We start from the raw sequence: 72,089 nt of genomic DNA on the forward strand, positions 1-72,089 counted from the left end.
TTAAAAGAAGGAACCCCACATTTGCATTCAAACTAGATGTACTTCAAATGAATTCATTTCTGCTCTGACTGAAAGCATGATTCTATATTCGGGAACGAATCTTGCATACAAAATAATTAATTGGGGAACACATAAATTCGAGCTCCTTTGGAATTAAATGAAATGCAGATATGCACCTTTCTTTCAACACGAATTGATATGTTGTTTCAGGCACGTATACAGGGAGTTGGGGTGGGCAGGGAGGCTGATCTGCTCTCCCCACGTTTTTAACAATTTACTTTTTTCCCGTTATTCTAACATACAAAGTCAGTATTTTCTACATGCACAGTTTAAACTGATATATATATATATATATATATATATATATATATATATATATATATATATATGCATGTATATATATATATAATTTGTAATGAATTCAATTATAAGCATCCTCTAAGTTTTTAATAGATTGTCAATAACAAATTTTTAAATAGCTGGAATTTTTTAATGCTTGTAAGCTCACCATTATATCAGTGATCAATTTTCTTTCCTTCTGTGAAATGATATATTGTACATCGAAGTAGGACAGTCTCTCTCTCTCTCTCTCTCTCTCTCTCTCTCTCTCTCTCTCTCTCTCTCTCTCCTGTTCAATCAATGAATATGGACATACAGAGACCGTAAATAATTATGTGGTTCCTAAAGAAACAATAAAACTATATTTTCGTTTATACATTTCCTTTTATATGTGTCTTTGTGTAATCAACTGTTTATTATGGATTGCAAATGTAATACCCGCATTTTTAAACAGATGTATATTTTCGATCATTATTCCCTTATTTGTATATCCAAATTTGTATATGATCATCGATAAATTTTGAATTGAGCACGCAATATATCACGGCGGGTGTGACCGGTCAACAGGGGATGCTTACTCCTCCTAGGCACCTGATCCCACCTCTGGTGTGTCCAGGGGTCCGTGTTTGCCCAACTATCTATTTTGTATTGCTTGTAGGAGTTATGAGATTGATCACTGTTCGTTATCTTCACCTTGCATCCAAGCAGATGCTCAGTGTATATGATTAGATTTCCGATTTCTATAAACTGCAAAACCTCGACCAGACAAGCATTCACTACAGGAAAAATTTTCGACTCTGACATCTCCCCTGATTGAAGACACCCTATTTGGCACGGGTGAAGTGTGTCGCAGTCTGTATAATGGAATGACAACGTGTGTAAAGTTCTAACGAGATACAAATGGAGTTTATCATTTCATTTCGTGGATTTATCAGAATAAAGAGAATCTAATATTTTCGGTAAGTGCACATCTCCGATACCTGTTGAATAGACGTCCGTATTTGATACGGGTTTTTTTTTGTGTGTGTGGCGAATATGCCATGTGCATTACATATTATGAATATGGCATGGACCTGTATTTTGTAAGAATTGATATAAATAATATATTTTGTGCTCTTTGCTTATTCCATTCTATCAGTATGTAATTGGCAAATGATTTCTCCGCATTTATTTCATAAGAAACTGCAAATACTTGCATGCACTTGCAAGTAAGCAAGAAAAGCTTCTTCTCTTCTTTTTTTTTGCATTTTTTTTTTAAATTATCTAAACTTTCGGAATGTTGCATTGGTACATGTATACAACAGATATTTTATAATTTTGAGCAAAGCATAATGTTTTAAAATGTGATTTTATTTGTTTCGCATTCCCTATATATTACTATCGGAGATGTGCACTGGTCGAGTCCACCTAGAAAAATCACTCAGGTGTGACAATCACATTTGGGGTGTATACGGGTAGAGTAAATTGGGCTACCTGAGAGAAATATGGCGGATAAGATGAGAAAGGTGTACGTATTTATTAATTCATGTCAGCTTTAAACCCGATTGATTTTCCTGTGATTCTTTGATTGAAAATATTTATGATTTAATGTAATTGATAAGAAATACACGTGTCTTTGGCAACCCTGTGGGTGCTCCAACAGGATCCATTTCATTTCAAACACTTAAATTAATTAGTATTGGTCTATCGAGAAATTGAGACACAACGAATATCCGTACGAATTAATGTTCATCATATATATAGCACGAGGGATAAATCGTATACACCTATAATGAGATAACTCGTGGTCGCTGCAAGCCATACCAGATACATGGAGCCTCTCACACTGTTCTCGTTGAAAGCAAACGATGTGGCAACCATTCCCTTTCTCTTCTTTTAAAATAATCTATTGGCTATAGTGTTTCATATAACCATCCTTTTGAGTGCATTGTCCTTCCGAACAGATGGTATATGGGGTCTTCCATATCTTGCACAATGACGTCATTTGTTACGTTTGTAACTGGTATTTTCTGACAGTTCTACAAATGGCTGAATGGTGATGGCCCACTTGATGACCAGTTTGTCTAAATAATATTTCTGCTTCCCTCATTCCAATAATCTGCCGTCGGATTACCTAACTATACAGGTAAAATAAAAAAAAAATTGAAGCACTGTGTTAAAAACTGTGTACAGTAGCTCTATCGGAAATGAATAAATTTTAATAGCCGCACGGGGGATTTTCTGCCAACAGAGTGGACAATAGACAATTGAGTACAGGTATATTGTAAACATAGGTACAGACTGAATTGCGTTACTGAATTTAAAATCATTCTTCTGGCTTCCGACATTTTGATGAAGGAGTGGGATACTTTGTAAACATACCCCTTTATGTATTTTTGATGAACTTGTAAGAGACCATGGCTGTATTCCTGATTAGGAAAAGAACAATTATACTGTGAAATTTACATTTTGTTTATGCAGTTTTGTCTATGATGATCGATCACTTTCCACATAAACATGTGTTTATGCATTGAGATGTCATCAGTTCCAGAGAAACATGGTCTGGATTAGGATAACCACAGTGTGGTGATCCGGGAAGTCAGATTGTTCTCTTTGAATTTTACAATATCAAACCCCTCTACAAAGCACCATCCTGTAAATGTGGTTAATTGAAATGATCACCAGCCGCAGTTGCTTATGCAACAGATCTAGAGAAATCTATCAGTAGTCAGGAGGGTGTATAAGGTTCAAAACGGATTCTGAGATTCCCAATTATTCCTTTTGGTGAATAAAAGACATTTTCAGAAAACAAAATTAATACGGAAATAACGGTGTCCTCTTACCATGCAAAGTATTCCGGGTAGTAATTAATGATAACCAATGGGTTTTTTTTTTGTGGTTTGTTTCATTTTGAACACAACACATTTTAAAACTAACGCTCGATCGAGTTTTGTTTGTATGCTTCCAATATTTTTTGTGTATTTACTCTCTTGAGAAATATTGAGATGATTGAGAAAAAACTAACAACCGCAAATAAGTTTGTGATACACAATAGTGAGAATCTACCACGTTATGGTAAGTGATACTATTAAATACCTAAAATATTGTAGAGTTTATTTCCTCATAAAGGGATGTTTGTGACATGATTGGGGACGGACTACAAAACAGACATACTTTTTGAAATCTAAATCACGAAGATTCACTCTAGTAAGGGAAATATATTGCAAAGTTTAACGAGGGAGTTTTATCCCAAAATAGCTACGATTTACCAAAGTAGGGGGTATTTTAGCCTAAATAGCGAAAATGTTCCAATGTATACTAATGCTTGATCGATTGTTCCGCCACACTCAACAATTTTTCAGTTACCCGGTGGCGTCCAGTTTTTATTGGTGGAAGAGAACCCAGATACAATGTACCCGGGAAGAGACCACCGACCATCCGCAAGTAAACTAGGAAACTTTCGCGATCGGGATTCGAACCCGTGTAATTTTGAGCGCGATGCTCTATCCACTCGGCCACGGAAGTTCCGTATTCTAATGGAAAAACGTAGCTGTACATGTCTTCAAATAACAATTGTATCATGTGTACAATTAATAGCAATTAACCTGTGAGTGAGCGAATAATAACAGCAAGGTAGAACTCAGCCTTCGCTAAATTGACTGCTGTGGTTTGCTATCCGCAAACAGATGATGCAGAAGATGAAGAGAAAATATCTTTCTATGACAGCCTACAAAAGGTAGCAGACGACACACCATCTCATGATGTTCTGCTTATCCTTGGAGACTTAAATGCTAAAGTTGGAAAATGCAACCAAAGTAAAGAAACCATCATGGGGCAGCAAGGAATAGGAGAATGTAACAACAACGGAGAGAGACTATGCACTTTCTGCCAAGAAAACGACCTAGTAATTGGTGGAACTATATTCATGCACAAAGACATCCATATGACAACATGGAACCCATGGATGGTCATACATAGAACCAAATTGACCATATTATCATCAACAAGAGATGGAGAAGTAGTCTTCTCGATGTGGTTGCAAAACAAGGGGCTGATGTGAGAAGTGACCACTCTTTAGTACTGGCAAAAATCAAGTTAAAACTGAGGAAATCAAGGAAAAAAGATCAAAGACCACCTCCAATCAACATCCATAAATCAGTATATGCACCCAGGGGTGCATGAGCCGAGTTGCATGGGATACATTGTAACGCCAGGAATGACGTGGTATATTTATAATTATAAACTAATTTCAGTTTTAAACTTTTCGAGTTACTGTCCAGAAACCATATTTGTCTGAAGTTTTCAATCTATATTCGGTCACTGTGACCTTGACCTTTGTTCTCCAAAATCAATAGGGGCCTTGCTTTGCTGGTATCCAACAATATATCCAAGTTTCATTTGATTCAAATTAAAACATTTTGGAATTTTAAATCTATTTTCGGTCACTGTGACCTTGACCTTTTATCTATTTTCTCCAAAGTCAATAGGGGTCTTCCTTACCTGGTACATAACAATATATTCAAATATTATTTGATTCGGATTTAAACTTTCTGAGTTATCACCCGGAAACAAAATATTTCTGAAGTTTTCAATCTATATTCGGTCACTGTGACCTTGACCTTTGTTCTCCAAAATCAATAGGAGCCTTGCTTTGCTGGTATCCAACAATATATCCAAGTTTCATTTGATTCAAATTAAAATTTTTCGAGTTATCCTCCGGAAACCAAAATCCTTTTGGAATTTGAAATTTATTTTCGGTCACTGTAACCTTGACCTTTGACTTATTCTCTCCAAAGTATATAGGGGTCTTCCTTACCTGATACATAACACTATCTGCAAGTATCATTTGATTCGGATTTAAACTTTCTGAGTTATCATCCGGAAACCAAATATTTCTAAACTTTTCATTCTATATTCGGTCACTGTGACCTTGACCTTTGCCCTTTTTTCTCCAAAATCAATAGGGGTCTTTCTTACCTGGTACCCAACAATATATCAAAGTTTCATTTGATTTGGATTTAAACTTTCGGAGTTATCATCCGGAAACCAAATTTTCCTGAAATTTTCATTCTATTTTCGGTAACTGTGACCTTGACCTTTGACCATTTTTCTCCAAAATTAATAGGGGTCTTTCTTACCTGATACCCAACAATATATCAAAGTTTCATTTGATTAGATTGTGAACTGTTTGAGTTATCATCCGGAAACCAATTGTTGACACCCAACCGCCCGCCCGCCCGCATCACCAAACCAATAGCCGAGTTCAACTTCGTTGTAACTCGGCTAAAAACTCAAAAATACAAAAACCCTGAGATCTTTTCAATTAAAAGTCCAAAACAGGTTTTCAGCACTCATGGAACATCCTGATGAAATCGATATGGAAACTTTTAACAAAGTATTAATAGAAAATAGTCAACAAATACTTGGTCCAAAGAGAAAGAAAAAAGAAGAATGGTTCAGATAAAACATGGAAAATAGTAGAACAACGAAAAGAGAAGAAAAGTAAAATCTTGTCCACAAAATCCAAGAGGCAAAAGGACCAACTCCAGACAGAATATCGGGCTTTTGACAAGGAAGAAAAGAGGAGTGCAAGAGCTGACAGAAAGGCATACATTGAAAAGCTAGCAAATGAGGCAGAACAAGCAGCTTCTGAACAAGACATGCAGACCCTCTATCGAATTACAAAAACATTAGCAGGCAAATTTCAGTCATCAGAGCTACCAATTAAAGACAAACAGGGAAATGTACTATCAAAAGAAGAAAACAATAATTCGTTACTAGCTTGAAAATACGGATGTATATTTAATTGCTGTTATAAAATTTAGAAATTCATTTCAAAATTAAGGATTATCTCCCTCACGCGTAGCTCTTATCCTTAAACGAATTTGACTCCACTTTTTTGGCACACTGTTTTTGCCTATAATAGCTCTAAAACTTCATTGTTATTTCGGATTTCAAACATTTCGGTTGAGCATCACTGGAGAGATATAATTTGTCGAAATACGCATCTGGTGCATCAAAATTGGTACCGTATAAGTTTTACAATTTACTGAAACGCTGGAAGGAGCATTTTGAAGAAGTATTTAATATGACCCAGAGAACGAGGCAATGATAATACCAGCCACGGACACATTAGATATTCATACTGATCCACCAAGTATAGAAGAGGTAAAAAAGGCAATCGCTAAACTGAAAAATGGAAAAGTTGCAGGCATTGATCAGATACATGCAGAGCTTCTCAAGGCCGAAGAATACTGGACATCTACAATTTTGACAAATATCCGACAGAAGATCTGGGAATCAGAAGAAACACCATCCTTCTGGAAAACTGGCCTAATAGTTAAATTACCAAAGAAAGGAGACCTCTCAAACTGTAACAACTATAGAGGAATAATGTTGCTTTCCGTTACCATGAAGGTTCTATGCAGAGTGATACTGGACAGAATTGTAGAAGTAACAGATCCCTTACTGCGTCAAGAACAAGCAGGCTTTAGGAAAGAGAAGTCGTGCGCTGATCAGATATTCGCTCTCAGACAAATTCCAGAACAACGCAATGAATGGAACTCCCCATTATACATCAATTCCATCGACTTCACCAAAGCTTTTGATAGTGTTAATCGCCTAGCCCTAGAAAGAATCCTTCGTCAATATGGAATCCCAGATAAAGTAATCTCCATCATCAAGATGCAATATACTGAACTTAATGCCAGAGTTATATGTGGATCAAACCTATCAGAGGAGTTTAAATTGACGACAGGAGTGAAACAGGGATGTCTACTCTCTCCTCTTCTCTTTACCTTCTGCATCGACTGGATTATGCGAAAAACAACTAGAAGCAAACGAACAGAGATTAGCTGGGGTATGACAGAAGTACTTGAAGACCTTGATTTTGCGGACGATATTGCTCTATTATCTCACCGTCATCGAGACATGCAAGGAAAAGTCACCCAGCTTGCAAAAACAGCTGAAACAATTGGCCTTCATATAAACACCTCCAAAACTAAGATAATGAAGGTCAACACCGTATCAGAGGACCCTATCTCTTTAAATGGCACAAACATAGAAGATGTCACCAACTTCCCATACCTAGGAAGTAAGATCACCACTGATGGGAATTCAGAGGCAGATGTACAAGCTCGCATTTCTAAAGCCACAGGAGCGTATGCTGCTCTGCGGAACATCTGGAGGTCAACAAAGTTTAGCACCAACACCAAAATTACGATCTTCAAGAGCAACGTGCTTGGGGTCCTACTATATGGTGCTGAATCTTGGAAAGTAACCAAGTCTATTTCCAACAAGCTGGATGTATTTCAGACCCGATGTCTTCACAGAATATTGCGCATCTTCTGGCCTAACACCATCTCAAATGATGAACTGTACAAAAGGACAAACACCACTCTTCTATCCCAGACGATCAGAAAGAGAAAATGGCTGTGGATAGGACATGTATGCAGAATGCACCCAACTTCCATCCCAAGGGTTGCTTTGAAATGGACACCAACTGGCAAGAGAAAGAGAGGAAGACCAAGAGAGACCTGGAGATCGGTGGAGAAAGAAATGAAAGATAACAACTGGAGTTGGGGACAGGTCCAGAAATGGGCAAAAGACAGACCAACATGGAAGTCTCTGGTGACGGCCTTATGTGCTGACCAGCACGAAGAGGACTAAGTAAGTAATTAATATAAATTGGTGTTGTTTGATAATACTTAAAGTGTCTAGAGTAATTCATGTGAAAACGCCGAAGAGAAATTAGGTATATTTTAAAGATTCACAAAGTCAATAAAGGGAGTGAAATCCATTAGTATCGAAATATGATTGACGACGATGTCTCCTAAATACAATCCAGTTCAAAAAGGGACCTTTTTCCAAATTTGAACCAGTTCCTGGCCCAGTTCGGCCAACGTCAGAGGTGGATTGGGGCCATAACGTAAACAGCGTTACATTTCACACAGACGCGTTCCTTGAATAAAACATCAAGGGAAACAATAGGCCAAGGCAATACATTAACATCTATATTGCCCAAGAAAGTCATGAATAATTCGTGCAACGTGGGCTATTGTTTGTTCTGTAGTAATGTAGTTTGTTGTCTGCGATTTGGGATGAAGGTCAAGACATGGTGTCGAAGAATTGCGTTCCTATGCCGAATTGATCGAAGGTTTCTGCCAATAATAACCAAAGGAGTTATTCCATGTGCAGTTATGCCTACCCCGGACAATTACACAACCTCTAGCAAATAACTAATGTTGTACAATGCAGGCGTCTATAAAGCGTTTTTCAACTGAGTGATACACTATATAAATATTGCATGTAGTTGAGGGTAACATTGAACATTTTCAATGTTACCTCAACTACATGCAATATTTGTTTTATTATACTGAATGTTATACAAACAACAAAGCAGAAAGACTTACGTCTGTTGACATTTGCTCAATCACTGTCATTGCGATATTTTTTATATCAATGCGGGTATTCTCGTTTATTACAAACGCTCAAACGACGTCATTTTACAATCTACGCGGATAATTGCGACGCATATAATAATTTTTATAATATTACCCGTTGTCAATACTGTTACCCTTTGCTAGGTAATATCACCCTGGAGCGCGTGATTTCTGTTCTCAGAGGGTGACAATAAGTTTTTTCAAATGCTTCTCGACCAATCAGATTCGAGTATTTTACATGAAAGTATAATAATATTGATATAGCCGTCGTTGCTGTGTAGAGGGAAATGAGTTTCATTTGCAAATTTGCAAATAAACTTTGTACCCGGTCTTGCACTCTAAATCACACATATTACTGGTATATACACCATGCCAGTCTGGCCACAATATGTGTCTGCAGTTGCATGGGGCGGATCGCTGGAAGTCGTGGGCGGATGTCATGTCCCCGCAATCTATTGAACTTATCATCCCCATACCCTGAGTTCTAGCTGTGTAACGTGAAGACTGGAATCGATTTCGTAAATGAACAAGCTAAGAAAATTGCCTTGCTGATATGACATCACACGTAGACGTTCAAAAAGGACGGTCTTGTATGTTTCTAAATCGACGATAGCGCATCCAGCGTACTCTTATGGTGTTTTGGTGCACTCCAAACTCTTTTGAAACACTGATCTGTGCAATTCAAGCTATCAAACTGACATTGCGACAAAGACGAGCAGCTGCGTTTAGGAGAGGTATCTCAATTACTCCAAATATAATCAAATAAAATTGTGTTCAGAGTTCCGAAACGGTAAAAATGAGATTTCTGTTTTGGTTTATAGCAATAAACTCAGAACAGCAACAAATCAACCGGAGAGATAGTAAGAACACAATATGCTTAATATTCAAGTGTCAAAACTCTCCCAAAAATATCAGTTACTGTGGAAATGTTTAGATTCACGGGGGGGGGGGGGGGGGGTAATTGTTTTTTTTAATTTGACGAGATTCTACACGTTCGATGGGATTAGGATGTAATTTCGTGAATATGGTTCTGTACATTCATAGTGCTTTGAAATTTGTGGGACTGGGGTACCAAAACATCAATGAAAATTGAGCAACAGAAAATCTAATCTTTGTAGAGTATTATTTGATTTCCTGAACCGGTAGCTACAAAATGCAAGTGTTTCATTTGAAAAGATGGTCACTTTGTCTAAATACTATTGTGTATGGTTGCCTTTTCCATTAGGATACATGAATTGATTGCTACGAGTCCCCTCCCCCTCTTGAGTATCTTATTCATTTAAGACAAAGAATTTGTTAAATGTTGTATACATTTTATTATACTTATCGACTACTTTGAAATGATACATTCCAGCCTTTCTATTTTATTGAAGATCATGAATGATATTATGGTATTATAACAATACATAAGTATTACACCATATATGCGTCTATGTATATCTTTATGTATCAACAAATACTTTACGGAGAATCAAGCAGGGACATAAGGCACAAGTTCCAAAATTATGGTATATCATGTCAAACAGTGTGAATCAATTACATTGTGTAACAAAAATATCGGTATAGAAAGAAAAAGCTCTAAATACGTCTATAAAGGAAACTATTTTAAAATCATAAGGTGCTGGTAATTAAAATGTAAGAAATGTCATCTGCAGATTACACCGGCTTGCTCACTTGTTCCACAGTTGTGAATGCCAATTCCGTTATGACCACAGTTTAACAAGTGAACTTCACTGCCAATACAGATCACGTTGTCCAACCAAAATTTTCCACCACCGATTCCGAAATATGATCCATTTCGAGCAACTGCGTTACCACTACAAAGAGATCAAGCAGATGTTTAATTCTTACATGGGTTGAATGAAAATTTGCAATGTATGGAAACATGTATTGCCGTAGAAGAAACTCTCTAAAGATTACAAAACAGCGAATTATTCACAGTCTGTTTTATGAAAAATATTTCTACGGTAATGGAATCACTTTTATTCCTAATATATGTGTGCTATCTGTTTACCTTTGTGAAAGAGTTGTAATAAGACGCTATTTTGTTAATATCTTTTGGGTGGTCATGATTTGTAGTCGTTCTTTTAATGCTCTTTGTATTTCTGATTTATCATTGACAAGATGCATCTTTTAAGGCTTTAATTCCTAATTGCATTGACCAAATTTGTCCGTGGCATTTCATTAATTTTTAACGTCTTGTAAAATTTAGTTTTCTCTTTTCACATTTACATTATCTCAGATATTACTATCCCCCCCCCAAATATATAATCCAAACGCTCTTAATGATTTTGTAGGGTAACGCCATCTATTAGTGGAAATACTTATTGCGCTCATTGAAATGGAGTATAAATGTTTGCACACAATGCCAGAGAACTTATAGTGTTTTTGTTTCTGGCTTTTGAAATTATGATGTCATAGATTGCTATATTCAAATATATTAAATATGAATACCGCTTATAAAGTATCCCAAACGATTTCAGTTATCTTTTTTGTAGTTTAGAATTCAGTTCATTATCATCACCTCTTCAATAAATATTTGCTGGAAATGATATCTACCCATATACAATGTAGTAAGTATTTTCTAGGCGTATTACCCGAGCTTGTAAGAATGACCAGGGAAGTAGCGATAGGTGTGTACTTATTTATTGTTTGCAACAAGTAATTGCGGACCAAGATCCATGATTCTAATAGAATGGAAGTTTTAAGATAAGATATGCAGGGGTTTGAGGTTTCTGAAATATCTTTTGAAATGACGTTGAGAGAGATTTCTAAATACATATGCAGGAGTTTACCTTGGCAGTCCAAGACTTCGACAAACAACCCTGGCATGCTTACTGTCCCAGACGTCGTCACATACAGTCCCCCACTCGTTGTTGATAAACACCTCCACTCTACCCTCATAGTCATTACGTCCGTTCATCAAACGAATCTGTCCAGGACCTTTGAATTATATCTAACTTTTGAGATATCAACATATCTATTTTAATATACTTTATGTTTCATTCTACTATGATCTTATTTTCCTTTCTACTTGTGGAGTAAACGATGAAGAAAAAGACAAATATTATTTGTGGATATACATTTTGAATTTCATGTTATTTTTTACATGCTTGTTTATTGAGATATTGAACATAATTACACCTGTTTTACATTACGAAATTACACACTAATCAGTATTTGAAAGATAGCATGCGTGTTTTACAACATTTCAGACAATCATAAAACCCCACCACATGTGATGGCGATGTCGTTGTCATGACTAAAGTTATGCAAGTCTGATTTCTGAAGACAGCCAATAACGTCCTCCTCAGAAATGATACAATCGACTTTTTTCAACCAAATTCTTCCATTGCCTTGTCCAAATAACGATATATTGAGGATTGAACCAGAATTTCTAAATGAAAGAAAAACAAACTTCAAAACATTATTGATATTTTTTTTGCGCTCATAGAATATTTCAGTTAATGAAATTTATATTTTGAGTTATGATAAAGAAGTCCCTTTAGTTCTTACAAGTCTACTATTAGTTCAGATTTCCAAAATTTCGGCTTGAGCATCACTGAAGAGACATTATTTATCGAAATGAGCATCTGGTGCATCGAAATTGGTACCATATAAGTTTTACATTTACATATAATGAGTTGTTATTTGCCATTTAGATTTTCCAAAGCAATAAAATAGTTCCTGACTGACAGAAAATTATAAATAATATACCTTCTGGCCTCAATGCCATAAACTGAGAATAGACTTTTAAAAGTTAAAATTTTAATTACATTAAGTTTTATCTAGCATGGATGTTTAAAAACTGCAGGTTTATAAAACAAAGTACAAATGTACACGTATTCTAAAAATGTTATTTGTTGATAAAAATTATTTCAAAAGTGAGTTGGGTTTGAAATTTAGACCTAAATCGATTCCCAGTTTATGGTCGTGAGGCCAGGTCTCTAAATCTTACACCATTCTCATAATGCCTTTTATATCATGAAGTCATAATTTGCGCTAACATTCACAAACCTTTGAAACCGAGTGAGAGGTGGCAACTTTAGAAACTTTTGATTAAATTATCATTGCTTCCCCACCTCAAATCTGATTTGTATAATTGCATGTTTTAAAAAAAATGGATTACATGTACTGACAAGGCGGTATCACTATTGACTGTTAATATATGCTTGATCTGAACAACATCACAAAGTTCAAAAAGTTTAGAAGTTTCGTATTTGCTTGAATTGATTCAGTGATTTTTTTTTTTGCAAGTCTTAATAGAGTGTAATCGTACAGAAAATTCTGCAAATTAAAAAGGACGAATTATTCCAATCATGCATCTGCTTATGTACTGACATATGTTTTATAAGTTGCTTACTCTGAATATCCCAGACTGCTACAAATAACTGCAGTATCAATATCGTTCCAGTTCCTATTGTAGATCGTTCCCCATTCTCCTTCCATGTACACCTCTAACCGACCCGAATCATTAAAAGAGCCTCCAGCAAGACGAATCGGGACACCTTTATCAAACATATATTTAGTACCTCAAATAATTCTTTGATTTCGTTTCATAAATGCAAGTTATTTAACAGTAGTTACCAAATTCATATTCCACTAGACCCGAATACATAATCTTGATAAGAAACAATTCACGCACTATTGGTAGGATAAGTGGCACTAACACATAACTGTTTTTAGTAGAATGTTAACTTACAACTCACTCCTGCATCCTTGGAATGTTGACAGTTGTGAACACCGACACCCCTGTGCCTGCAGTTCAGGATATCGGTATCATTACCATGGCAATCTACATTGTCTAACCATATTTGTCCACTACCTTTTCCAAAATGTGACGCATGATGAGCTACTGGGGTTAATCTGTGGTGTCAAAGTCATAAAGAACATTTTGTAAGATACATGCAGATAAAGCATTTAATATGATATGTTATCAATTTTGAAGAAAAGAGTTATTTCATATACCTGCCATACCCCAGAGTACTACAAACAACTTTGGCGTCTTGATTGCTCCAGTCTGTGTCACAAATTGTTCCCCAGGTATTCCTCATAAAAACTTCAACACGACCCTCCATCAGATTTCTCCCACCAACCAGACGGATCGAAAGGCCTATTTAAAATATTTACATGGCGTATGATGATTTTAAACATAATTCATGCATTCCTAAATTCATAACACTTACGTACATTAAAAGCTACCAAGTAAGACTGATTTAAATTTTTCATTTCTTAATACATGTACTGAATTTCATTAAGTAAGGACAATTCTTTTAAAATGTTTTTCAGTTCAGTATGAGACAAATTATCTTTTGCAATGGCGAATTGTGTTGTTTGCAATGATGATATCTGAATTACGTTGAAGTACATGAACTTTCAAACATTGGACAATATCATACAATTAAAAATTACAGTTGACTCCTGCATCGTTGCTAATAAAAAAGTTTATCAAAGTATCTGGTATGAAATTAAACATATCCAAAACAGAATGTCTTCTAACAGGTCTTTGGAATATATGTATATGAAAAAATCGAAAATGTGAATGTTAATAATGATTGCATAAAAAACTCTATGTGTTTTATAGAACATAATGAAGAAATGTTTCACAATGAAAACTGGACAAAAGTCGTAACTTATTTAGAAAAGCTCTTTGAATCTTGGAGGGAAAAGAAGACAATTAACATTTCTTGATAAAGTGTGTGTAATTAACGGCCTTATAATATCAAAATTGATATATGTTGGATCAGTTTTAAAACTCTCCAAGTGAATGTATGGTACAAAAATGCAAGATATCATACACAAGTTTGTTTGGAATAAGAGACAAAATAAAAAGAAACACACAAGATTGGAAAAATATGGACGGGGTATTGGTATTAATGATGCCCTACTAAAATTAAAATTCATAAAAGTATCCAGGATAAAAAAAAAACATTCTATGTATATAGATCCTAGAAATCGATTTGTATGAAGCCTGTGTAAGGGAAAAAAAATTGAGATTGAATATCCATGTAAAACAAATATTACCGATATCAAAAATTATAGAATTATGGAAACGTACCCCCTTTTTACTAGGAATGTTTAAAAAAAAATAAAAAATAAAAAGAGGCTCAATTCATTATTAAATGAGCCTTTATAGTGCAAAAAAAGTATACAAAAAAGTCAATATATTTTGGAAGCTGGTTCAAAAGTGTGGATGTAAATGGTATGAAACCTATAGAATGGTTTGATGATCAACTTGTAAGTAAAAACAATTGGCTTTGTCAATATATGATTTGAAAACAGTCTTTACAAAAACGATTTTAAGAACATACAAAATGAAAATATGTATGGGAATTATTTATATGAACAGATAAATAAACAACATGTTTAAGGGTGTGATATGTCCTGATATAGGGCTCACGGCGGGTGTGACCGGTCGACAGGAGATGCTTACTCCTCCTAGACACATGATCCCACCTCTGGTGTGTCCAGGGGTCCGAGTTTGCCCAACTATCTATTTTGTATTGCTTATAGGAGTTATGAGATTGATCACTGTTCGTTATCTTCACCTTTCATCCTCTAAATTGATTTATAGTATTTTATGTTTTTACATCAAAATTACTATTAAAAAAATTGAAATTCTAAAAAAAAAAAGATTGGAAATCTATTTATGAACAAAATATTGTAGCAATCAATACCAGATAGATACTAGAATTTAATTAGAGACTGTTAAATAACCTTTTATGTAACAGAGAACTGCTGAAGTGGAAAATTATAAAAAAAATAATTTATGTCTTTATTGGAAATTCGTAAAAGGAAACAATGAAAACCTAACCTTGAATTGCAAAAATGTTACTCATATGTGGGATATTGTTCAAAAAGTGAATAATTTCCATCATGAAAAACAATAGTAATTGCTTTTTATCAATAAAAGAATGATAAAACCTTATTTTTGAATCTATTAATATCTATAATTGCTTGTAAAATATACCAATACAAAATATATTGTAGAGTACAAAACAAACAAGAAAAATTAGAAGAAATGCATTATCACATAGAGAGTGTATTATGAAAGGTGAAGATAACGAACAGTGATCAATCTCATAACTTCAATAACCAATACAAAATAGAGAGTTGGACAAACACGGACCTCTAGATATACCAAAGATGGGCTGGATATACCAGAGGTAGGATTGAGTGTCTAGGAGGAGTAGGTATCCCATGTCGACCGATCACACCTTCCATGAGCCATATATCCTGATCAGGTAAACGGAGTTATCAGTGTGCCAAGAACGGCTTAACAATTGGTATGAAACAACATGACTGACAGCATTTGACCCAATGATAGGTTGTATTGACGAACTAGATCGTTATAACGACCATAGAATTTGCGAAATGCTGACTTCGATCGAGACTGTTGAAACCCCTGTACCATCAACTTGTTCGTCAGTAGCTTGCCTCAATTTAAAAACTGACTATACGCAGAACAAGCTCTTGCGTATCAAATTAGTTGAGAGATATAAACACCATATGCAGGTGATAATGGAATATTACTACATAAATATGGGAAGTTGACGATGGAGAAGCTTAAATCATCTTATTTGTCATACAGTTGACTTGTTATTTTGGGGTTAATATCTACTTTCAATAAAATATCTAAGTATAAAGCAAAAGCGGGCGACTTTTATTTCGAGTTCACTGGGATATATGGAATCGACATATGAATGAAAATCATTATTGTTAATAGATGATAGGTCATCGATATATCTAAATGTCGAATTGAAGGCCACGGTAAGAGATTTTTTCTTCCCACGTAGAAGTTTTTGAATAAATTATGCTTCATAGGATTATAAAAATAGATCACCTAACAAAGAAGCACAATTCGTGCCCATTGGAATTCCAATAGACTGTTGGAAGACCTGATCACCAAAGACCACGAAGATACTGTCAGTGAAGAACTCCAGCATATCTTTTATTTCAACTTCAGAGTACTTGTGCGTGGAATCAGAGTGGCGTTTTTTGGATGACTGATCACTAGATAGGAATGTTTGCGTTTTCCATTTTTGTTGAAGAAGCAGCTGTCTATGATGTCAAAAAGTCTAGTCTTTAATTTATTGCGAGGAATGGTCGTGTAAAGAGTTGAAAAGTCATGTTTTGATGTTATTGATTTGAGAAAAGTTTTGAAATTTCAAGTTTACTAAAACATCTTTAGAATTTTTTAGAATCCACATTTGATTTACACCACCATTCGCACAGTACGTTTGAAGTTTCTCCTTAACAGCTTTTAATATTATCTTTCTTTTCAAACGAAAGGTATATAAATACTACAACAACAAAAATGTGTAAATGTTTTAAAAAATATAAAAGAAAAATCTAAATCATGGACTCATTTTAGGATAAGAGAAGAATTTATTTCGGAGACAATAATAGACTATGCTGGTAAAGTGGTCTCACAGATAATTCAGAGTTCATGCATTTTCATGTATGTACTTTAGATAAAAAAGAAAAACAGAATTATTTCATAAACTCTTTGATATTTTGAAATGATTTTATCTATACATCTTTGAATTATTTGTGTATGTGTGTATGTCTTTCTGTAGTAGATGCATCGCATGAATATATATTTTTATAATTATTACATAAAATACTATAAGCAGAGGACCTGTCTTTCTGTAGTGCTACTATGGGGGTTGTGTATGAACTTTATTCTACTTGAAGCTTTTCCACCTTATGACAGCCTACAGAAATATATGTATATCTACTTTTTCTTCTTTATATATGTTTGTCCATTGATACATAATATATATGTTGTCCATTAATACAACATTTTCTATGTTCCATATACTATGAATTAATATGTATGAGGAGAAAACATCTGAAAACTGATATGCCGATACAAGATCATTGCATAACATGCTTCATACTCATCACATGTATGCAATTTTGTTCGAAATTTGTCATGTAATTTACAATAGGCATGATAGTGAGAATTTATTTCTATGTGACAGATAATATGTTGAGTATAAAATGTATACTCTTTCATATTGGTATGTGCTGATAAAATATTGCCAAATCAAAACAAAAACGATCCTGCTGGGAAAAAAATTAAACATAATTCATACATTCAAAATCTACAATTTACTTAAGTTAAAGGTTACCAAGTAAAGGCGATTTAAAATTATTTTTCTATACTGAATTTTGTAAAGTAAGGGAAAATCTTTTGTTTCAGCATGAGACGAAATATCTTTTGCAATGGTTATTTATGTTCGTTATGTTTGCAATGGTCATTTCGGAATAACGTTGAAGTGCGTATACTTTCAAAAATCGGACAAACATAGAAATACATTATGTATATATTACAACTGACTCCAGCATCGTTGCTATGGCTACTGCTACTTTTGTTTACATCTCCATGACGACAGGCAAGCAAGTCCCTTTCTTTGCCTGTACATTGTACTTTATCAAGTAAAATGTCTCCGCTGCCCTCTCCAAAGTATGCAGAACGACGAGCCACGGCATTGTAGCTACAAAATAATTTGCAAGTTAAGCCCCAATCTCCCGAAAGAAACAAGAGGCCCACGGGCCTTAACGGTCACCTGAGTTTCATAGCCCATACAGGATTGCAGGTATGTATCAATATGGAGTCCTTTGAGCACATGTTTGATATGATCTTTCAAAATATGCACATAATTTCTATTCATTAAATCAATTTGAGATCCCCCTACACCCCCCCCCCCAAAAAAAAAACCCTGGACCCATGGATTTCACACTTTAAGAAGAGGACATTACAGACATCATTACCATGACTGACATTGCACAAATTCGATATATTTCACGGTATGCCCAGAACACTGGAGTATCGCATCAGAAACAGTTATTTTGCTTTGTGGAAACAGTTACACCACACCAGAAACAATTGCAATGCTGTGCAAAATCAGCTATATCATTCATCGCGCTAATTAATTCTGCATATTAATTTGCTTGGGTTCAAAGTTTAAAACGCCGGTTACTACGCATATACAAACAGAGGAGCGAAATTGTAAAGTGTCAGAACAGTCTCTTCGACTCGTGCATTTTAAAAATTCTGAGGATTTGAATAATTTTATAGAGAAAAATTCAGCAAACACCAAAAGGTTATATAACTCAAATGTGGTCAATCAAAAAAATATGTGAAACTGGACGAAATATTTCAGATTTATACTCCAACACAAAGGCGGAACTCCAGGGTATCCTCAAGCTATTTTATAGAGGATTGCGAAATTCAGACGGGAAATCGAAACTATATGAAAAGAAGTATGATTTCCATAAGGTATGACCTCCAGAAACATTTCTTGAAAAAGGGAAAAATCGACATCGTAAATGATTTAGATTTCAATGAAGCAAGCAGCGTATTTCTGGCATTGTTTAGAATGTTTTTTAAATGGAAAAGGCGCTGTGGTTCATAAAGAACATGCAACAAGACGAAATTTGCATAAAATGTACACTGTTCTCAATTTAGAGACAGTCGAAGGACTCTAGAAGAAAGTTGGTGTATATTATATACTCTACTTCTGCAACAAGGGCCGCGAGAACCTTAGAGAGATGAAATTCAGACTTCTCAAATGGCATTGATGATGAAGGCAGGTGATTTATATATAAGTCAAGAGACCATGCCACAAAGTAAAAGAAACGATGAAATCCAGAGGCAAGGTGGAAGGATGTACGAACTGAAAGTCCTTTTTGTTCTTATACATGTACTTCGTTTGTGTCCTACATTGATCAGCTTAATCAAGATATTGATACGTTTTGGCAGACACCAAATAAAGAGAATGAACTAAAGTACGATAAATTAGCTGTCGTGAAAAACACTCTTGGGAGATAATATGAAGAATTTGTCAAAACAAACTGGATTTTCCAAGGTCTACGCCAATCACTGCTTGCGGGCAACATCTATAACGGAACTGGAGAGATCTGGATTTTAAGCGCGACATATGCCGATAACTGGATATCAGTCGGAGAGCGGTATTAAATGTTACTCTCCCTATGTGGATGATAAAAAGACGCTGAACATGGCAATGTCAATATCTAGGGCAACCACAGGAGAGTCCATTCTTGGCAATATGTGAACTTTAATACAATAGCGGCCATTTAATGAAATTTGTACAACAAGTTCTATATAGTATGTTATATTAAATACACTATTTATTTTATGATAATTTTCTTTATAATTGTAAAGCCGAAAACAAATCTGCTGCTTCAAGTATCAACTCTTCCTCTTTTCTGTCGCTCCTGAATGAAGATGACGACGAGAATTTATCTTTTGAAGGTAAATGTTCCTAAAATTATCTAGTTTTTATATTTTGATATTCTATGTATGGTGATTTTATCCAAGGCTCTTTTTCACATATCCGGATTTTCTGGAAATAACAAATTTACAGAAACAAATACTACTGGACGCTGTGTTGAATCGTGATGCAGGAAAAGCCGGCAGTGAACCATGGTGGAGCAGAAAGCATGTTTGAGAAATTTCAGCCGGTCTCAATTAATTTTCAATGTCATCATCAGCAGGGTTAATGTACATTATCATTATTATTCACGTAGCAATGTAAACATTACCATCAAAACTAACATTTTCACATTGGTAAAATTTTGCATTAAATTTCATCCATGTGCAACTGTGTGTCAATAGATGGTTTACTAAAAATCTTAATAAAATAACCTCTTTGGTTTTGTTCTTTAAAAATGTTATATGATTATATTATATGACTTCGAGGGTGACTATACCAGAATATTTGCCCTTCGGTGACAGGAAAGTCCTGGAGTGTTATGTTGCCCTCTGCCTATTGCATCGGGCGACATATTAGACTAAAGCTTGGGACAAATATTCTATGTCGCCTTCGAAGATAAACGCGGACGTTATATTGTTAACTAACCCGGAGTATCCCAAACTTTCACAAACTACTTGAGCCTCATTCTGATCCCAGTTAGTGTCAGAGACGGTACTCCATTGATTGTTTATGTACACTTCAACTCGTCCTTCTCTGCCAGAAGAACCTCCCATCAGACGTACAGGTACACCTGGTTCAATAGAATCTTGCTGCATCAAAATAGATATTATGTCAGATGAACTAAAACTGTTTCTTAAAAAAGATACACTAAGAAAACTGGTATGTTTCCAATGTACGTATAAGCAAATGAAATTTCATAAGATTTGAGAAATGGATCAAAGACGAATAAGTAAATTACGCACGTAAGAGTCGATGCAAGGAAACGTTACATGTTCTGATTGGGTATATTCAGTTCTATAATACGTAAATAAGATAAAATTCAGATATGGTGGCTCCTAATTACATCTAACTCCTGCGTCCTCGCTGTGATGACAATCATTTGTTCCGACACCACTGTGACGACATTTCAGTATGTTGTTCTCTCCGCCCCCACACCTTACGTTGTCTAACCAAATACTCCCAGTACCTTGTCCAAATGTGGCTGAACTTCGAACTACACCTGTATAACTATAAACGTTAATATATTATTAGAAATCTTCTACTAGTAGAAGACGAAAGTGAATTCAAAATTTGAAAATCTTTTCAAGTGTCAGAAATACATTGTGTAAAAGAAGGCGAAGATATTTAACTTCCCTCAATTTCACTCATTTAGCTACCATAGTGCTATGAGAAAAAGTATGTTTTCATACCCAGAGAATCCAAGATGGCGACAAACAACTTGGGCATCCTGGTTATCCCATTCATCGTCACAGATTGTGCCCCACTCGTTATTGATGAAGACCTCCACTCGACCCTCTGTTTTATCATGTCCCCCCACCAAACGTATGGGTAAACCTGAAAATCATGACCGGTTTAACATATTCTTAAAGATATTGTGCGTTTTCCTCCTTACTTAAAAATTTAAAATTAAATTTGTATTGCTAAACAGTATGCATACAATATTTACTCGACAGTCTATGTTTTATTTTCGTGGATTGGAGTGCAAGATTCAATAGGGTGCATTTTATAACACACATCGAACATCACAATTCATTTATCAATATTTAAATTCACTGAATCTTTTCTCTTATATTTCTTTTAAAATTGACATTGCTTTCATCTACGACAATGAATGCATGTTTGTTGCAAACTAGTTCGATCCGGTTGTTTTAGTACCACTTGTTTGTGTAATATTTTTTTTATTTATCTGATTACATTTCCACAAATATTTGTTCACTTACCTAAGTTTTGTATAAAAAAAGTGTTAGACCGGTGATCATTAAGTGGCAAGAATTATATAATAGAGCATTCGTTATTTTCATTCCTTACAGTCAAAACATTTGACGTCACAATGCAATGAGCTGATGCTAACTCAACGCGGATTGAAAATATCTATCGCCGAATCGGGCGGGAACATTTTTCATTGCAGACTGTCTTCAAAACATAGGAATGAGATTACAATTTCTAAATAGCAATGAATTAAAATACGAGACCCGACTGGGCTCATTTTTTGAAAAAGTAAAAAAAAAAAAAAAAAAATCTGACTCGTTATAAGTATTTAATATTCGTTATAACGAGTTAGATATCTCGTAATAACGAGTTAGTATCTCGTTATAACAATTTGGTTATCTTGTTAAAACGAGTTAATTATCTCGTAATAAAGAATTAGTATTTCATTATAACGAGCTAGTGTCTCGTTATAACGAGTTCATTATCTCGTTATACGAGTTAGTTATCTCGTTATAACGACTTAATTACCTCTATATAACGATTTAATTATCTCGTTATAACAAGTTAATCATCTCGTTATAACGAGTTGATTATCTCGTTATTATGAGTTAATTGTCTCATTTTAACGACTTTATATCTCGTTAAACCCAGTTGGTTATCTCGTTATAATAAGTTTTTTTTTATCTTGTTATAACGAGTTATTAATAATGTATCGTAATATTGAGTTAGTATCTCGTTATACCGAGTTAGTGTCTTGTTATAACGAGTTCATTATGTCGTTATAACGGGTTAGTTTTCTCGTTATAACGACTTGATTATCTCTTTTTAACGAGTTGATCATCTCGTTATAACGAATTAATCATTCCATTATAACGAGTTTATATCTCGTTAAAACCAGTTGGTTATCTTGTTATAACGAATTAGTATCTTGGTATAATGGGTTTGTATCTTGTTTTAACGAATTAATTATCTGGTCATAACGAGTTAATATCTCGTTTTAGCGAGTTAGTATCTGAGTAACTGCGGGATACAAGTAGGTCGGTCCTTATTTACGAAAGTGTATAGGCTATTTTGAATTGAAAAATAAAAATCTAAATTGTTATAACGAGGTAGTATCTCCTTATAACGATTCAATTATCTCGTTGTAAAGAGTTAGTATTATTAATTACCCCACCGCTGACAAGTTAACTGGAAGATCCTGAATAGTGATTAGCTCATTACGGTCACGTGAAGACGTGGGATATTCTATCCCACGTCACCGTCAAAATTTATACCAGGCTTCCTTGCGAGTTATCTATCTTGTTGCATTTGTCAATAACAATGGCGGTCAAACGGTTTGCAAATTTAGCAGCAGACGAGATCGGAAAAAGAAGAAATTACTGATAATCACACTGGGTATATTTACACTGATGTAAACATATAATGATATGATGTTTGTCTGTGCAAAAGTTTGTTTAAATACAGTCGTCTTTGAACAAGGAATATTTATGGTATGGTGTTGTCTGTAGTTCTGGTACGCAATAGCCTCATGCATATTATCATAATAGGTCATCGGTGGGGTAAATTCGTTACTTAGCCATCTAGTGACCTGGTACGGGATGACACCAGGTCACTAAGTATTATACCAGGCTCGGCTTTGCCTCGCCCGGTATAGAACTTAGAGACCCGGTATCATCCCGTACCAGGTCACTAGATGACTAGGTAACTAATATTACCTAGTCATTTAGTGACCTGGTACGGGATGACACCAGATCACTAAGTCTTATACCGGGCGAGGAGTAGCCGAACCCGGTATAGAACTTAGTGACCTAGTATCATCCCGTACCAGGTCACTAAATGACTAGGTAACAAATTTAACCCACCGATGACCAATTTTGATAATATGCATGAGGCTATTGTATACCAGAACTACAGAAAACACCATACCATAAATATTCCTTGTTCAAAGACGACTGTATTTAAACGAGCTTTTGTGGTCAGACAAAATCATACCATAATTTTTCACTGCATTGCACATGTTGCATGGAGAACTGGGTTTGATTCCAGGCTATTGAGAGGAAATACAATCCTATAACCTAGCCAATTCATTTATGTGCTTCATGTCGCAGCCTTGATGAAGGAAGAATATAAGAACAGTAACAGATATAAATATAACATCATTAAACAAGTATCACAGTCTATTCAAATTGATATGAACGTGATGAACACAGAACTGGCAAAACATGGCACAAATCACTACAATGTTCAGTTATTATTTTGATATGTTTATGCTGACGTTGATTGTACCTACTGTGTATCCGTGGAAAGCTGGCATAATTTGCCTGGTCTGGACACTCGAAATCTGGTTTCTGTTTGAGATTGTAGAGTATGATCACAGTTAAAGTCACCAAAGAGATCTGAAATGTTGATTCCCTGCAATTCGGCAACCGCTTCATGATCACCATGTTCCTGAGGTAATGTCACCAGGCTACTGTCTCCAACAGATTCGAGTGGAGGTAGAGCAAGTGTTGCAGTGCTCGGTAAAGCAGCGACAGCTTTCAAACTCTGCGGTGCAAGACTCTGCCCCATTGCCTGTACCGTGGCGATTTTTTTCCTCGGTATCGAATCGTTGGTAGACTGTTAGAGACTGCACAGATTTTTGTCCAGTCACTGCCATTATTTGTGATGGACTAAACAAACATTTGGTCAAAATTGTAGCACCAGTGGCCCTGACTGAATGGTTGGTATAGATTTGTGACATATTTGTGTCCTGGTTTAGTTTTGAAATGAATGATGCTAGTTTTTTCTCACCCAATCGCACGTTACAGTACCAAGTTTCATCATCAGCGTCAAACGAATCCCTTGGTCTTTGCCATAAACTTGAGCAACTGGGATGGAGTTTGCCAATATACTTCTCAAAAGATCTTATCGGACAGAATCGAGATCCCGGGGATTCTGACATCACACCGGGGGTGGTTTCCCTGTCGTTACCTCTATGGATTTTAGTTAATTCGTCTGTACATTTCGCCACATATTTCAGTCCTGATTTTGGTTCCTGCAAGACCTCAAACGTTGATTTTGACATAATATGCATGTTCGTTACAGATCTCCGGCACAAGTATAGCCTTACATCAAATTGAACTTTATTCAAAAGTTCGTACGGGGTTTGGGGATTCATTTGCTTCGACTCGTACAGATTTTGACGGTCACTCTCGTTAATAACAGGATGATGTTGTACACTCCATTTCCCTATCCGTTTTAGCTCAGCCAGAGCAGCCTTGAATGACACATTTGCATCGCGAAATTCGTCATCTTTTATTATGTCAAATTTCCTATTATATGGGGGTCCCGCAAGTACCTGTTGATCGCATGACTCATGTTTTCAAACGTTGTGGCCTTGTAAAATTTTCCATCCCGTTTTCGTGCATTCATGTAGAAATGGCAAAGCACTTTGTTCAAGCGAACGGCATCAAATTCTTATTTGATTTTGATTGAGTTCTCCTAAGTAGGCCTTTAACAAACGAGCTGTCTTCTGATTGCTTCGAATAGTTTCTTTGGAGTTAATCTGTAATTTCTTTTTTTTTTCAGTCTCGTCTGCTACCAAACTTGCAAACCGTTTGGCCGCCATTGTTGTTGACAAATGCAACAAGACAGATAACTCTCAAGGAAGTCTGGTATAAATTTTGACGGTGATAGAATATCCCACGTCTTCATGTGACCGTAATGAGCCAATCACTATTCAGGATCCCCCATCTAACTTGTCAGAGGTGGGGTAAATTGTTATACTGAGTCTCATTATAGCAAAAAGAACGAGTGAAATCCGATTGTGTGTGTGGCACGAGCTACGCGAGGGGCTCAAAGTAAGCGTTAATGCATCTTTATTTAGATCAACCACTACCTCAATTGTATTTTGACGTCCAAGCATAGAGCATGACGTCACACTTCTATCGTCTTGTTCCAGCTATCAAGTTCGCAATCTCAGATCAACGAGATCCGACTACGCGATGCCAAACAGGACGGTCGTTAGGGTTATAGGAGTGCTATTTCAACGCTGAACTTTCAGTGGACATATGTGTAGGCTTTACCCCCCATTATTCTTTGTCCTGAACGTTAGAGCTCACTGTACTCGCTACGAATTTAAGCTCTGATTTTCAATATTATATGACATCTATATACGATATACAGAATTAGAGCTTGGCAATTCCTTTCATAAAACATTTTGAGCAATTTACACCGAAATAAATAATGAGAAACATGTACAAAAATGACATTTACGATCATTTTTCGAAACTATATATATGACAAAGCACAGAAAATTTCACTTTATTTAGATACCCACTTCCGCCCCTACTCAGGATTGAACTCACGACCTGTGGAACCAAATCTTCTAGCGGCATGTAACCATGATGTCGACATTGAAAGCAAGTTTTATAGACTTGTCTAAATGGTCGCGCTGTCTACTCTGATAGGCAAAGTTCAATGAAATAGCCAAAATAATCTTGAATCATATTATCAAGGATTCTTTAGAATTAAGAACTGTGGTAAGCATAATTGTATGGTAAACACAGTTCTTCATGCGCGAAATCTTAGAAATGCAAGGATTTTGGAGTTTGAGAAGAGAATTAAAACCTCGATATCGGTAAAAAAAAAAAGATCATGTTTTAACATAAACCATGCATCTTACTTTAAATCTTCAACAATATGGTACTTCAGAATCTCGCTTCTCGAGCTGATAAAAAACCTCTAAATGGGTATGTCTATACCACAACAAATAATTACAGCTGACTCCTGCATCCTTTCCGTGACTACAGTTATGATTCCCAATTCCACCATGACTGCAGTTCATTATGTCATCCTCAATACCGACACAGTTTACATTGTCGAGCCATATTTGGCCATTGCCCTTTCCAAAATACGCAGAGGACCTGTGTACAGCATTCGAGCTACAAACGAATAATTTTTAGATATATTTATTCAAAAGACTTAGTCTTCATGTACTATTCTAGTGGTTTTCTGTATGCAAACGGGTGCCCTAGACAATACTCAGTATCGTAAGGAATTGATTTAACCTTGGTAATCTAAGACTACGACAGACAACTCCAGCATCCTCATCGTCCCATCCATCATCACAGACAGTCCCCCACTCATTATTTCTGAAGATCTCTACTCGACCCTCTGTTTTATCACGTCCATTAACCAACCTTATCGGAAAACCTAAAGCGACAACAGAACATCATTAAATATTACAGATATATCGTTACTTTTTTTATATCAAGAGCTGTTTGTTATTAACTGCATAATATTTTTTTTTTAGAATGTATGACAGTTTAATTTTACTAATGAATTGATACAACGAGGGAACAAATTTTAAACATAATACTGACTGACTGACTGCTAACCTTATCACTACAAATTCAGAAAGTGTGAAAATATTGGTATCACAGTCATGAAATAATTTTGGATATTGATTGGAATATCTTGGAGAATAACCCATGAGGTCGACCTAAGGGATAACTCATTAACAATCCCGAAACAAAGTAATAATGTCTATTCTACATGCACTATGATTATGGTGGAGGTTCATCATGTCAGGTAACAAAATCTTTTTGGACCCCATTGACGCAGGGCATTTGTTTTCAACAAGGGGTTGATTGGAGACTCAATAGAAAGAGAATCATGAAATAATTGAAATTAATAAAACAAAATACAATAATAAAAAAGTAGCACAATCTTTGCTCACTCTTTAAATTGTGTTGAAATAATTGATTAATTTCAACAAATTATCTCGATCTCAGGGCTTATTCTCCAAAAAACTCTTCAACCGAGTGTGTTTTGCTACGAATACTAGAGTTAAAGACCAATATATAGATATGATATTTGACCTTCATTCAATCGATAACAATTTGATTTAGATTCATTAACACATGTAGCTGCACTTACAACTGACTCCAGCGTCGTTCTCATGTCCACATACGTCACCAAGGTTTATAGTGCTGTTTAAACTGCATGTCATGATATCACTTTCTGTGCCGTTACACGTCAAGTTGCTGAGAAATATAGGTCCATTACCTCGACCAAAATATCCCCCTCCGAATGCTGCAGCGTAATAACTACCGGGGGATACAATTTAGCGAAATTACAGATGTTGCGCTGTACTTTTTTCAAATAACTACAATTTTACGGATCATTGTGAAAAGTGATTATTCTCTCTCTCTCTCTCTCTCTCTCTCTCTCTCTCTCTCTCTCTCTCTCATGCATGTGCGTTTAAATAAAATGAATATAAATTTAAATTTGGTGTAATAAAATGATTACGAATAAATAAATATCATCTTACATACGTATGCTCTTTTCATTTCCCAAACATGAACATTTTAAAGCTGAACTTATACAACATACTCTTCGAATCCCAAGATCCGACAAACAACTTGAGCGTCGATATCATCCCAACCTTCATCACACACTGTTCCCCATTGGTTTCCAACGTATACCTCAACACGCCCCTCAGTTTCCGATCGCCCACCTGTCAACTGAACAGGGGGATCTATAAAGGAAATCACGGTATTTACAAAATATCCACACTGTATAAATAAATGTTACGGAAAATTTCAAATGAGTGTGAAGCAAAATAATAAAGTAGCGAACATTTGCTGAGTTAATATCAATTTTCAGTTATGATACGACATGATTACTACACCAATATACACGTACAGTTTATACATATAACACCAGCAGTCTGGCTGGACGGACATGAGCTTGGTGTACTATGGGGACAATCACGGATGCTAAGCTCTGAACCATGACACAATACATTCTCCATTACCATAGGTCTCATATAAATTCCGTAGTGCCCAAACACCTTTGGTTTTCTGCGAAATTTGTTAAAAGCAAAACTAACAAATCATATTTACATGTACATGTATTATTCATTTTATTCCCAAGAAAACGTATACTTGATATTTTTATTCCATCATATTTTACCCGTAAGGAAAACCCATCATTTTACAAACAACACTGGCGTCTTCTGTGTTCCAGTTATCGTTACAAATAGTGCCCCACTGTCCATTTTTGTAGATTTCGACACGACCTTCCATCCAAGATGCACCATTTACAAGACGAACACCATCTGAAAAACAATAACACCATGACCTTAACAAAACAACCCCAATGGACGTTTATTTACTATCGTATTGAGCGTTTTCTATTGAACAATTGTATATATGTATGCTACAAAAGTACTTCAATGTACGTAGTTATAGTTAATCGAAGTTGTATAATTCTGACAAAAGTATGGTATAGTTTTAAAGATTTTGCCCCGATACATATTTTTTTTTATAAATGAGTCTAGTAATTTCTAAAGAATGACGTTTCATTGGACGGCATTTACCTTTACTGATGCTCACATCCCATTGGCTATCTAACTCTTCGTAAAAAACAGGATGGCCAGTTTCATTTAAATTCTGTGAACTATTTCGAAATTCTCCTCTGTCCTTTATCTTGTAGTCTAATCTACCTACTCGTCTGAGAACTGTATTAAATTTCGAGTGGATATTATCCAATTCTACAAAATGAAGATAATGGACAGTGATCAAGCTTATAAGAGTAGCTCATTACACTAAAATTTTATCTCATGGCTCGTTAAAACACCTCTTATGAAGTATGATTTCACCATCGAAAGAGTGATACAAGCTCTGTATTATTTTATATGATTGTTTGTGATTTATCCCGGAATAATTTAATTCGTATTGTATCCTTGTTTCTGGTTATTTTTGTATAACCTGGTTTGGTATGGGGACACACCCCCTTGACAACCAGATGCCGGAACTATTTTTTCTCTATCTCTAAAACATCGTACATGTATCACTGTTTTCAGCCTTCTATGGTCAACGTTTTCAATAAGATACTTCGGTTTGATACACATATTATTTTCTCGTTGTCAATATTAGCATCTACTTGTACACAAATCACTGTTGTAAAACATCTCTCTCTGTATGTTGGTCGAATAATAGATTAAAACAAAGATATTATATTCGAAATAATGATTTACCAAGTAAGCATTGCACTGTTCATTTTGAAATACATTTCTCACTGGGGAAAGAGGGGGGATTGATCCGACTTTCAACAAAGCAAACAAAAATTCATACGTCACATTTTACCACATGACGTCAGTAACATTGACATGTGGATCACAATTTGTCACTTGCTTATACATATTTTCTTGTGTTGGATTTACTAGGCCTATTAGCGACAACGTTGCATCCAAGGGTAAGTTTTCATGTAATAGAAATTTTCACAGAGTTAAAAGCTGCAAATTATTGCATTTTCTGATATTTGAAGACTTGTTTTGGGTAGGCCTAAACAATGCAATTTTCCGTATTTTTTCAGTCTGTCGGAGATGAGCGACTTCAAAGTCGATCTCTATCTCTAAAGGGCAGCGAAATACGCATTGCATGCATAGTCTACACATATTTTCTATCTTGACAAACTTCACCTTCGATACAATATTTTGATAAATAGACTAGGCTCCGTAGAACTAAGATTAAAGATGGCGACCTTTACAGCTAGACGCTTCATGTCGTTGTTGCTAAGTGAATCATTACGCGGCTCAGTTGACTTGTACTTTTCCGAGTTTATGTACATTTTGATAAACGAAGGTTAGCATCTTTGTCTCTTGCATTAAATTATAAGGAATGACTTTAATTCTGGGTTAAGTTATACGAGTATAACCTGGTTTGGGTCAGTTTACGCTTTTTTATAATCCACTTCGCGGATTATAAAGCGTAAACTGACCCAAACCAGGTTATATTCGTATAACTTGCTTCAGAATTAAAGTCATTCCTTAAATGATAAACAAAGGTGCTTTTTTGCAAACAAGATACTCTAGAGTCCAAATTTCGCTCTGATTTGATGCATAATATGCAAATCTAAGAATACTTGCCTGAACGACTCAGATAGACGTTCTAATCTTTTAAATGATTTGTTAATTAAAATAGAAAACGTTATTTGCTAATATTTTTGAAATCTGCGGATAAAACGCTTTTATAAAATGTGTCAATTAGAAAAAAGATTTAGTAGAGAAATACATTTTAAACAGAAATTGAAATGAAATGGTCAAAATTCAGAATTATTACGATTTTTAAAATTTGAACCAAGCCAGATCTGAATTATCAAAAAGTAGTCATAGATAACATTGTAATTAGAAAAATTAGAAAAATACATTCTCTTGATGTAAAATGGTTTACAGATTAATTGAATTTATAAAGGAAACTAAAATCTTAATGAAAAGTGCATGCTATTAGCAATAATATGATTATTTTAATAATTTCTATCAATTTATATATATCTGAATTTTTTTAATTTCTTTTCAATTTTTTTTAAAAATATATTTCTTAGATATATCACTTTTCCAACTGACATGTTTGTTTGAAGATTTTATCCATAGATTTTAAAAATATTTAAAAATAACGTTTTCAATTTTCATGAATGTTTTTTCTAAAAAAAAAAAAAAATTTAGAACGTTTATATCTGAGTTTTTTATTAGGTATTAATGTCATGCACGAAACCACAGCAAAATTTGGACTCTACAATATCTTATTTGCAAACAAAACGCCTTTTTTATCATTCCGGGGGAAATCGCAAAAAAGTCATATAAAATAATTGAGAGCTTGTATAACTTTTTTGATGGTGAAATCATAATCACATGAGGTGTTTGAACGAGCCATTGAATAAAATTTTGGTGTAATGAGCTACCTTAAGAATACAAAATCAAGAGTTGGGCAAACACGGACCCTGGACACACCAGAGGTGGGATCAGGTGTCTAGGAGTAGCAAGCTTCCCCTGTGTACCGGTCACATCCGTCATGATCCCTGTATTTTGATCCGGTAAAACTAGCAATCCGTTTTCAAAATTAGTTTGTAAAAATGACCTAACAATCGGCATAAAACACAACTCACAGCATTCGACCGAATGACATATTGTATTTGTAAATTAGATCGTTATAGCGACCATTTAATTTGCGAAATGCTGACTTAAAGTGTGAACGTTAAAATACATTTATCATAAACTTATTTTTCAGTAGCCTGTCTTGATTTAAATACTGATCATACGCAGAACATGCTCTTGTGTATCAATCAGATGAGAGACATAAACACCATATGCAGGTGATAATGGAATATTGCTACACTGTACATAGATATGGAAAGTTGACGATGCAGAAGCTGAAGTTATCCCGTTGGTCATGAAGTTGATATGTTGGTTCCTCGTTAACATATATGTTCAATAAAATACACAAGTATGAAACAGATGTGAAAGAATATATGATGTCCTTTATTTCGAGTTCACTTGAATGTATGGAATCGACATATGAATGAAAACGATTATTGTTAATAGGTAAAACGTCGTCGATGTATTTCTTAATGTTGATTGAAGGCCATAGCAAGAGATTGTGCTCTTCTCATTTAGAAACTAACTAAATTTTTCCTCGCAAGAATATAAATACAGGTCAGCTAATGGAGGAGAACACCTCTTGAACATGGAAATGCCATATGACTGTTGGAAGACTTGATCAACAAAACTAAGTTGATGTTATCAATAAGGAACAAGAGCATCTTTTTATGTCAACGTCAGAGTATTTGTATTTAGAATCAGCGGTGTATTTAACAATGACGAATCATAAGATATGAATATTCTGTGTTCCATCTTATTTTTAAAAAAGCAGTTATGTATGGTGACAACACCCTAGTCTTTGATTTGATTGATAGCGATGAATTCTCGTGTAAAGTGTGCAAAGATTACACGTTTTGTTGTTTGTGACTTGAGGGAGAAAGCTGAAAATAAGGAAAGTGTTTCCCGTAGTGTTGGTGGACAAAAAATGTTAGTTTTACGGACTGGATTATCCTTCATGAAATATTAATGTGAAATACACCATAGAGAATGTCTCCAGCTCTTCTCCCAATACTAAAAACAACATCATAAGACAATACTGCTTTCTCACAAGCAAAAACATAAGCTGCGACAAAAGCTGATTTCACAGTACTACATTCTCTTAAGTTAATATGTGGTTATTTCTAAATATCATTACCTATAAAAGTGAACAAACGAAGCAATTCTGAAGTAACAAAAATGGTCATTATTTTTCTTTCCATGAAACGGATTCAAATGGCTATCCATGATATACGTGCGTTAATTGTATTATTCTATTTCAATCATTAAATGTTCATATTATGCAAATAACAAGATTATCAAATATGAATCAAGATTTATCGCAAATAAATCAAAATTTTATATATAGATATTGAGATCAGCGAGTATAAATCAAACGATTTACTTATAGATATGAAGATTATCCTAAATAAATCAAGATTTTCGCATATGAATCAAGATTTGTATAATATTGCAACGTTTTACACACTATACGTTCATTAAAAATATGTTATGTTCGCTAATACCATATTTTATATAAATATCATTTAATATTCATTGACGAAATGAATTATGTGGCGATTTTGATAGGTTGAAAAATTCATTTTATTTCTGCATGAAACAAAAACTGATTGTGACATCACGTTGTGCATTGATAGGCATGGAGCGTTCAGATAACAACGTTGATTTCAAAGTGTTTTTAATTAGCATTTCTTCTTAAAACTACAATGGGGTATATTAAAGCAAGATGGGGTTCCGTTAAAAGGTTAGAAAATATGCTTAAAATTAGTCGCGTGGTGTTTTTTTTTTCAAATCCACCGGAAGATGTTGTTCGGATAGGTTTCTCTAAATACGTAATGTTGATGTTGAAAATGTATGAAGAGAGAGTTAGTTTAATAGTTATCGATTTTATTTTTAAGTACCAGGGAAATTGGAACAGATTTATTGTTCCTCTTCAATTACTTTCACGAGTTACGTTCAAAAAATAGATAATCACAAGATATTGGAAAAAAGCATAAAACACATATACCTCTGCAACATTCAGCATTAAATAGTAATGTCTGGTTCATTTTTTTAACGCAACTTCGAATAAAATAAGTACATGAATTATGAAGAAATACTAAATAGCACATATACCGGATCTCTGTGGAAGTTTTCTATACATATCCTAACGACACACATCCTAGCCGAGCAGTCCATGAGACTGATCAACCCAACATATATCCGTGGACAGTCGGTTACAAACCTAATAAGTGATTTATATTCTCAAGGACCATTATCTGATAAGAAGTCAACATATTAACAAGAACTGATAATCATGATATTAAACATAATGCCATTTATTTGATTTCGGTAATAATAAACAAGTATCGGCGGCATTCAATTTGAACAGTTCAATATTACATGTATCTACTATTAATTCCGTCAACAAGTTTAACGGTGGTCCAATTTCTTCCAGCTCAAAGGCCGTAAGCGCCGAGAATAGGCCTAAATTTCGCAGCCCTTAAACGGCAATGGTGACGTCTCCATGTAAGTGAAATATTCACGAGAGGGATGTTAAACAATATACATTCAATAAATCAATAACCAGGTGTTTGAATATGTAAATAAGAAGGTATCAGTAAAAATCTAATATCAATGTTATCTAATAAATGACTGTAAAAATCATTAACAAAACTGTACATTTGATTGTAATGTTATTTGTATTATCACACGTGGATACTGAAGCGAAATATTTTTGAAAGAAATATGTTTGGCTTACCCTTTTCTTGGTCAGATAAAAAATGCATGTTTGAAGTATTCCAGCTGTCCAGTCTTTGGTTCATATCCGTCAAAGATTGTTTTATTTGTCCGATATCTTTCCTCAGGTCTCCATATATGTTTTGCAAATCTGTGATTTCACCATCGTGTGTTCCAGAATATATTTTCCAGTTCTTCTCCGTATTATTCAAGGTGATCACTTCTTCCTGGATTGCACTTACTTGCTGGCTTAATTTTTCATTCTCTTTTTCTAACACAGAGTTTCTTTTATTTGCAGCCGCCTGCTCTTTCGTCAACGTATCCAGTTTACTCATCAATAAATTGTTATTTCTCTTGATTTCGATGATATCCATCGTAAATATTTGCATTTTTTGAATCATTGAAAACCGCAGTAGGCTTTCTTGGTTCAATATATCGCTTAGAATTCTCTGATTGTTTCCCAATGTGCGATTTTGAGGCGAAATACTATTACCTGTCAACAGTGAGTTACCAAGCAACAGGGTTTGTACGCGGAGAAACATGAAGCATTGTAGGAAACGATAACCCATCATGTTTGGCGATTGTTGTGTTTCTTAACTATCTAAGAAATTTCCTGAACAACTGAATACGGGATGTTATCTGAAGGAAGAACAACGTGTGTTATGATTTGAATCCTAGAAGAAATATACTGACTAACAAAACGTATTGGTAGAGTGACAGTGTACTCTGCCCTACTTGTTCATAAGAACATACACTTATAAGGCTCTAAATGTCACTAGAAATAGTGGGGTTTTTTTCCATTACAACAGACAGATCAGATATGGAAGTCAAAAGTAATCGGTCACTTTCATTCCAGAGACACTTTTTCAATTTCAGCAAAATAGCCACAGAGTTTTCTGGGAAAATAAAACCTCATGTTTTTTTTTTTTTTTTTACGTAATGGACTTTCTAAATCATCAATTCTTGTATGGTGGAGAAGCATTTAGCATGTCCTTGAATGAATTATACATATGGATATGAGAAGATTCATAATAGTTATGAATAAGTTATTTTTCTTTATCTGGGCCGTGATAAACCTTAAATGTTATGACAACAAGAATTGTTTTGTCAAATATGGCCATCTTATTTGCAATTTTGACACAATAGATATTTGCTAACAAAGAAAGACAGCAAAATTCCTAAATTGGAGTTACATACAATTAGATTAGTTACGTGGCATTTCATGATATTTCTTTAGATGAAATATGCTTTTCTTGATATACATCTGTATTCACCGCGTAGGTACACGGACAATGTATTTCTAATGTACCTCACTGCTCGCAAAATTCAAAGAGAGACAGCTACTAGCAATTGTGATATTTTAGGCTGATACCCCCTTTCAAAGAGGGAGAATGCAGACATAGTTTTAAAAAAAACTGGATCAATACTTGAAAATAATTCTCAAAACAGTACTCTTAAGCAAAACAAAAGAAGATTGTCATATTCTTATACGACAAGCAAGATTCTCAGTCTAGTCGGAAAAAAAGTACAGAATAGGTCTTTCCAACTGTATATAAACAGCGTCCTTTCCTAAATACAGAATGTAGAGGGTAAACGAATAACCTTTGGTCCACGTACTTGTAATCTACATGAAAATAGGAACATGTGTGTACGTGTTATTATTTGTGGGAAGACAATCGAAAAGCATAATAAACCACTTCTGCTCCATCCTACTTGCTAAGTAGGTCTGTAAGACTCTTGATATCACTTTAAAGCACTCTCAAGGATTATGAAAACATCAAGTTCCAAGTCCAGTTTATCATCTCAAACCACTGTTGGTACATATACATGAGGTACTATAGTAACATTTACATTAGTGAATAAAACTAGTTAGAGATACAATATTTAAAAAATTCAAAAGAGAGACAACTACTAGTATTTGCCAACCCAAATATTGCAATACTTAAGGCCAATACCCCCTTTCAAAGAGGGAAAATTAGGACTTGGGTAAAAACTGGGATCATTCTTTGAAAAGAATTCTCAAAGCAATATTTGAATTTTAAACAAACCGAAAGAAGATTGTTTTTTTTTTTCTTTTACGATAAGCAAGATTGCAAGTCTAGTTGTAAATGAAAGTACAGAAAGTCTTTCCAATTCTATATAAACAATGTCCTTTCCTGTAGATGATAAACATATAACCTTTGGTTCACGTACTTGTAAGCTACATCATAACAGGATGTAGGTATGTATGTGTTTTTATTTGTACGGAGACATCAAAAACTGGTGAACCACTTCTGCACCATCCTGCGCGTTAAATAAGTACGTCTTTAAGACTCTTGATATCACTTTGAGGCACTCTCAAAGATTATGAAAACACCAAGTTCCAAGTCCAGTTTATCCTCTGAAACTATTATTTATATTCAACAATTTTGACGATAAGCAATGTATATTAATTAAAGAATCCGCCTGATAGATAAAACCAAAAAACTGGCTGTAATAACAGTGCATGACTCGTTGCAGTGAATAACAGACACAAGCAACGTTTACCAATTTATTCATATAACAGCAATGACACATTCGGGATATACTGAAATGGACAATATCGGCCGCATGTGAAAATTTTGTGGGGTAACTGGGGAGTCACCCAGTGAGCCAGTTTAACTTAACTTGTAAGGGGGCCCGAGTAAAACATTCAGTGCCCAGATCTGAACGGACGCCAGCGTTCTAAGGAAGTAAGCGAGACTCGCCCTTCTCACCCTGTCTCCTGCAGTGCTACCTGGTATGTACATTATCATGTTGGACATAAGCCCCAAACATGCATCAGACTGTAGCATCCCCTCACTGAAGTGAGGTGGATGTGGGCCCAACCGTCCCCGGTGGTGGCCCCACTATTAGTTTATTTGTTTTAACTTGTACGACTTTTAGTACTGTAAATTGCCCCCTGCTTTAGAAGTGGGTGGGGGAAACAACCAGGTTTTGGAGCAGAAACAGTCATCACATACCATTACCGACTCCCCAGTTCGGCCACAGACATTGGAACAATGTCCCCCACAAAAAACTTGTAGGATTAAAAACTGAGTGAAACTCAAAATACAATAAACAATTACATGGGTAAGAATAAGTCATTTGACCAAACCACAGTACTTGAAACTGGAGTTCCACAAAAATTACAGTAAACGCACAATTGGCAAACAGCAACAAGCACGAAATGATAAATTACTTGTGCGGTGGGTAAGAAAAACCTTGACATTTGAAGAAAAAACCACCAAAAAAAACCCACCCAAACCACCACCCCCCCCCCCCCCAAAAAAAAATACCAAGGCCACTTGATATTGTTGAGAAATAATTGATTTCACAGGACCGACATACAGATGAGTGCCATCTGTTCGGAACAACTCAATCTCAGTAGCCTTGATGACATGGTTGTGTCCAATGTACAAACCTCTAACCTGGTAAGCCATGAATTTTTATCATGCAACTATGGGCAACATGCCAATATCTTCTAGGTACTGAAAACGTGTCGTAGGAGTGCCATCCGCATGAAAAGAGCAACATATAAGTAATGGGAGGGGGCTATAAATATGCCTTAATTAGTAGTGTTGGGCAGATAATTTGACAAACTAGGGGTTTGCCGGTTTGGTTGGTCTTGGACCTATGTGAAAATACCAACGTTTGACCTAGCTGGTTTTGAGAAACTTGTGGAATCGACAATGACAAAACTTACTGACTGCACAAACCGTAAAAATGTCAATGAAAAGGCTGCTGAAAAATTAAGACATGATTAAAAAAAAAAGGCGAGCGACATACTGATGTTAAAGCACGAAAGATTTTAACAAATAATTGGTAAGATATAGGAAGTCTTGATATATTGAGACACCTATAAACCGCTTGACACCTTCTAGGGATGAGAGACATTTGATTGGTTGTTTATGTACATCAACCAGAATTCGCTGTGAATTTTGCCCCAAGACATAGCAGGGTTGGAGGCCTTACGGAGTCGGAATTGGTCGTCATACTGCCAATTTTGTGAACGATTAGCTGCAAGCCTTATATCTCGCATGTACTTAAGCATTTCTTGGGCCGTTTGACTATGTTGAAGTACAATACTCATGTAAATCATGAAGGTTGATGTCCACTTTTTTATGATCAAAAAGGAGTTAAGTTGGCGCTTGACTACGCATAGCTTGCCATTGACAAGTTGTAAATCCCCGTGGGACTCAAATTGCTCCAATTCCGTAGCAGATTTGAGTAGGACAGACAGATCAATAAATCCCCCCTCCCATATTTTTTGCTTGAGCTTAAGCGGAACATGACTGCCGATATAATCGCATGTAGATGTAATTTGACAAGGTAAAGCCAAGGGTAAATATGCCGCTTGGTTCAACAAAAAAATTGCAAGACTCATCCGGGTTATCCGGTGTATTATCGAGTGGGAATCGAGGGACCTCCTCAGGGGGCTGTGGCTGCCCCTCTGCAGGGGCTAGTCGATCGATCCGTCCAAGGTGTAGTCCGACGATTACGTTTCATCCCGACCCCCCTGGCCGGGGATCTCTGGGTCGCTGCTCGTTTTTTAGGTGGCATTCCTAGTGTAGGAAAAAATTGTCAAAAAGCTATGTGTAGGAAATAAATCCCAAAAGGGGAGAAAAAACTTCGGCCACGTGCTTGGTTTCCGCCTCAAATACAAGAACCACGTTGCTGCTTCTGTTGGAAAAAGTGTAATGAATGGGTTCGATCACAGGGGGCGTTTTCACCTCGAACTCTAGTTTCGTCACGGGTCACGAGAGTTCGACGTAAACAACGAGAGTTTGAGCCCGGGATTAAATCGAGTTCAACTCTAACACGATACAGGGTTCTGACGCAGTAAAGATGGCGGCGCGCGGTGGAGATAACATGTGAGTATATTTGTTTTCGTGTTCATTTCAAATAATCACAAGTTTTTAGGGTTAGGAATCGTAATACAAAACTCTTGAATTAATATCCATATTATACTGTATTAAAAAACAATCGGCAATATTGTATCGTCTTGTACTGGGATATTTTGGGTATAATAAACAGAGCAATCAGAAGTATGTATATAAATAAGTAAAAAAAAATCTTCGTTTTAATGAAATTCATTAAACATGCATGACAGATTACTGTAGATTCCTTATTTTACGCGAGAACTTAATTCCGCAATCCCATCGTTTTCTATCAAATCGCGAGAACATAAAATCGCGAGCGCCGAACATTTGTAATAATTCCATAAAGTATACAACTGTCAAAAAATAATAGCGAAGTTTTAGAATCTGCGAAGGAAGCTTCTCGCGATTTTACGCGGATATTAATTCCTTGCGTTTATTAGGAATCTGAGTAATGGCGATATTGTAGCATAGATGTTTGGTTTTTTTTTCTCAACAGGATTTTTATCCATTTTCAGGGTCCAAATACAATTGGAAGATGGCCAATGTGTTTTCATTGACGAAGACCTTGCTAAAATCTATTTAGCTGAAGATGGTGGTATGCATACAATTTACATATAACTAAAAAAGTAAAATCATGAACATTTGTTTAGGCACTGGTAAGGAACCTGTTTTGTTTCATAAATATTTGTTTGTTGATTATCTAGCATGTTTTTGGACTTTTCTTAAAGAATTGGTATCAGTAACAATCAACAATTTCATTCTCAGATCCAGAGACAAAAAGGGCAATCAGAGATGCAATTCTAGCATGCCGTAAATCAAATTCGACTTCACCCGGTACATTGGAGACCATTCCTATACGCTCATCCTCATCTGAATCCCCGTCATCTGGTCCTTCACCACCCTCCAGCGTCTCTACTTCCAGTTCCGACTCGCAGGTAGATTGGAACTTTATTGAACATCATTCCCCGAAATTTTTACCTGACAAAAATCTTGACTTTTTATTAATGTCTTCTTGTGAAAGTACGAAGTGTTTTTCTTCATTATTTACACGTTCTTACTCTGGACCTGAAAACGATACAGATAGTTCGTGTTGTCAAGTCAGAGTATCGGATGACATCATTTTAACATATAACGAGTTCCACGGTCTACTTACTGAAAAATTAAATTTACTTACAGCAGACCATGCATGTTTGGAATGAAAGTGAAGAAAGATTCTTAATCGATTTAAGGCTGCAGAGGGAAGAGAGATTTTTAGGCACCAAATCTCACGATTTTTTGTGGGGAGAAATATCATCAGAAATGAAGAAAAATGGTATACATGTTTCCAAAACACAACTTATCAACAAATGGAAGGCGTTGAAAAAGAAATATAAAGAAGTAAACGATGAGAACAATAAAACTGGAAATCAAAAACACTCCTGGAAATACTTTGATCAGTTCAGTGAAGTTTATGGCAACAAGGCATCCACAAATGTAAGCGTGTCCTTCGACACAGGACGGAGAGATAAAATGAAAATCAACATAGATAGCAAAGATGAAGATATTTCACTTGTTCCAGAGAAAGAAAAGCAATCCACATCTAGTGACACAGATTCCAAATCAACAGCTACAGGCACAAAGCTGAAATCTAAGGAGCGCAAAATGTCCGACAGCACAAAATTGATAGAAAATATTCAAGAGCAAAACAGAGAGCTTATGAACTCCATGGAAAAGCACCATGAGGAGAAAATGCGCCGAATAGATCGTATGCTAGAACTATTGGAGAAGTCCTTGGACAAATAATTCACCTCATGTATTTTTTCCCCATCTACAAAGTGTGTACAGGACTGGCAAAGTCCCAGTTTTTAGTTTTCTATGAAGAAGTCTTCATTATTTTCAGCAATTTCAGTTGCTGAACACCACACAGGGACCTGAAGTGTGGATAGCGTGTATAGATCTTATGTACATACCCACTCACCCCCCCCCCCCCACCCACACACACACACCCTTTAGACCCAATGAATTTTTTTTAAAATATAGAATCAATTAAAAAAAATCATTTCGTCTAAAGGGGGGGGGGGTATATACATAAGATCTATACAAGCTATCCACACTTCCGGTGCTTGTGGAACACCATACCATTCATTCATTTTATTTCTCCAATGGTTGTGATACAATCAGTGAAGGTCTTATCATATGTAATACTACAACAAATTATTTCAAAACGAAATTATTGTTGTATTCTAGTTTCAAAATAATGAGAGAGTCTTTTCTATGCTGTAATTTGCATTTGCTTTTTCACAAAAAGTGAATAAAAGATTGACATTTGATTTGTTTGAAGTTTAATCTAATACTTGTATGCAGCAAACTCTAGGCACATGCATAATTATACAAAATACTGTGATAATGAAGTCTTTACAAGGGCATTGTATCCATTAGCTGCTGTCTGAATAATGCTCCATCCCTTCCGTCAACATAAATGTTTGGGTAGGCATTAGGATGCCCGTCGTCATCATTGTCTATAAAGGCTTCAACGTCATCGTGATGTAAAACACACAGATTATGCAGGATGCATCCTGAAATAATCAGTGAGACTATACGGGACAGCTTTCGAACAGGTATTTCTCGTAGCCTCCTAAATCTTCCTTTTAAGTGCCCATATACTCGCTCAACAATTTGTCTTGCGGAGGACAGCATCTGATTAAATCGGCGTTGTTGTGCATTCAGTCTTCCATTGTCTCGGAAAGGCGTTACCAACCAATTCCTCAGGGGATAGGCACTGTCCGCGATAATAAATTTCCCATGCACTACACATTGTCCATTTTCGGAATTGTCGAACAAAGAAGAATTTCGGAGGACACGTGCATCATGGGTGCACCCAGGCCAGCCCGTGTACGCATCACGTATAAGCATGTCACAGTCTGCCACATCCTGTTTATTTCAATAGAATCACATTAGGGATAACCATTAAAAATTGTTTTATATGATTAATACTTTGTCTTATTGATGAAAAAAATGAATGACATTAACGTAGAGTTTACACGTGTAATTTACCTGTAGTTGGATGGAAGGGAAGTTTTTTCGGTTGAAATAATCTCTGTCACCACCAGGGGCTGTTGTTAACCGAATATGCGTTCCATCCAAGGAACCAATAACGCCTCGCAAACCAGACTGGAGTTGAAATTCCCTTGATATAGCTTGTTGTGTATAAGGATCTGGCCAGTTAATCACCTAAAACATATTTACACATGCATGGATACAAACTTATTTTACTATTTTATATTTGGATTGAAATCTTAAAAATAATCTCTACCACGATTTCAACTTACGTTAACCATGTTTTCGTTGATCGCATTTGATACCGTGATTACGATTTCGTGCACAGTTGTAATGCCTACTGCAAATGTATTGCTGACTTCTCTTAACGTTTCCTGGTTCGCAATGTACCAAAGAAATACCAGCAGTTTTTTATTGGGCGGTATTGGTTCAGAACCACCGGGCCATGCGTTATCATCTGTGATAGAATCTACAACTGAATTCAGGATTATTTCATAAATTTCCGGGCTCACTCGGAAATGTCTTCGACATTGTTTGCTGTCAAATTGTGGCACAATGTTTTCCGAAAAGCCTCCAAGTCTTGGAATATAACGCCGCTCTAGATTTAAAAGAATTTGAATGATCCAGGTCTGTTTTACCGCGAGCAAAAACAAAATGTCCGTTTCATCTTCAATAAATAAATCTTCATACAATTGTGCTTTGATGACATTCTCCATTTTGGAGAGTTTCTAGAGTCAAGGAAAATCATTCGCGTCTAAATCTGCGTGCGCATCAAGAGTTTAATATCCAGAGGTAAAACAAGAGTACGACGTGAAAACGCCCAGGGAGTACCGAGTGTGACGTAGTGCATACAAATTAACTTGTACCATCTAGCCGCTAAAGTCACGTAGACCCGACCTACAGGGTGTATCAAAATTAACACGGACTATTTGATATAAACTCAAATAATCTCGAATATTGGAAGGACCTCTGGCATTTCGAAGCTCGTTTTTTGTCACACTGACTATTATTATGATGAAATAACAATATTGTTGAGTGATTATGTCATTTATTGAAACAAATGACGACAGAGAAAAAAATACATCATAGTTCAAATTTTATACAAAATTAATTGGCTGGGACCACTTAATATACAAAATAGAACTAGATTTGCAACTGCGCAAATAAACATATATACATTACACAGATTGATCCCAGCCAATATACAACTAAAACACTAATGATGTCAAAAAGGTGGGGCACAAAAAAGGCCAAACACTATAAAGGCCTATGCACCCTTACAAAAACCAAATGCAAAAGAAATTATCGAGTAATCATGCAGTAAAAATGGGATGGAGGAGGGGATGTGGAGGTAACTAAATTACATTAGTCTGTGTAAAAATAAAATTTAAAAAATTCGCAGACCAAATTACTTTGTTACCTTTTGTAAGTATTGGATTCAAAATGATAACGTGACATTAGCAAATTTGACGTCATGAAATAGTCTTACGACGTAAGAATGTATTGATGCATTGTGATGTCACAATGCAAGCATGAAAATCTGACCGTCTTTACTTTTACGAAAAAATGCATAAAACATATTATTCACAATCGTATCATTTAAGTACTTGTATGGACAAAGAAAGTAAAGAGGAGTACAAACTTCTGAATATAAAATAATGTAACGTTACATTAAATATTTATTGGTACATGAGGCACAATAGTGATAGAGATACATTAATGAATAAAGCTAGTCAGAAGTACAATATATAAAACAACATTGTTTTTTCTTTTTGAGTTGACATTATTTCTATAAATTTAACAAAATTGGGTCTTTGGGAGTAATAATCATCAGATAATCTTTTTTTATATTAATTGATGATTTAAATTCTAGCAGACAAATACATGTATATAACATGTTATATATGTCCCTGATTCTAGAAAATATTGAAAATCGTCAGTAAATCAAGTATTATATTACACAATATTTACATTCACTGAATCTTTTCTCTTATATTTCTTTTGAAATTGACATCATTTTCATCTGAGACAATGAATGCATATTTGTTGCAAACTAGTTCTATCCGGTGTTTAGTACCACCTGTCTGTGTAACCATGACCAAATATGGAGCGTCATCAAGGTCAAACGGTGCATTGGCTGCTCTGTTTAACACAACAAGTAGGTCAATCATGTGGTATTTTAGTACTTAAATCTAGTTTATATTTTAAAACAATGCATAAAAATATAAACACAAACAATGAAATGTCGATTGTTCGTGTGTCGTCGGGTGATGACGATAACAATCATTCTAAATAACCCGCTTAACCCGCTTACGCGAGTTATGAAATTTTTCTGTAATGCTAGCTACCTTCATCAGCAGATGAAAAAACAAAGAAAGCATATCATTGTTTAAGTCTACAGAGTTTTTCACAAAAATACCACGTCATCTTCCATTCTCTACCAGTAGACGATAGTACGAAATTTTAAAGATATAATTGTAAATTTCGGAGAGAATTTATTGATTTAATTTTACAAACCAAAGTTTTGTTTAAAGATTCTGTACACTCGGCCCTTGGAAGAATTATTTACATCACTGGACCACTTTTGTATAAATTTATCTTGTAAAGTTTAATAATGTGACAGCATAGCCGACCTAGAATGTAAAACCTGCAGAGACCCAAAGTCAAACACAGGGTGACTCCAACTTTAGTATCTCAGAAATTATTGCCCACTTGACCCTGGAGCCTTTAAAATTCACACCCTTCAGACCAGCTAGACATGTCATTATTGGTGGTGTTGATATAGTTGAAAATGAGGACCTAAATCACTTAATACAGAGAACCTAAATACAGAGAACCTCGGTCTTTTCGTTGGCGATAAAACTTCATCTCTATTATAACTTCTGTCGAAGATTATGCCAGACTATGGGCTAGATATGAAAAAGAAGAATTTAATTTATCGTGAGAATGAATTAAAAGTATCAGAGGAATATCAATATCCCGCATTAGACATATTAAAACAAAAGTACGTACCATCTATGCGTCTGTGCCCAGTAAACCAGAAGTAATAAAAGAATTAGGGAGGTTACATGAGGAATATATTTTCGTTCCAGCTGACATAGCTTGTAACAACATTGTCTTTGTTAGCAATGCTCATAATTACAATGTATTTTATACGAACTTGACATTGATTCCACTTTTGGTAATCGTACTTATACTCCAACTGCCCTTTCAAAAGATGAAATTCTTCAAAATCATGTTTCAGTTTTAGACACATTTAATATACAAGTCAATGGGTCGAATGAATATGATTTACCGTACCTATACTGGATTCCTAGACTACATACAAACCTTTACAAACAAAGATACATTGCTGGATCCAGTAAGTGCTCTACCAAGCCCCTATCTTTGCTCTTCACGAAAATATTAACAGCTGTGAAGGAGAAACTTCAAAGTTACTGTACCACTACATATGCGAGAAGCAGTGTAAATCATATATGGATTCTAAAAATTTCAAAAGAACGTTTAGCAAACTTGATTCACAAAGCTTTCCTCAAATCAACAACATCAAAACGTATGACTTTACACGACCATTCCTCACGATCAATTAAAGACTACATTTTTTGACCTCCTAGATAGTTGCTTCTTCAACAAAAATGGAAAACGGACATATTCATATCTAGTGATCAGTCATCCTAAATATTACTCTGTTAAACAACACTTTGATTCCACACACAAGTACTCTGAAGATAAAATTGAAAATATGCTTAAGTCCCCCATTGACAATATATTCATGGTCTTTGGTGATCAGGTCTTCCAACAGTCTGTTGGAATTCCCATGGGCATGAATGTTGCTCCTTTGTTAGCTAACATGTTTTCATATTCTTATGAAGCAGAATTTATTTTAAAAAAACTTCTACGCCAGAACAAATTTCTTACGGTGGTCTTCAATGCGGTATCTAGGTATATGGACGACGTTTCATCTAATAATAATGATAATAATTTTCATTCATATGTTGATTCGATATATCCCTGTAATATTTTGAGGCTGTCATTATGCGGGCTGTAAGAAGTTGTGATTTCTTGGGTTATACGTGATGACGAACGGAGGATTTTTCGTTCATGTACATGCAAGTCTCCTGATATTTTCTCACGGACTTGAGTGAATCCTAGTACTTGAAGGTTTAGTTTACATGAGCAACATGACGCAAATTTAAGTGATATTTTGAGAATTCTGCATATCAGAATGACGTTCTATGTGTGTAAATAAGAACTTTTATGTAAAAATGTAGAGCGAAAAGCTCTCCGAGTTAAAATTTAATCTTTATTAGTATTTTTGTATAATATTAATTATTCTCAACACTTTTCAGATAGTTTTGGTACAAATGCGATCTCAGAATATTGCATGACCTATAACTTTAATTCGGTCTTTGTCATTTTGATGCTTTCTTCTCGTATTCCATCTTCGGTGGGGATCCGAGTAAGAATAGGTCCTCATTACCCCTTGCTTGTCATAAGAGGCGATTTCATGGGGTGGCTCTTCAGATGAGACAGCAAAAAGCAAGGGTGTGGTACGATTAAGATCCCTCCTGCTCAAAGGCCGTAAGTGTTGAACATATGACTAGTTTTTACAGCCCTTCATCAATAATGGTGACGTCTCAATATGCGTGAAAGATTCTGGAGAGGGGCGTTAAACAATATACAACCAACCATCCTCAAAGGGTTTTAAACTCGCTGTTTCTATATTCATTCTATGTAAATAACACGTGTGGCATGTAAAACGTTGCCTTATGCAATAATCTTCTTATGTACGTGTATGTTCAATAGTTTGTGATGTATATTCAATACCTTGTGATGTATGTTCAATAGTTTGTGATGTATATTCAATACTTTCTTATGTATGTTCTATATCTTGTGATGCATATTCGATACCTTGTGATGTATGTTCAATAGTTTGTGATGTATATTCAATACCTTGTGATGTATGTTCAATAGTTTGTGATGTATATTCGATACTCTTCTGATACATGTGCGGTACTTGCAGTGTAGGTACATGTAATATGACGCAATAGCTAGATATATTAAGGACACTGTGGCATTGAATGAAAAATAATTTTCCATTCTATTGAGTAATTTACACAGAAAGAGGTCACGTATCTGTTGATTATTAATCGTAAGAACGAAAAAGGTGAAATCTGGTATGAATGTACTTTGATTATTGAATATACGGGAGACATAATTTGGATGAAACTAATGAATGTGTTTTGCAATTTTGAGTCGTATTGGCACAATACCTGTTTGTGGGATTAAAGGAAACACCCAAACATGGTGTTGTTAATACATAAAACGTGAAGGACAACATGTGATGCATAGAATTTATTAAAGAAACAAAAACATCGATTTAAAGAAATAGTTCATGAGTCTGGTCCATAGATCTTCATATTGATGAATTTACTCGGAACCGTTTGTTCGACAGTAAGGGTAGGCAGTGGCGGTAACGCCGTAGTACATTCCTTCAGATCCTTTCTTAGCGTCATAACCCCAGAACACACACTTGTTGGGACTACATTTAGATGCAAGGAATCTCTTATATGTACATTCACAGGCTCGGAATTTACACTTGTCCGAGATCGACTCCACATAATATCCTACAGCTTTCAAATGTCCACAGGCTTTGTGGAATGTTGCTTCTAGAAACAAATGAAATAAAGACCGCTCAATTATCATTTAAACAACAAAATGCTTTCTTTGTTGTTTCATCGGGTGATGAAGGGTAGCTAGCATTGCAGAAAAAAATCATAAACCGCTTAATGTAATTTTTCTGCAATGATTGCCACCTTCATCACCAGCTGAAACAATAAAGAAATTTTCCGTTGATATTTATATTATTATGCATTTTTTTAAAAATTTAAACTAGATTAAAGTACTAAATTATCATATGGTTGACCCATCCGTTACGTTAAACGGAATAGCCAATGCACCCTTTGACCATGATGACGCTCCATATTTGGTAATTATTACGCAGACAGGTGGTACTGAAATACTGGATCGAACTAGTTTGCAACAAACATGCATTCATTGTCACTGATGAAAGCAATGTCAATTTTAATAGATTTATAAGAGAAAAAATTTAGTGAATGTAAATATTATCTATAGATATTTAAGAAATAAAGTACGTGTGTTCATGGATTTTTCAGGGTCGAGAAATGTTGTTTTGAAATATAAAATCCTAGACGTTATATATATATATATATATATATATATATATATATATATAACGGTTCAGAAAAGTACAGACGATCGTTTCCCAATAAAGCTACATAGTAGGCAATTTTGTGACATCATACAGCTCCGAAACGGAATAGGAAATATGGAAATATACATATACCATAATCTTACTTTTAAGAGCATGGATCCTGACAGGTTTTTTCGGGTTATAGGTACATCCCGGTTGTCTTCTTCCACCATTGACGTAGATATCAAGATGACCGCATGCTTTTTTCATTCCGTAACCTAATTGAGAGTGGAGGACATTAGCAAATAGACGGACCATACACATGGTGATGTGTTATTATTCAAGCATCAATCACTTTGGGATATATTAGAATGAACTTTTTAGAATTTTTTTTCAAATCTGATCTCTTATCACATAAATGATATTTGAAGATCTGAAAAAATAAACTTTCAAGGGGCATTTGTGTTTTAAGTTTACTGCTGTTGAATGTAGAATTTTCAAGAACAGGACTACTATTTTAAATTCCATGGTCCTACGGGTAGTGATACTTTTAACTATTTTCTGGTGACCAAGGATTTTTCCATTGTAGGAATATTCTTTGATATTCTTTGATTTATTTCAATAAGAAAAGAAAAATATGCATCCTAAATTAATGCATAGTGCTTTCGATGTGTTATGCTCAATGTTCTATGTGACATACGGTAAAACATGGATATAACGAACCTCCAGGACCAGCGAACAATAGTTCGTTATAACCAAATTAAACCCAATAAACATTTCACTATTTACCTCACATAGAGGAATAAAAAACAATTCGCAATAAGCATGAATTTGTTATAAACATATTCATTATAAGCGTGTTTCACTGTATATAATTCACCATTCTATCTCAAACGTGTGATACGTAATAAATCAGTGCGAGCATATTACGTATGGTGTTCACAATCAATGCTAATTACTGTGCTAAACTAGGAATGCGAAATCATTTACGTAAAATATTGCATTTAAAAGCATATTGTGTATGAATGTTTGAAAGTTTTATTCTATTTAAGTCTTTCCATAGAGTAAGATAAAATGCAAAATCAATGTTGTACCTGACTACTGTGCAAAGCAGGTACCCATAACGGTATAATGCGAGAAGTATCCGGAGCCATCTGTAGTCAAAGACACATCAAATAACAAAACGCTAAAATTACTTTAAACGAATTACAGGTGTGTCTACTGCGCATTTCACCTATCGGAATTTTCAAATGTTTCTTATTTTCTTTTTTCAGATCATGAAAATACTAAAAATGGAAAACAAAAATTGAACATCTATACATCTAGACACGTAACCTTTCACGTACAACAAATCCAATAATTAATTTAATGAATTCCACATTACAGATTACGTATTCACAAATTTCAAATTAAAAATTTAATATTCTTATTGAACACCGTCTCGAGTATGCACGTACTGACAATATTTTGCAAGTTTCAAATGCCGTGAAATGCGTTATAGACTCTGCTGGTGGACTGTTAGTCCCCGAGGGTCTCTACAGCCCAGTAGCTAAGTACTTCGTTACTAGCTTGAATATACGAATGTATATTTAATTGCTGTTATAAAATTTAGAAATTCATTTCAAAGTTAAGGATTATCTCCCTCACGCATAGCTCTTATCCTTAGACGAATTTGACTCCACTTCTTTGGCACACTGTTTTCCACTATAGGCTAGTATCTCTAAAATTTCATTGTTATTTCAGATTTCAAACATTTCGGTTGAGCATCACTGAAGAGACATTATTTGTCGAAATGCGCATATGGTGCATCAAACTTGGTACCGTATAAGTTTTACCCTAAATAGAATACAGTAAAACACGGACAGAGCGAACATGCTTATAACGAATTTATGGTTATAGCGAAATGATTTTCATTTCCCGTTGCTCATTGATTTAAAACGTATTATGAACGTGTGTGATGTATCGAATTACTCTTATAATGAATCAATGAATAGGTGTCCGGTGCACTCTATTATTAGCGTGTATATCTGTGTTATATTGTTGTTGACATTTATAGGTTGATATGATATTTTAGCTACCTAAGGAGTACAATATTGACCGAACCCAGAGGACTATAGCATTTGTAATCATTTTCTCACCAAACGGTCGCGCATCCGTGTGAATGATGTCTACAAATTGGGCGCTTTCTTTGTTGATTGCAAACTTTGAAGTTTCAAATAACGGGCTGGCTGGATCTAGACCTGAAATAAAGGATACACTTCATACCAGATGAATTTCATAAACCGATCTTAATGGTCGAATTTGGTTAATTGATGGAGTGTCCATTGATAAGTATTTACTACACATTTGAGCTGAAAATGTGGACATTGTGGTTCATAATTGTGATGTAAATGGGCATTTACTGACATATAGGATGTGTGGATCCGAACCTATTTGCAAAATGCAGCATATACGCTTTACATCGATGTTAATACATTTCGTGTTCTATTGGTGAACGTCATTCTTTAATAACCAAGCAACGCTAACAACAACTAAGGAAGGGTGAGGGATAAGATGAATTATTTAAAATTTTAGGAACACTACAGACAAACAGTCAGGTGCATTGATTAATATGGAAACCGAGGGGAACTATTTCCTCATCCTCTGTTCGTCTGTCTGTCACAACCTAGTTTTCCAGACTTCCCCCACTATGTTTTGATCTAAGAAGCTATATACGGTATGTGATTTCTTACTGTATGTTTACGTATCATATACAAGTTTCGTTACAGGTGTCTGATTTTTATGAGAATTATGTGCTTAATGCACTCATTCAGACTGGAAAACTGAAATATGATAGCTGGTTATGTAAGGAAAAGATATAAAATATAGATTCACTTTCGTTACGTTTGACATATTCTTACACAATTGTAACTGAAGACTTACGTAGGCTCATGCTTGACTGAACGTTTTAATTATTGTATTCTTTCTAGTTCACCGTTTGAATTATAATTTTCATAAGACGAAGTATTGATGCCTACCCGTAATACGGCCAATCTTTCCCTTGGAAAGTCTCCCTGCCTCACCAGCTGCGTGTGCTCCCAAGCCTTGACCGAGGATATGAACCTTGTTCCACGGAATCTTGTTCTTTTCCAGAAATCTATAGACGTAAGCCCCGACCGTTTGAACGTTAGAGGCGGATTGAGCGTAGTTCACTCCCGCTCCCAAAGCCCAGTCAATCAGCAAAACGTTATGTTTCCTCTGAAAACGATAAATAAACATTATTTGCTGATTTAGTTCTCTATGATTTAGGATGTAGTCATCAATTATTGAAATGAAAAGAATTCATTCTTGAGACTTAGTACAGACAGTTTGGTACATGTCCAATGTATATCCAAATGTTAACCCCCTCTTATTTGGTTGTGTGGTTGTTATATATAAGAAATAATCTTTTTTATTGTATAGTTGTTCTTGAATGCAAGATGATTAATGTATTATACGGTATTTGGTGCCACAATTTCAGTTTGAGAAAAGATATACAATTTGTGGATAAAAAATATCACATGCGTATGGGTTAAGTCTGATATTTTTTGTTAGACGTAAATATTATTTGAATTCGAATAACTAAGTTATCTAATTCACAAGGTCAACAAAACCTTTAGAATTAATCAATTTGTCTGTTACAAGTTGTTGCAATTGGTGATGCATGTAATACACATCAAAAATGTTTGACTTGGCAAATAAGCATGGATAAGGCCTAGTTTTGTCAGCTATGATTCGTTGTAAAAAAAAAAAAATGGATACCGAAAAATAAAGACACAAAGCACCAATACCTGACTTAGAGTGGCAGCAAGGTCTCGTATTTCCGGAAGTGACGTATCCACCAAGTAGCCATGGATAATGACGTCAGTCTCTTTGCTTCGATCAAAACTCTCGGGAAGGGCAGTGTTCTCTGATATTTTATCCACTCCTTCAAACCAAACATTTTTCAGCTTCATTTCCTCGGGGCTCTCTGGGCGCTTATTGAAGCGTTTGCTCATACACATCTTGACGGCCAAAATTGCAAAGCACAGATTGGTAGCTCTAACCATTGCTAGAATGTAAAAGATGAATAGCAATATACAACAGTGGTCTCTATGATATTCAGGGAAATGTCAATGTACTAGCCGTCTGGAAAAGTGAAATTCAATCTTGTTTGATTAAATTAATATATTTGAAAAACGAGTTCCCATTTTCATACTTAACAGGGACAAGTGATTATGATTTAAATTTTGCGAAAGGTGTCTTTGTAGATTTGTTATCATGATGATATAATTTGCAAATACAAGCTATCACTCAGTCGAATGCGATAGGACGTGTTTCATATCAATTGCTAGGTTCTTCATTACGTTCCGTTTTTAACTACATAATACCCATGTTAACCTGATCCAAATATAGGGCTCACACCGGGTGTGACCGGTCAATATGGGGTGCTAACTTCTCCTAGACACCTGATACCACCTCTGCTGTATCCAGGGGTCCATGTTTGCCCAACTCTTAATTATGTATTCTTTATAAGATTGATCACTGATCGTTATTTTATCACATAACATAGCACTTCATACCCCAGTGAAGCTTTATAATGCTTATCCATACACCCATTAGAGAGGAACAAGCAATTTCAAAATGTGACACTAACCATCCTCCAGATAATGACGATTCATTTTAAGACAGCTATCAGTCATCGGTATTTTTCTTCGAAATCTGGCCTATGCTAAGCTGCAGTTATGTTGTAGATTTTTTTTTTAAAATGACTGAGAATTTTTGTCGTCATTATTCTTTTTAAAAATTCCTTGTATTACCGGTATATTCTGGTCATGTTGTTATGTGACTTGTTTGAGCCGGGGTCTAACGTTGTGACCTCTGACCTCCCAGACCTCCCCAAAAATCATTTGAAATCGAAATTAGTTTGATTTGGAATGTTCATAAAATAAAAGAATACCACAAATGCAAATATAAGAACAGCTAATTTTAAAAAGGTTGAAAAAATCACTAAACATGTAAAATGAAACAGGTACAGAAAATACCAGAATATCCCAACTGAGGTCTTTCGTATCATTTAACAGCTTTTAATAAATAAGCGAGTAATTTGATATGTTACGAAGAAGTAACTACTTTTGCAAATTACCTTCATTATTGTTCATGCCGGATGACACACTGGTCTCGTCACCACCTGCAACGGTACTAATGTTACTTTCCTCTAAATCATTTGAAATTTGTTTCAATTTATCCAGCACTAGCCAAACATAGTGCAAAGTAATCTATATTAGAAAGCTACAAAAATATGTTTGCACTTCTAGATGTGTGATCAGTTGTAATAAAATTTAGCTACATTTGGAAGTTGTACGTTTGTGCAAATACTGCAAAGACATCTAATCTGTATGTGACGTCCGGTTGTATATTATACCCAAAAAGTATGGCATGTTAAGTTGTAATGATTTTTAACTAGTGATAATTTTCGAAATACGATTAGTCCAGCTTTTCTCCCATATGACGGTATAATCTCATATACATCTCAAAGAAAATATATTCTAACACGTGATACGATTTTAATTTATGATTTATAAATCCATGTCGACAAAATACCCACATAACTTGTAAATTGATACTTACGTTTGCCAATTCCAGTACACACTGAAAAAATAAAGATTTGGATAAAGCATAGCAATATGTTGATGTTTATTTTTATGTAGAGCAAATGCTAGGTCAGACAAGTTTAAATCTGTGTGCTTATCGCTTTCTTTGAATCTCTCTCTAGATGAAACAGATGTAACTTAGTATTACCAAATGTGAACATGACACTACGTGACCCTGTCTTTTTTTGAAAACAGGCTTTGCAACATCCCATCACCACATTCATTATTTGAAAGAAGCTTATCTTTTTTACGATTAACAATAAGTTTTACAACTTCTAATGTCTCTCGATGACTCGGATAACTGGGCGCTAAGACGTCATTCGTCTTGTAGGAATATTATTGGCTGCTTTATCATGACAACGTTCTTGTCTAATGTGCGTTGTGATGTCAACGAGATAGTGATAGTCAAGCTTTGGTCTTACAACACACACCGTATGTGCAAATGTATCATATACGACAACGAAACAGTAAAACATTAATAAGGTAGAAACATCTTACTAGCTCCATGGTGGCAGTTGTAACCATGAGACGAATGGGCTCCCATTGTGTAGTCTCAGACACTGCCCTTTGGTGATAATTCGTAGTTTTTATACTTTTAAAACCATTGATTTCATAACACCCATATGTTCATCAGTAAATATTACAAAGACAAAGTAAATGAAAAGCGATAGTATATTATTTATTTGATGGCAAGTGTCAAGGTACTACGTTAAGCAACTCCACATGTATTTCTTATCAATGTTGAATTTGTCAGCTATGTACATAATGGTGCATGGCAAAATATATATGCATGAATAATTATCTTGCAATATCAGAAAAATATTGCACATCTGTCATCAATGATGTTTTACCTTAATATTTTTCTTCGAACGAAAATTGTACTCCAGAAATGTTTACAATGTTGCTTTTCATGGGAAATTTGGTATTTTCTGAATAACTTATAAAATAATTATATGCAATACAAAATATAGGTATGTCAGTTCTTAAATACAAGAATGTACGACAACGAGATGAATATATTAGAATATAAAGCACGATTAGATGTTGTGAAAATTTGCGATAGTCCTCTATAGTTAGTGGAGTCACAGACGTTTTGAACATTAGAGACATACACTATGAACATTAAAGAGACATCCTTGTATAGTTAGTGGAGTTCAGAACTTGTGAACATAATAGAGAGACAGTCTTGTATAGTTAGTGGAGTTTTCAACTCGTGAACATTATGTGGAGAGACAGTCTTGTATAGTTAGCGAAGTTTTCAACATGCGAACATTATAGAGAGACAGTCTTGTATAGTTAGTGGAGTTTTCAACTTGTGAAAATTATAGAGAGACAGTATTATATAGTAAATGGAGTTCAGACTTTGTGAACATTAGAGAGACATTTGTGAACTGTTAATGAACTCCTGAATTTGTGAACATTAGATAGACATTTGTGAACTGTTAATGAACTCCTGAACTTGTGAACATTAGAGAAACATATGTTTATAGTTACTGGAGTTAAACCTTGTGAATATTATAAAGAGGAAGTCTTGTATATATATTAGAATCAAGACATCATAAACATTAGAGAGGCATTCTTGTATAGTTAGCGGAGTTCAGACTTTGTGAACATTAGAGAAACAGTGGTGCGCGGTAAGTGGATTCGGGCAATTGTGAACATTAGAGAGACAATCGTGTATAGCCGCTGGAGTCCAAACCTAGTTAACATATTACCATACCTCAAGGGAATGGCACTGCGATTACTGAAATCTTATTGGTTGAGCAAATCACATGATTGAGTCGATTCATGTAGCCTAGTACCCGAGGCCTTCCGATTCGTGTACGGCATCCCTCGGAGGACCTCGTCTACTTTCCATAAAGTCTAAATCAATGTAAATCGTGATTATTGTGACGTCACAATACATCTGAGTCATTTCCCGTAAATGAATTCTCATAATTTTGTAAGGCAAAGAAGGATTTTCCTACATGAAATTTTTATACGTTTCATCACCGACCGTGCAAGTAATCAGTATTCAGGTAGAAAGAAAACATAATAAATGGCTTTCATATATATTTTATTTCGTTACTTGGATGTTCGAATACGTATACGGCGCGATGCTACTGTTATGGCTAGATCAGGTAAACAGAAATGAGCGGGACAGACCGAATGGATGGGTGCTGAACCATGTGATCCATTGTGTCTGCCGTACTGACAAAAAATTGTTACAATACATATATAGCGTAGACAAATATAGTAAATGTCAGCGTGGCCAAACGTCATTTAGATACAACCATTCCTACACAGGATAAAATCGTGCTTTTAACGTAGACTGCAACCAACCCCTACGGTACTTTACTATGAACAGTGGACATGTCCGCGAGGCGGGGTAAGATAGTGTCTCATATTTTTCTCTATTCAAATAATTCATAAGAAATATGTAGCCTATCAGATGAGGCAAGAAATTCTGGATTGAATGATAAACCCCGTGCTCAAACACTTCAATACAGTTTCAAAATTTCGTGTAAATTGGTCTCCGTCGGTCGTTTTCTTCATTTTGTTAGAAAACAGAAAAAACGCCTAAAATTCCATTACAACAGTGTAAAGACAGGATCACTACAAATGTATACCATAAACGTCAGGAAGAAAACTTTGCAATTAAGTCGATTATGAATGATAATAAAAATATCACGCCAGATACAACCATTCTCTGAAAGTATAACGTAGGATAGAACCTTTTCTAATACATTGACAATATGCAGCTATGAATATTTTCTAATGTTTTTGTGATGACATCTGGCGTTTTCGTTACGTTTTTAAAATTTGAACATTAAACTTCATTGTTTATTTATAATATACGACGTACATTATAGGTGTCCCAAAGGGAAGAAGATTTTCAAGAGGGTTTTAAGATGCATTCCGTGGACACCATTTCCAATTGAGTAGCAATTCGCAAATTCTATGGTCGTTATAAGGATATAATTTGCAGAGCTGTCACGTGGTCGAATGCTGTCTGATGTATTTCATAACAATTATTGAGCCGTTCTTTACACGTTGATTTTGACTACGGATTACTCCGTTTACCTGATCAAGATATAGGATTCACAACAGGTGGGACCGGTGAACATGTGATGCTTACTCCTCCTATGTACCTGATCCCACCTGTGGTATATCCAGAGGTCCGTGTTTACATTTCTCTTCATTCCGTATATTTTATATGATTGATAAGATTGATTACCGCTCGTTATCTTCTTTTGTTCCTAATTATAATGGTATCACATTCCCAAATTCTAAGGCATTATAGATCGCCTCAATCTTTTTTTTTTTATGTATAGAGGAGAACATGCCAAATGTAGTTTCCAATATTTTTTCTAATAAATGTTGTCATTTGAAGCACAAATAGTGCTTTAGACTTGTCAAAATCAACAATCTCACAACTTCAACAAATCACTTTCGACTTGAAAATTGCAATACACCTAGTTTAATGAATTCAAGTTGTCTGCACCTTTTCATAAGCAGGGTTGTAATTTAAAACTATTCAAAAACATATTGGAATGTATTGTACAGTAAATGTTGTACATAGGATATTGTGTCCTTACAATAGCAGGTTATAACAGGCATTGTCACATGATAGACTCGTCACATGATCACAGTACACGTGGTACACAACGAGGAAGGAACTCTTGACAATGCAACTACGCTGTTCGTTTTTGTTTGAATATAGATATGATATCTAAAGAATTCCCAAAGGTTTATATAACCCCTATCAATTGCAAACATTTTATCGCCAAAGAAAATGGAAGAAGCCGGCAAATTTAAGACTTTTAAAGAAACGCATATGTTGCATACAGTCGAATGAATACGTACTGAACAAAGTGAATTGCTGTGTCTGTCGTGCTGACAGGCGACAGTACATACATGTTAGATAAATACGATATAACTTCCAATAAATTATCAAAAACAGATGATCATTTTTCTGAGAAGAGACTTCAGGTCCCCAATGTCTATTCTCAGAGAAGGGATCACCCGTATGATGAGAATGGGGCGCGCCAGCTTCCATTCGCATCATACAACCCCCGAATGCCAAAGACCATCTTATATGGTCTAGATTTTCATCAAATTTCAAAAAACGGCTTCAAAAATGTGAATATTAATATTTCATTAAACAAAAATGGGAATGTTGGAATATTATCTCTAATTAGAATTGTTTTGTACATGACGTTTCACATAGGCTGTGAAATCTTGAATATTCAGATGCAGTCTGGTCATCCATTTTGAAGATAAATCAAAACAAAATTCAGATTTTCATTCAAAAAGTCAAACTGAAAGTAAACATTTTATCGAAACAATGTATTGGCTCAAGGCCAATAATTGGAACGTGCACAGGTATCACGATTTTAAAGGGCATGCCTTGACTTACAGGTATCCAAATAACATTTTCCCGCGTTTCCTAGTATAGCGGGGAAAAATTTGTATTGACGTTTCGAATGTTATATAATTTTTATGAATGTTTTCTATTGGCTTTAGCCAATCAGATGTTAGGAAAGTTAGTGGTCAGTGAAGGGCTCGATTATTGGTCATTCTCCAGCCGCCTTCCGTGCTGTTAAAACTGTTATAACTTGTATAAGTTTTTATTTTACAATTTTGTAGAAAAATATTTATATCTTGCCCAGTTTCAGAGTAAGTTTTTGCCATAACGGTTTTTATTTCTGTTTCCCCCTAGATCTGATGTAAATTGCGAGTAGGAAACCATCCGCATTGTTTTTGGTCAATTTAGAATGAGTAATTTGTATTATTGTGTTTTTCTGAATATCAGTTATATAATTATATATGTTTATATTGTATTTGAGAAATTAAAAGTGGCGTCCAGTTGCTACAGCGGGCTGTCGCAAATTTATATTTGCGTTGTGTTGTTATTTAATTGCTGTTATAAAATTTAGGAATTCATTTCAAAATTAAGGATTATCTCCCTCATGCATAGCTCTTATCCTTGGACGAATTTGGCTCCACTTGATTGGCACGCTGTTTTTGGCTATATTTAGATCCAAAACTTCATAGTTATTTCGGATTTCAAACATTTCGGTTGAGCATCACTGAAGAGACATTATTTGTCGAAATGCGCATCTGGTGCATCAAAATTGGTACCGTATAAGTTTTACATTTAGATATGAGGAGAATGAATACTGTGTATTTCTCACTGGTGAGAAATGGAAGGCACTGGATATGTCAGAGGTGTCTTTGTCACTTGTCAGAAACTTGAAGGAAGTGTACTTTTTAAAAAAAATTGTAGTTCCTCTGTAGATTAAGATTACAGGATGCGCTTCGGGGGTTCGGGGATCTAAATTTTCATTCGCTTTATTTCGAGTGGATGTATATCTTGAATATCTTCTCTATTTTGTTTTACTATTAACAAGTTAATGCATAATATTACGTCAAAATGTATCAAACATTTCGTAACTAAAAAATATGTCACATTCCAAAATTTTACCGCAATAAAGGTTTTCTTATATATATTTTTTACAGACAAAAACATGTCAAATGTAATTCTGATATTGCTTTCTGACAAGTGCAAAAACACCACTATTCACAACAGAAAATGTCAGTCATGATATAAAAACCATTTGTGATAAATGCTGCATCAATGAATTTTATGCGCTTGTGTTTATTAATTCATTGACAACTTAAAATTTTCGAATACGCTTTTTATTATCTAAACATTCAACGGATAATGCATTGCGTAACTGCAATACCAAAATATACATTTAACATTTCTGAATTTACATTGACAGAATGGTGCATTATGTACGTGTAGTTACAAAATAGAATACTTTTTATATCGACAGAACTTTTCTTTAATCGTAATTTTTATGACAAAACAAGAATGTTCAACTTAAAAGATATATTATTTTCGCAAAGTTCATACATTTACCTACGCAACAATATTTGGGAAATATGTGATATATTGTCATTTTATGATTTTTGCGCAAAATGAAATGATGTGCCTATTCAACCCACACTTAATCTACACACTAAATGTTTTTGATGAACTCCCAACAGTATCGCTTTGACAGTTCCCATAGAAACGGATATTTTGAAACTCGGGGGAAATCTCTGTATCGTCGACTGACCAGTTTCGGTGACCTTAGTGATAAACCCCGATTTTCTCATTAATCACTTGGATTAAATAAATTAATAATACACCTACCTTTAAAGTAATTAAATTCCTTTACTTTCATTCAAAAATTCCAAATCCATTGGCATATTAATTGAATATATTTTCGTAACAAAAACATGTCACTTTGTGCTCCTAAAATGGTGACGTCACCTATTTCGGTGACCATTGTTAATACAGGTTTGCCAAAAGTTTGTAACTGTGAAAACGTACACATAGAAGGAATGTGCAACTAAACGTCAATTAATAAAATAACATAGTGTAGAATTCTAGACTTTTGGTATACAATGTACTTTATATTAATTTGAAGGTTTGCTTGAAAAAGTAATAAGTAAATGGGCTTATTTTGGGGGTGCTGGTGTTGATTTATTTCATACTCTCCTTCTTTTAGTTCATTTTCGGGGGGGGGGGGGGGGGGTTGATGACATGCTATGTGTATGTTTACAAACACTATGGCGAAATTGATGACATAATCAACATCCGGAAACGACAGCGCGCACATGTAAACAAAAGGTCACTGATTCTGGTCAGTCACCGAAATAGGGCATGTAATGTTCCGGATTCCGCACGATTTGGTTTTGTATGTTAGCACATATACTTCCTTAATGAATAGTTTGTAACCGCATGGGGCTGCGTTATAAATCTGGCAATCGGAACGTGGACGACTTACGAAGAAAGGTTGGATAATTATTTCACAGCAAGCGAAGTGGACAACGACAAAAAAGTTCCCGCGCTTCTGAGCCTCGTATGTATTGTTAAGAGACTTAAAACAGCACCCGATTTACCCAAGTCTAAGACTTATCAAGAACTCTCAAAAGCATTAAAGGACCAGTATTCAACGAAACCATTAATGATTGTCGAAAGATTCAGATTTCACAAGCGTGACCAGAAGGAGGGAGAGAGCGTGTGTGATTACATTGCTGCTCTTCAAAAAATTCAGCGAATTTTGTGAGTTTAAAGATGTTCTAAATGACACATTAAGGGACAGGTTTGTGTGTGGGTTAAGAAATGAACAAACTCAAAAGAAACTTCTATCAGAAAAAGATCTCGCATACCAAAAAGCGCTTGCCATTGCGATGGAGACAGCAACAAATGAAGCTGTAGAGATACAAAAGAAACACCTATCCCCTACGTCCGGTATCAACAAGCTTAGCATGTCTAAAGACAAGGGGGGGGGGGGAGTCACCAAAACAAATCTACGGTAGCCCAGCAGTGTTATCGGTGCAATGGAAACCATGCCTCGGATGCCTGCAGATTTATCCAGGAAACGTGTAGGCAGTATGGAAAAAGAGGACACATACAACGAGCTTGTCGTTCAAAACCATCTGTGAAACCGGCAAAAAAGAACAGGAAAAATGTACACGAAATGGAAGTGTCGGATGGTTTTGAACCAATGTTGTCACTAAGTGGCAACACTATGGGAGGATTCAAGGATGCAATTTGGATAAAGCTCCATGTGAATGGAAATGAATTCCCTTTGGAACTGGACACAGGATCAGCAATGTCGGTTATCAACAGCGAAACTTACCGTCAAAATTTTCCAAACATAAAGTTGACAGACGACGACATTACCCTTAGAACAATACTCTGAAGAAGACATCAAGCCAATGGGTGTGTGTTCAGTCAAGGTAAAAATGGATGATCAACAAAAACAATTAAATTTGTATGTACATGTAGTCGGCTGGGGGGGTGGGGGGGGCATCCTTATTTGGTGGTGAGTGGCTAAGAAAACTCAAACTCAACTGGGTTGAAATCAAGGCATTGGAGACTAGCAAACAAAGTGTAAGGGAAGTGCTTGAGAGATACAAAATTGTGTTCACTGATGATCTGGGAATGCTGAAGGACATATCTGCAAGAATAAAAGCACAGGAGTCTGCAACACCCAAATGTTGCAACGCTCGAGTAGTACCATATTCGTTGCGCCCCAAAGTTGATCAGGAACTGGACCGTCTTATCAAAACTGGAATCCTTAGCAAGGTAAAACACAGTGAATGAGCTATCCCCATTGTTCCTATGGGTATATAGTACCCACAGCCAACAAGAGTACCGCAAACGGTACAATATACGCCCATCGGACAGTGAGCCTTTGACTAAATATCAGGGCAATATATTTGTATCCGTAATGAAAAAAAAAGCCTGGAAAACTGTCTGGGCTATTTTAAGTCCAAAAGTAGGTCAAGGATGGACCAATCCAGCTGAAATGCAAACTGAATTTGTATCCCTCTGAGAGGAAGCATTTGACTAAATATTAAGGCAATATCTGTATATGTAATGAAAAAAATCCCGGAAACTGTTTAACCTAATTTTTTCCAAAAAGTAGGTCAAGGATGGACCAACCCCCACTGAATTGCACACTGAACTTGTATCCTCCAAGAGAAAGCCTCTGACTAAATTTCAGGGCAATAACTTATCCATAATGAAAAAAAAGTCCGGAAAACTGTCCGATTTTTTTCCCCAAAAGTAGGTCAAGGATAGACTGAAATGCAAACTAATCTTGTATTCCTCGGAGAGGAAGCCTATGACTAAACATCAGTGCAATATCTGTATCCGTAATGGGGGAAAAGCCCGCAAAACTGTCTGACCAATTTATAGCTTAAAAATAGGTCATGGATGGATCAATCCAGCTGAAATGCAAACTGAACTTGTATTCGTCCAAGAGGAAACCTCCGACTAAATTTCAGGGCAATATCTGTATCCATAATGCAAAAAAGCCCGGAAAACTATTTGACCTACTTTAGTCTTAATGTAGGTCACAGACGGACGGACCAATCCAACTGAAATGCAAAATGAACTTGTATTTCTCTGAAAGGAAGCTTATGTGTAAATTTCAGGGCAATATCTGTATCTGTAACGAAAAAAAGTCCGGAAAACTATTTGACCTACTTATAGCCCTAAAGTAGGTGAACGATGGACCAATCCAGATGAAATGCAAACTCACTCTTACAATTCTTGAGGGAGATATTATGACCAAATTTCAAAGTTGTACATGCATCCGTTACGAAAAAAAGTCCGGAAAACATGACACGGGACAGACGCACGGACAGCGCCATAACATAATGACGGGCGTATAAAAATTGAAGACATATTCGCAAGTTTGGCAGGAGGACAAAAGTTTACAAGATTGGACTTGAGAAACGTCTATTGACAAATGACAGTGAGGGAACAGGACAGACCATACCTTACAATAAACACTCACCGTGGACAGACTCGTGTTTTGAATAGCCTTCGCCCTAGCAATATTGCAGAGAACCATGGATACAGTTTTACAAGGACTAGAGGGAGTACACTGCAATATGGAGGATATCATCATAATCGGGGAATGGCTGAGGAACATCTGGAAAACTTGGAACAAGTTTTGAAGCGACTCGATCGCTATGGATTAAAAGCAAATGTTGCTATGAGTGAGTTCATGAAGGACAAAATCGAATTCTGTGGCCATGTTATAGACGCAGTAGGTCTGTAGAAGACATCAAAGAAAATTGAGGCCGTACTGAATGCCTCTGAACCAAAGAATGGGTCCGAACTCAGAGCTTTCCTGGGACTTGTGAATTACTATGGACGTTTCATGGAGAACTTGACTACTCACTCAGCACCATTGTATAACCTTCTTAAAGACATTTCTCAATTCATTTGGTCAGAAACATCCAAATTGGCATTTCAAAAAAAATTAAAGAACTTGTGACGTCAGACGAAGTACTTGTCCATTATGATCCTCAGAAACCCGTAACCCTAGCAACAGATGCCTCACCATATGGTCTTGGAGCCGTGCTGTTTCATACGATGCCTGATGGTTCTAAAAAGTCAATTATGTTTGCATCTAGATCTCTTAGTCAAGCGGAGAAAAACTATGAGCAAATCGATAAAGAGGCACTAGGATTGGTGTGGGGAGTGAAGAAATTTCACACATACTTGTATGGGAAAAGGTTCACCTTAGTGACTGATCACCAGCCTCTAGTATCTATCTTCAATCCTGAGAAAGGATGCCCTGTGACTACTGCAGCAAGACTGCAGAGGTATACGCTCTTTTTATTTGGGTTCCAATATGACATTCGATATAAAAACACAAGGAAACACAACAATGCTGATGCACTAACAAGACTTCTGGTTCCAATTGGAAACGAAGAATTGAATGAAGAATCATATGATGTAACTGAATTGTACATGATTCAGCAACTCGACAGCCTACCTGTTAGTAGTGAAGAAATTCAGAGAGAAACTGTGAAGGACACTACTCTGAAAGTGGTTTATGACATGACTGCATCAGGATGGCCAGCATCTGCAAATAACCTGAATAAAGCCCTGAAGGCATGCTTTACCCGCAGGAATGAAATATCCATTTATCAGGGATGGCTACTTTGGGGAATTCGTGTTATCGTTCTTCAGAACATTCGTTCCCGTGTCTTAGAGGAACTTCACGAGGGACACCCTGTGATTGTTAAGATGCAAACCGCTGCACGCAGTCTAGTATGATGGCCTGGTATTGACAAAGACCTAGAAACTCTTGTAAAAAGCTGTAAAGGGTGTCAAGACAACCGACCCATGCCACCTGAAGCACCTATTCATCCGTGGGAATGGCCCCAACGCGCATGGCAAAGGATACACGTGGACTTTGCTGGTCCATTTCAAGGAAGTATGTTCTTAGTTGCAGTTGACGCATTCTCGAAATGGCCTGAAGTAGTCCAGATGTCAACGACAACAGCGGACCGCACAGTGGATGTACTGCGAAGAATATTTTCAAGAAATGGTCTGCCATATTCGCTTGTCTCAGACAACGGACCACAGTGTCTGAAACCTTCAAAGACTTCATGAAATACAACGGAATTCGTCATGTGACTTCCACTCCGTATCACCCGAGAACAAATGGGCTAGCAGAGAGACTAGTCCAGACACTGAAACAATCGATGCGTGCATCAAAAGTGGAAAAAGCGTATATTTCGAAACGACTCGCTAACTTTCTGTTAACATATAGAACTTCGCCGCATTCAACAACAGGGGTAACACCTGCAAAGTGAACTATGTACAAGACTTACACGGCTGAAACCAAATATCCGCAACAGTATATTGGTGGAGAGTTGTGATTGTTTTTGCAACACTGTCCAATATTGATAACTTGTTCAAATTTAAGATGCTTACACCTGTGCCCAAATGTATTCTTTGAAACTTGAATGGGGATTGCTGTTGATGAAAGTAGAATGATTTGGTGGAGTTATGGCTAAATCTTGCTGATGTCGTATATTTTTAATCATCACCCTCATAACTACCGCCGCGGTGGTACAGATGTAGAGCGTTCGCCCCACATGCGGAAGGTCGGGGTTCGAATCCCGGCCGCGACATACCTAAGTCGTTAAAACAGGTAGTGACAGTTCCATCGCCAAACGCTCGGCATCAGGTGTGAATGTCACGGGTCCTCGGAGATGGCCTTAAAAACGGATGCCCCTGTCACAGTAGGTGTGGCACGCTAAAGAACCCTCACTGCTCAATGGCCTAAATTTGAAGCCCTTCACCAGTCTTGGTGACGTCTCCATATGAGTGAAAAGTTAAACAAGATACAATCAATCAATTACCAATTACTTGAATACTTCTCTACCATCGATCGCCGTACCTAGTACATGTAGTTGGATTCTCTAGCCTGGCGCTTTGTCAAACCTAAAACGTTTTACATATATGTAAGTAATGGCTGCACCTTCGCCAACCGCCCGATATTGGAGGTGTCTTTCGGACATTACCTTAAAAACGGAGGCCCCATATCACGGAAGGCGTTGGTATTAGTAAGTAATGTAGCAAGATTTTAGAAATATCTTTTCACAAACCTGTCAACTTCTGGTCAAGGTGATATATAAACATGAATTAGTACATGTTTCACAACTCGAACAAAGATTTTTGCTTGTAAACACCCAAGTCCAAGCTTCGTGGTTGGGTAACCATGCCATTGTATTCATATTGTTAAACCGATAATTATCAATAATTTGTAGTAATCAAGGTGTGAAGCGAGGGACCACATCGAGTGGTGAGAGAAAAGTTTAACAATATACTTAGTGCATGTTTCACACGAGTGCTTAGAGTTTTGGGGTTTCTGTTTAACTTATCATAACCCTTCCGTATGGTGTATCCTTTAATCAAAATCATCAGAAATTATCTTGATTGGTGCAATTTTATACTGGCTGGTTTAGATAATTAGTAACCCCAGGGGAAGTTTGCCTGTATTTAACAGCCAGTTGATGTTCTACTGGGAGTAGTTTTGAAGCATAATCATCTTTTTCTACACATTCAAAATATCTTTATTCATGTTTCAAGACTATGCATCATCTCTGGGTTTCAGTTAAAACCTCCGAATAGTTACTTTTTGGACATTAGTGAGGATGTGATTTCGAAATTCCACGCACAAGTACTCTGAAGTTGAAATAAAAAATACGCTAGAGTTCCTCATTGACAATATCTTTGTGGTCTTTGGTGATCAAGTCTTTCAACAATCTGCTGAATTCCCATGGGCACGAATTGTGCTCCTTTCTTAGCTGACCTGTTTTTATATTCATAAGAAGCAGAATTTATTCAAAAACTTCTACGTGAGAAGAAAAAAATATCTTGCTGTGGCCTTCAATTCGACATTTAGATATATCGACGACGTTTTATCTATTAACAATAACTTTCATTCATATGTCGAGAAGAGTTAACCAACATATACAAACTACAGTATGTAGTTAACCATAATATATGATATATATATATATATATATATATGTATATATACTCTGTTAAAGTGAGAAATAAAAGATTGACGTTGGCAACCCCCACCAACATGCAGATTGCCAACGGTGGAGCTGCGATGCCGGCGTTTCGCCCTCTCCACAGGTGGAGAGAGATTTGGTTATATATTTATATCAGTAAGATATAATAATTGATAAAATGTAGTTACCAAGAAGAGCACACCCGAATAATAGAAACTACGAATTTAATTTTTACTTAATTTGTTGTCATGATAAATATCCACATTCATTTTATTTTATTGAATAAACAGGAAAATTCTCCATTTTCTTCTGACATGCAAGAATTGTTTTGTCTTCCATCTCAATAAAACGAAAGTAGCGTGCATTATGGTGTTGCTAAATACGCGGAAAGGAAATCGAAGCGAAAGAAAAGATACTCTTCACCTTTCATACTACTATACCTTTAAAATCGTTCTTGTATATTATGGTGATGTAGGAAGAATGGGGTAATAGCTGCGTTGAATATTCATAATCAGAATTTCTTTGTTCCATTTGTCAACATAACCATACAAATATTCCAGCAATATATTTATGCATTTGTAGAATATTCTTTAACGTGGAGAATGGTTGATAATACAATTTGCGCACTATATGTGAATAATATAAAAAGGCAAATGCTATGAGGAATTTTTAGGCACACGGTAAAAGAATGTAAAAATGCCTTCTACTTTTCCATTGAAACAAGACTAAGCCTATTTTAGACAAACAATTATATACTATCATTGCAGGTAAGCGCTAGCACATCGATTAGATAAAGATACGAATATGTGATTCAGTTGGCAGATAACCTATTAAAATGAGCACGTGTACACCATTTAATCTTGTTTGGGGACACGTTTGAATTGAACGGTGATATAATTCAGATTGAGGAATTGTGCTGCACCCATGGCAGAGTAAAGTAGCAAAAGGTTGTAATGATACAGGTTTTCGTCGTAAGATAATTGTTTTATATGTACTTAGATAACACAAGGTTATCCTTATTCTCAAAATTTAGCATGCTTATCATAACCACATAAAAATCAGGACTTCTGTGTGTTCTGTAACTAATGAACAGCAGCTTCGGTAGAGTCGTTTTTATTTTTTATCACTAGATTATCGAAGGCAAGTTATAAATGTTGCGGAGAACCATAAAGTCTCCCTCTCATAACGTCTTCACATAATAGTATAGAGTGTATCATGTGTGCTCCGGCACATATCATCGTATTTCAAGAGGGACCGGGGAAAAAAAATGAAATATGACTTCTCGGAAAATCTTGACAAACAAAAAGAAATTATTAATAAAAAATAACCAATGTGTTTTACCCGATCTGCAATATCCCAATTCGTGGAGGTGGATGGGGTAGGTTAGATTTTTCTCCAATGAGTGCCTAAAAATTCCCTAACTACATTTCCTTATATCATAGGAGGGAACACATGATATGTGAATTCTCTGACTGTATACAATGCTCATGTTTTATATTTCATCAAATATGAGACAAATTTTTATAATCATAATGTCATTATAAAGTTTTAACCGAGAAATGCTTCAAAATAAATACGTTCCCTTAAAATAATTAACCACTCTAAATAACATTCATAGTCTCTGGCAGTTTTCAGAAAGATATCAAATCATAAAAATAAAAAAAAGTTATGAAGCGCCAAGATTAATCTAAATTCAAATAACCGAAGATATCATGGTTTTTTTTAAAGATATCATTAATTCAATTGTTGCGCGCAATAAGTCGATTTATGTGCGCATCATATCAACTATTGCTTTCATCATTTGATTTGATGCGCGCATTATTTGAATGGAGGAGGGCGATTATATGACTGGATGCGCGCATCAAATCAATTATTGCTCGCATCATTTCAATGGATGCGCGCATTATTTGAATGGATGAGAGCAACAATTGACTTGATGTGCGCATCAATTGAATTGATGAGAGCATTATAATTGATTTGATGCGCGCATCAATGTGGAGGAATTATTACTGGTAAAAATTGATCTAAAACTTTGATTTCTTTAATTCAAGTAATATAGCAATATAATAGCTGCTTCCCCAAATAAGCAGGAGGGGGGGGGGATAATTTATTATATACCGATTTTGTTCGACGAATATACGTATGCAACAATTCTTTTAAGGAGAGCATGAATTCAATGAAAGAGGTCGTCAATGCAATTGGAGGTATGTTGAATTCAATATATCTCTAATCAAATAATTGTTCTCTCTACTAAAGAATTATTGATATCATAAATTCATGCTCATGTTACGTGTAATTGAACTTTTGTTCTCATCAACTGAATTAGCTCACATCAATTCAGTTGTTGATATCATTAACTCTTTTGAAGAGTGCAAGAATCCAATGATTGTGCGCATAAATTCAACAGAATCATTATGTTATCAACAATTCAATTGAGGAGTCCTGCAATTTACAAGTTACCTCCCTCTTGTACCGAGGCTGCATCCACACTCTGGAACAATCTGCCTAGCCAGCTCAGAAACGCCAAAAATCTTGAATGTTTTAAACGTCTGTTAAAAACTCATCTTTTCTGTCAATCCTATAACCTTTAAATAGCTATGTACTGTTAAATTTAATGAACTTTGGGCACATTTGTGTTTTAGATTCCTTTGAGTGGTTTTACTTGTTTGTTTTTCATATATTTAGGACGTTGTATGCTTGTATCATATTTTATACTTTAAATTGTCTTGATTTGTACTTTTTATCCATTATGACATAATGTTGCATTCATGTTTATATGTGTAAGGATTATTCGTTGTGTATTCTATGGTTTTTCTTTTAATTATCAATTGTAAATTTGAGTATGTTGTACAGCGCTTTAGAGTATTTTTAGATAAGGCGTTATATAAGTGTATTTTTATTATTATTATATGAATTACAATGGTAGTTATCAAGAAAAGTTATAAATGTGCAATTGTTGACTCACGACGGATGATGGACGACAGCGGACGCTAACCAACTGCAAGAGTTGTCCTAAAAATGCGTGGACCTAACGATTGACAGTATTGGTCAATTCTTAGCAGTTTTTGCCCCGCCCCTAAGGCCCCTAGGGTGCTGGAGTCCTGTGAATTGTTGCTCTCATCAAATGAATTTATATCAACAATTGGATTGATACGCACTATGATTCAATTGAAGAGAACAATAATTCAACTAATGCGCGCATAAATTCAATTTCTAAACTCTTCAATCGAATTAATGATATCATTAATTCAAATAATTCTTTTAGGAGCAATTATTCGATAAGAGATATCTTCAATTCAACATATCCACATTTGAAAAATAATTATATCTTTTATTGAATTGTCGCTCCCATTAATAGAATTGCTGCGCGTATTAATTCCTTATACAATATCGTTGTAAATAATTAAAGAGGCCATCAAATCATTTACACCGAGCTTCAAATTATTGTTTTGGGGCAATAATTCCACCACATTAATATTAATAGATGAGAGCAATAACTGAATTGATGCGGGAATCAGTTCAATTGATGAGAACAATTACGGAAGTTCCGAGTTCCCCAACAGTTATTTCCCTTTATCGAACTCTTCCGTAAATTATGACGTAAAATATGATGACAGTGGGTACATTTGCTAATTACTATCGTTGTATTATTTCTTAAAAGATGATATCCAGAGTTTCTGAGACCATCCTATCTCAAGGGAAAGGCAACTTTAGTGAATTTATGAATATTGGATAACAAAATGGCTCAAACAAATATTGTTAATTGCCATATTTCTTTGATAAAAGGGTCACTCATGTAGAAGAGGAAACGAATAATGATTCAATAGCCAATTTGATGATCTTATTCAAACAAATTATGCTTGATATGGCCAGAATATGCATATCAGTGATTGATATAAACAAAAGTTACGCTTTCATTACATTAATCGTACGTAATCGTTATGTACAGTGCCAGTCTACGATATAATGTATACATTGTGTACCCACCATACGTCATAAAATGCGAAAGAGTTCCACAAAAGGAAATAACTTTTGAGTAACTCGGAACTTGCGTAATTATTCATGCCCGCAATAATTCACTTGATGCGCGCATTAAATCAATGTATTGCTCTCATCCATTAAATTGATGCGCGTCTGGACAAAATCCCGATTTGTACACACATTCTTCTATATAGTGTTGAAAACGTGAACAAACCGGGACACGGCATTCACACCGAGTCACGTTGTTCAGACAGGGGGGAAAACTCAGTATGAGACACTAATTGAAGACATTAACTCCATAAACCCTACAGTGGACCACTTCGACTCCAACTAGGGACATGGTATGTAGAAAATTCAATCTACACTACATCAGGACACTTAATATTGCATGAAATTTCTCCTCGGATTCTAAGACTTTTTTCTCAATCCTGATATTTCTATACATAATTTCAAATCCCTAGTGTAGCATTTTCCAGGATCTAGGAACATAGTTTAAACAACTTTGAATTTACACAACATGGATATATAATGAATATTGAATTCATAAATAGCAGACAGTACTGCCAGGCATCCGGTTTTTTTTGCAGGGAAGATTTTTAGATTCTTTCCCTACAGATTCCAATACACAATATTTAAAACATCCTATTCTAAACTTGATTGTACACTATATGAGGATGCTTGTCATTACTTGAACAAATTGTAGCCTTGTGGTTCTTGAGAGTATTTTCAAAGAATTTTGCTAATTGTTCCCTTGTGAATTTTTCAACACCTATTGCAGCCAAACCCTGGCTCCGGACCTCATAATGCCAGTGTGACCGGTCAACAGTAATCTCGGCTGAGATTCGGCTTGGCTAAATATTTGGAATGACGCCTTCACCGA

At 35.6% G+C, this 72,089-nt stretch overlaps 5 protein-coding genes across 7 annotated transcripts; 2 read left to right on the forward strand and 3 right to left on the reverse strand.

Moving 5' to 3' along the window:
- Positions 1–10,051: 10,051 nt before the first annotated feature.
- On the reverse strand, positions 10,052–35,308 carry LOC125676513 (deleted in malignant brain tumors 1 protein-like). 2 transcript variants are annotated; one of them, XM_056160631.1, is made up of 18 exons: positions 34,594–35,308; positions 29,298–29,471; positions 28,892–29,036; positions 28,622–28,779; positions 28,310–28,454; positions 27,854–28,023; positions 26,983–27,127; positions 26,693–26,856; positions 21,415–21,559; positions 21,069–21,232; positions 20,651–20,795; positions 18,099–18,262; positions 13,728–13,872; positions 13,462–13,625; positions 13,123–13,267; positions 11,993–12,156; positions 11,555–11,702; positions 10,052–10,576 (listed from the first exon to the last, which is right to left on the reverse strand). In XM_056160631.1, exons 1-18 carry the CDS (start codon positions 35,141–35,143, stop codon positions 10,405–10,407), a joined length of 3,207 nt encoding a protein of 1,068 aa, XP_056016606.1. In that variant the 5' UTR covers positions 35,144–35,308; the 3' UTR covers positions 10,052–10,404. The 2 variants fall into 2 exon arrangements, with proteins under 2 accessions (XP_056016606.1, XP_056016605.1); XM_056160630.1 differs by having other exon boundaries at positions 13,737–13,872; positions 34,594–35,298.
- A 4,015-nt stretch (positions 35,309–39,323) lies between these two features.
- LOC125677847 (uncharacterized) lies at positions 39,324–41,690 on the forward strand. 2 transcript variants are annotated; one of them, XM_048915967.2, is made up of 4 exons: positions 39,324–39,442; positions 39,967–40,046; positions 40,217–40,386; positions 40,628–41,690. In XM_048915967.2, exons 1-4 carry the CDS (start codon positions 39,417–39,419, stop codon positions 41,231–41,233), a joined length of 882 nt encoding a protein of 293 aa, XP_048771924.2. In that variant the 5' UTR covers positions 39,324–39,416; the 3' UTR covers positions 41,234–41,690. The 2 variants fall into 2 exon arrangements, with proteins under 2 accessions (XP_048771924.2, XP_056016607.1); XM_056160632.1 differs by lacking the exon at positions 39,324–39,442 and having other exon boundaries at positions 39,721–40,046.
- Positions 41,691–41,755: 65 nt separating this feature from the next.
- LOC125677829 (uncharacterized) lies at positions 41,756–43,310 on the reverse strand. The gene is made up of 3 exons (XM_056160633.1): positions 42,760–43,310; positions 42,485–42,661; positions 41,756–42,361 (listed from the first exon to the last, which is right to left on the reverse strand). The coding sequence occupies exons 1-3, from the start codon at positions 43,201–43,203 to the stop codon at positions 41,846–41,848; spliced, it is 1,137 nt and encodes a 378-aa protein (XP_056016608.1). The 5' UTR covers positions 43,204–43,310; the 3' UTR covers positions 41,756–41,845.
- Positions 43,311–47,827: 4,517 nt separating this feature from the next.
- On the reverse strand, positions 47,828–54,981 carry LOC125673476 (pancreatic triacylglycerol lipase-like). Its single transcript, XM_048910045.2, has 8 exons — positions 54,851–54,981; positions 54,330–54,350; positions 53,845–53,889; positions 52,511–52,770; positions 51,719–51,938; positions 50,840–50,941; positions 48,866–48,979; positions 47,828–48,156 (listed from the first exon to the last, which is right to left on the reverse strand). Exons 1-8 carry the CDS (start codon positions 54,894–54,896, stop codon positions 47,918–47,920), a joined length of 1,047 nt encoding a protein of 348 aa, XP_048766002.2. The 5' UTR covers positions 54,897–54,981; the 3' UTR covers positions 47,828–47,917.
- An 8,670-nt stretch (positions 54,982–63,651) lies between these two features.
- Positions 63,652–64,973, forward strand: LOC130053546 (uncharacterized). Its single transcript, XM_056160887.1, has 2 exons — positions 63,652–63,954; positions 64,221–64,973. Exons 1-2 carry the CDS (start codon positions 63,652–63,654, stop codon positions 64,971–64,973), a joined length of 1,056 nt encoding a protein of 351 aa, XP_056016862.1.
- The last annotated feature ends 7,116 nt before the right edge of the window (positions 64,974–72,089 follow it).

Source organism: Ostrea edulis, chromosome 3 (assembly GCF_947568905.1).
Source record: "Ostrea edulis chromosome 3, xbOstEdul1.1, whole genome shotgun sequence".
Taxonomy (NCBI): Eukaryota; Metazoa; Mollusca; class Bivalvia; order Ostreida; family Ostreidae; genus Ostrea; species Ostrea edulis.

What these genes read in the sequence shown, in the direction of transcription:
- LOC125677829 (XM_056160633.1), bottom strand. Translation starts at nt 43,203, where the DNA reads ATGGAGAATGTCATCAAAGCACAATTGTATGAAGATTTATTTATTGAA. An exon ending in TCAACGAAAACATGGTTAAC is followed by an intron (nt 42,662 to 42,759) that starts GTAAGTTGAAAT and finishes AATATGTTTTAG; the next exon opens with GTGATTAACTGGCCAGATCC. An exon ending in TCCCTTCCATCCAACTACAG is followed by an intron (nt 42,362 to 42,484) that starts GTAAATTACACG and finishes TGAAATAAACAG; the next exon opens with GATGTGGCAGACTGTGACAT.
- LOC125676513 (XM_056160631.1), bottom strand. Translation starts at nt 35,143, where the DNA reads ATGATGGGTTATCGTTTCCTACAATGCTTCATGTTTCTCCGCGTACAA. An exon ending in ATGATGGGTTTTCCTTACGG is followed by an intron (nt 28,780 to 28,891) that starts GTAAAATATGAT and finishes CAAATTTCGCAG; the next exon opens with AAAACCAAAGGTGTTTGGGC. An exon ending in GAAAGTTTGGGATACTCCGG is followed by an intron (nt 18,263 to 20,650) that starts GTTAGTTAACAA and finishes ATTATTTTGTAG; the next exon opens with CTACAATGCCGTGGCTCGTC.
- LOC125673476 (XM_048910045.2), bottom strand. Translation starts at nt 54,896, where the DNA reads ATGGGAGCCCATTCGTCTCATGGTTACAACTGCCACCATGGAGCTA. An exon ending in CGGCATGAACAATAATGAAG is followed by an intron (nt 52,771 to 53,844) that starts GTAATTTGCAAA and finishes TTTACATTCTAG; the next exon opens with CAATGGTTAGAGCTACCAAT. An exon ending in TTGCTGCCACTCTAAGTCAG is followed by an intron (nt 51,939 to 52,510) that starts GTATTGGTGCTT and finishes TATCGTTTTCAG; the next exon opens with AGGAAACATAACGTTTTGCT.
- LOC125677847 (XM_056160632.1), top strand. Translation starts at nt 39,923, where the DNA reads ATGTTTGGTTTTTTTTTCTCAACAGGATTTTTATCCATTTTCAGGGTC. An exon ending in CTATTTAGCTGAAGATGGTG is followed by an intron (nt 40,047 to 40,216) that starts GTATGCATACAA and finishes TTTCATTCTCAG; the next exon opens with ATCCAGAGACAAAAAGGGCA. An exon ending in CTTCCAGTTCCGACTCGCAG is followed by an intron (nt 40,387 to 40,627) that starts GTAGATTGGAAC and finishes ATTTACTTACAG; the next exon opens with CAGACCATGCATGTTTGGAA.
- LOC130053546 (XM_056160887.1), top strand. Translation starts at nt 63,652, where the DNA reads ATGACAGTGAGGGAACAGGACAGACCATACCTTACAATAAACACTCAC. An exon ending in GTGGCCATGTTATAGACGCA is followed by an intron (nt 63,955 to 64,220) that starts GTAGGTCTGTAG and finishes TATGATCCTCAG; the next exon opens with AAACCCGTAACCCTAGCAAC.